This window comes from Panicum virgatum, chromosome 2K (assembly GCF_016808335.1).
Source record: "Panicum virgatum strain AP13 chromosome 2K, P.virgatum_v5, whole genome shotgun sequence".
NCBI classification, from domain to species: Eukaryota; Viridiplantae; Streptophyta; class Magnoliopsida; order Poales; family Poaceae; genus Panicum; species Panicum virgatum.
The window spans coordinates 42,615,941-42,685,975 of NC_053137.1; the positions used below are offsets into that span (position 1 = coordinate 42,615,941).

The following is a 70,035-nucleotide window of genomic DNA, read 5'->3' on the forward strand; positions in this document are numbered from 1 at the left end:
TCGGGGAGGTACTAGGCGATTGGGTTGATCTAACTCTGAGGCGTGCACACAAGAACACCCGATCTAAAGTGGTTCGGGCCGCCGGAGCGTAATACCCTACGTCCACTGGGAGAAGTTTTGATCTCTGTTGTGTATGAATCTATCCTCTGCCGGGCCTTGACTCCTCCCCAGCCTGAGTCTTCCTTCTAGCGGGCGCCCCCTTTTATAGACCAAGGGGGCGGATACATAGGACGTTGGGGCCCCGACAGGTGGGCCCAATGTGACTGCGCAGCATACTACGCAGAGTATTCAGATGAGTACAGTGGTTACGGATCTTTCCTCCGATACGCTCTGCTAGCGCTACAGTGGTCTTCTCTTGTCCCGTCACCAAGGTGTCCGTTGGGGGAGCGTAGCTTGCGGCGTAGCCTGTGGAGGCTATTATGTAGGCGTCATAATGGGTGAAGCCGAGCCGTCGTATCCATCTGTTATGGCAGACTTGGCAGGCGCGGCGTGGGCGGCGCCTGCGGCTCCACTATCTTGGTAAAACGCGATCAATAGTGCCTCCTGGTCAAAGAATCGCCTTGGCTTCCACCGCATCAATGCGGGTGTCCACCTACCACAATAAATGCAGTGGTGGGTGAGGCTTAGTATGGAGACCAAGCGGCCTTGAAAAGTCGTGCTTGTAGACACGTGTTGCTCCGGACCACCCCGAGGCAGGGCGTCGACTTCTTCCCCTAGCGAGTGGTCCGGTTACCATACAAGGGGTCCGGGACCCTATGAGGGGTCCGGGACTTACGCGGGGGTCCGGACCCCTCGGGAGGTCCGGAGCCCCGGCTGTTTAGGCTGCCCGCCTCTTCCGGGACACGCGTCGTTCCCGGACCTTTCCCAGTCGTGAGGCAGGTCCGGAACCGTCGCCGAGAGATCAGCACTCCGGACCACAGGGGTCCGGCTGTTTGGACGTAGTCAAGGATAACTACAAGGCTCTTGCCTAGATACAGCAAGAAGGGGTACCCCAGTCCTGGGGTACCGACAGTGACGACGGATCCCCTGCAAAATCCCGAGGAGGTGCTGCTACACACTATGCTGCCGCCGCGTCGGCTCTGCTCTACTTCTAGGCCGCCGGCACCCGCCAGCCAAATTTGGCTACTAATCCTCCATTAATTCCAGATTCCCCGCACTGGAAGCTCTCCCATCTTCCTAGCTCCCTCCACCACTGCTCAGACCTAACCCCCAACCCCCACCTCATCGGGAATCGAAGATTCCCTGGCTGCCGGCCATCACCATCAGTGACGCCCAAGATCCATCTCCACGTCACCAGCTCACCTCGGCCTCCCTCCGCTCGAGCTAGGTACAAAAACTGAAGCCCCATGGCTCCCTGATGCTCATGCTCTCCTTACATCCACGCGTTTGCCGGTGTACTCGCTAGAACGCTGCCATGCCACTGCTCCGACCCTCCTGTGCCGCCGCAAGAGCGCCGTGCGCAGCCCTAAACAGGGCCGCCGGGTGCGCCGGCCTCCTCCGTGGCCTTTGGCCACAGGCCCGCCCCGCTTCGCGCTGGTGCGAGCATCGCCGTCGCACGGTCCCACGCCGCGCCGCTGCTGGGTGAGGGCGGGTGGCCCTCGTGGTGGTGCCGGGCTCGAGCGCCGACGCGGGCACTGGGCGGCGGCGGAGGGACTGAACGGCCGTGTCGGGAGCTCCGCCGCCGCGGCCGGCGCAAGCGGAGGGGGGAGGAGGAGCAGAGGGCGGTAGGGGAGGAGCCGAGGTGGGGCTGATGCTCATGCTCTCCTATCTTGTTTTGATTGATCTCAACTGTTTCAAAGAAGCAACAAAAGTATATACAAAAATCTCATTTAGGCAAGATCATAGATACAAATATTCATTAAATAGTTTAAATACAGCTAAATAGACAATTCATTGTACAAATTGTCTATTTACTGTCTGCGTACGCTATTCAATGTACTTGCAGACGGCAGCTGTCTACACCATTGTAAATGCCTTTACGCCTTTCCGTTTTCTGGAGACAAGGCTTTCCGCAGACAATTAATACAGCATCTACACTTGGAATTGGAGCATTAATTGATTTAGCTCAGTTTTCTTTGCCCCGCGCCCGATATAGGTCAATGGTCATGTACTCCATCCATACTCAAAATAATTGACGTTTAGGACAGCGACACAGTCTTCAAAACACAACTTTGACTTCTTATTTCTCTAAAAATATTTATCAAAAAGTGATATATGTATATTTTTATAAAGTATTTTTCAAGACAAATCTATTCATATAATTTTTACATTTTCAAACTCAACAAATTGAGAGTTATTCTTGATTTATATTTTCAAGATTTGACTCAAATCTTGTCCAAAACATCAATTATTTTGGGTATGGAGGGAGTATGCCATATTGCCATGCGCTTTACTTTAATCACCAAATAATAGTACTTCTATCGTTGCCAAAAGAAAGTAGTATGCCAGCCAGCAAGCTATGCCTTGGCAAAAATGGCCATGAACCAGACCGGTCCTTGTCTGCCCGCCTGTGAATTCTGATGCCGCCGGCGGGGTCATGCGCCTGACAACTTCTATAAAAGACACATGGCCTCATCACACTGTCCGTCCGGCGGCCACACAGTGAGTTGGTCACACTAACAAAAAGAAGACACGCCAACAGCTAGCGAGCTTCTCCCAAGACCATGGAGGCCGCCAAGTGTAGCCCCGCCACCTTGCTGCTGCTGCTTCTTCTCGTGCACTCGCCGGCGACGATGGTGATGGTGTCCTGCCGCGAGGAGATGGAGTCCGTGTACGTCGGGCAGCGGGTCCTGCCCGTGCGCCTCGGGCGGCCGGCGTTCGGCCCGGAGAGCCTCGCCTTCGACCACCGCGGCGACGGGCCCTACACCGGCGTCTCCAACGGCCGCGTCCTCCGGTGGCGCGGCCCCCTGCGCGGGTGGACCGAGTTCGCCCACAACCACAAGCACGAGTACGCGCGCGCGTGTCGATCCATCGTCGTCGATCCTCCGCCAGCTAATGTATGCAACTAACCGGCGGCGCGCGGCGGCGCTGTGCACGTGCAGGACGGTGGCGGCGTGCGCGGCGAAGAAGAGGGCGGCGCCGCCGGAGAGCGCGTGCGGGCGGCCGCTGGGCCTGCAGGTCCACCGCGCGTCCGGCGACCTCTACTTCGCGGACGCGTACCTGGGGCTGATGCGCGTGGGGCGGCGCGGCGGGCGGGCGGAGGCGGTCGCCGCGGAGGCCGGCGGCGCGCCGCTCAACTTCGCCAACGGCGTCGACGTCGACCAGGAGACTGGGCACGTCTACTTCACGGACAGCAGCGCTACGTACCAGCGGAGGTAATAATATTAATGTGTACACGTACGTACTGGGTCTCTGTTTTCATTTCCTTTTACTACCACCGATCGTATACGCTAATTATTAGGGAAAACAATGCTGAATCCTGTAAAGTGCGCAACGCTAGAGCTAGTGCCGTTTGTGTGTGTTGTTTTTCTAGTTTTATAATTTTCTTTCAAGAAAACACATTACTCCGTCTGTCTAAAAAAATACAATTCTTGCTTCCCTAGAAGTCAAATAATTTTAAAATTCACCAATTTATAAATATAATTACTAACAATTATCTTTCCAAATGAATTCAGATATTAAAAATATATATACAACAAATATAATGATAATTATTTGAATTTTTTTCGAGGGACCATAACTTGTGCGTCGATCCCTGATTATAGGCACATAACGCCTCCAAAGTCCCAAGGCACTTCTTTTTTTTGTACTTGTTTCATCACTAGTGTTTTACCTCATCAGCTAGTAATAAAGAAACAAATGCTTTCTACAGTGTCATGGGGGAAATATTGAAGCGGTAGGTCACTGTTTGTAAATTCTTAAAAACAAAAAAGGTCACTGTTTGTAACTTTGTTGCGGGGTGGGGGCGCCGCCATCCATGATCCATCCGCATCCACGACGCCCTGCTCGTAGACCCGGCACCGGCGGCGGCGGCAGGGAGCATCCGTTTGCCTGTACGAGCTCATTGACTGCGCGGTCCATGTGGGCCCGACTGGGTAAAGGTGAAGCTTGGGGGCGGTGACACGTGGGTGCCATTTATTCACGGTGCTTGCCTTTTTCAGTGCTCGCCTGGCCTCCGTCACGTGGGCGTGGACGACACGTGTAGTGCCGTCTACAGATTGTTGCGCTCGCCCCCTCCAAGAAGAAAAAAAATTGTTCCGTTCATGCATTGCCTTCTCATTAATTTGACTTGATTATTTGCTCGCCGCGCGCATATGCATGCAGCGACTACCTGATGATCATCCTGACCGGCGACGCGACGGGGCGGCTGCTGCGGTACGACCCGGCCACGGGCGGCGCCGCCGTGCTGGCGTCGGGGCTGGCCTTCCCCAACGGCGTGGCGCTGAGCGCGGACGGCACGCACCTCGTCGTGGCCGAGACCGCGCGCTGCCGCCTGCTCCGCCACTGGCTGCGCGGGCCCCGCGCCGGCGCCACCGAGCCCTTCGCCGACCTGCCGGGCTACCCGGACAACGTGCGCCGACCCGCCGGCGGCGGCTACTACTGGGTGGCGCTGAACCGGGACAAGGCGTGGATGGAGGAGGGCACGACGCCCCGCTCCGTGGCGGCGGTCAGGGTGCGCGCGGCGGACGGCGCCGTGGACCGGGCGCTGCGCGGGCTCGGCAACGCCACCGTCAGCGAGGTCGTCGAGCGCCCCGGCGGCGCGCTCTGGCTCGGATCCGTCGACACGCCCTACGTCGGACTCTTCAGGCCCGGCGGCGGCCTCTAGTATAGCTCGCGCCGCCGTCGTTGGGTCAGGTTGTGTGTGAAAATTGTCGTCACCGTGCAACAGGGGTTGTGTGTGAAAATTGTTGTCACCGTGCGTACCTCTGGCAGCAGTGTCGGACACCCTGCATGTAAGATGAGTATCCTAGAAATGCATTTCAGTGAAACAAAAACTTGTGCAGACTTTGCAGGTTTGTTTGTTTTTCAAGATTTTTTTTTGAGCGATGTTTGTTTTTCAAGATGGTCTCCAACTCCAAGTTATTTGAGCAGGAGTCTCGCCTGTGCTCCTTTCAGCTCTACATGGGCTGGGCTCAGCCTCCTGCCCATCATCGAAAGCACACAAGAAGAAGGAGAGGCCCATCGAATGTAATTTTGGGCCAGGGGCCCTTCCCTCTTATCCACCTCGAAGCGGCCCACGTTGGAGCCTGCCTGCCGCCGACGCCACCCGCCACCTCCGTGGCCCGAGCAGTCGGCGGCGGCGGCGAGGAGGAGGCAGAGGTGTCCAGCACATCTCTTCTTACACAGGACCAGCAGAGCCAGCAGGACCAAGGTGTAGAAGAGGAGGAAGATGCCATCGCCATGTGCTCCCTCCCGTTCACCCAGCCTTCCCCATCTTGTGATTAGCTGTTCCAGAGAATTGCATAGGTTTATTCTGCCTATAGTATAGGATCTAAAATATTGCGATGTGGATTGAGCACTAAACTTGTTCCATTTGTCTACTAAAAAAAAGAAAACTTGTTCCATTTGTCATGATAATTCTTGATTTGCAAATTATGGCTCACAATTTTTCTGTGACATGCTTATGAGAAGATAAGAAATTAACTTGTGGCATCTATATGCGAGCTTCATGATGCAGACAAACATACATGCATTTTTTCTGTGCTAGTTACGACACATACAGAAAATAGATTTTGTTTCCCTGAACGGCTGAACCCAAAATAATTTTCTTATGCTCCACCAATTCACTATTTCAGTTTTTTTGTCAGTGATGAGTTCACATTGTTTTGATAGTAATGCTAACAGAGTAACAAATTTGAACATAAGACACATCACATGAGCCATAATTCGTAAACAATACTTATTGCCGATGGGGTCAATGTTTTGAAACTAACTGTTTTATTAGCTTTTCACCTAACCTCTTGAAATTCTTGCAAACTTCAACCAGGGTAACCACTTCCAAACTTTTTTTTATCTCACTTGATATGATGATAGAATCTGAAGGTACGCGAATGACTAGTTCTCCCAGCCATGCAACAATGAGCTAGGGAACGTTAAAATTTAACACCAAGCTATTTCTCAGTTCTGTTCTCTCGACAACCTTTTATTAAGGTCATGTCGCCGCGGCACGTGACTGCTGCCACTCTGCTTCGTAAAAATAACTTGCAGCACCCTAAAGCCTTGGGAAATTGGTTTTTGAAGTGCATAATGTTAAGAGGCAATCCGTTCCTCAGATGAGCCAATAGGATTGCAGGGATCACATCCACTTGGATTAGCAACGTAGATTAATATTAGCAATTAGATGTAATCCTACAATCACGATGTAACCTCCCTGTAAAGTTCCGTACGGACTACGCTACCTTCTCAAGAACCGACATCGCCGGAAGCGCTGTCGGTTGGGCAACCGCGTATCCGTCAGGGTTCACAATCCCGGACGGGAAGTCCGGTTTCCGGGAAAATTTCCCGTTCCCGGAACTGTCCGGGACGCATTTCCCGGTCCGGGTTTTTGGCTTCCCGGATTCCAAATTCAAAAATCTAAAAGTCAAATTTTTTGGTCAAAAACGAATCCCGGAATCACTGTAGCGGTAATGTGAACCCTGGTATCCGTGTCCCCGAACGGGCATCTCGCGACTCCCGTGGCGACGGTTTGCTATGTATAAATCCCCGAGATCATTCAATGGAAAACTTGCAGTTCATTCATTCTTCTCTCGATTACACCCACGCTCAAACACGTTATCAGCACTGCTCGTCGAAGTCGAGAAGAAGAACTTTCCCGTCGGAAAGATTTCTACGGGATAAATCCAATGGAGGAGGAAATGTGTCTAGTAGATAGTGGCACTACCAATTCTATACTAAGGGACACCAAATATTTTCAGACTCTAACTAAGAGACAAAGAAATGTTCTAACAATCACGGGACGCGATGCAACAATAGTAGGCTCTGGCTGCGCTACTATTACACTTCCCATGGGTACTCAAATTACAATTGAGGATGCGGTATTGTATCCTGATTCAACTCGTACCTTACTTAGCTATAGAGATATCCGGAAAAATGGACTTCACGTGGAAACACATGAAGAACATAAAGAAGAATTTCTTCTCTTAATTAAAGATACCGGATATGGCAAACAACTTCTTGAGAAAATTCCCTCTTTACCATCTAGAATATATTATACATACATCAAACTCGTACCACATGTTGCCTATAAAATAATTTTTCAGAATGTTAATACATTCCAAACTTGGCATGATCGCCTTGGTCATCCTGGCATAGGGATGATGCGAAAAATTATAAACAATTCTCATGGTCATGACTTAGCTAATTCTAAGTTCTCAAACTCCTCTGATTTTATTTGCACTGCATGTGCCACTCGGAAATTGATTTTAAGACCATTTTATCTTAATAAAGCTGAACCACTTAAGTTCCTTGAAAGAATTCAAGGCGATATTTGTGGTCCTATAACTCCATTATCTGGACCATTCATATATTTCATGGTTCTAATAGATGCATCTACACGATGGACTCATGTGTGTGCCTATTATCCACATGCAACCATGCTTTTGCTAAACTAATAGCCCAAGTTATTAGACTTAGAGCAAATTATCCGGAACATCAGATAAAATCTATTAGAATGGATAATGCTGCTGAATTTTCCTCAAAAGCTTTCAATGACTATTGTATGGCTCTAGGCATTCAAGTTCAGCACTCAGTTCCATATGTCCACACTCAAAATAGTTTAGCAGAATCTCTTATCAAAAGAGTTAAGCTAATAGCAAGACCACTATTACAGAATTGTAATCTACCAACTTCATGTTGTGGTCATGCAGTAATACACGCTGCTGACTTACTACAATTGCGACCAACTGCATATCATACTGCTTCCCCTTTACAATTAGTACATGGAAATCCACCAAATATTTCCCATCTGCGAAAATTCGGTTGCGCTATATACGTACCGATTTTCACCACCAAAGCGTACAACAATGGGTCCACACAGGAAATTAGGGATCTATGCCGGGTATCAATCTCCGTCGATTATTAAATACCTGGAGCCCCTCACAGGGGACCTGTTTACGGCCCGATTCACAGACTCTATCTTCAATGAGGATCTTTTTCCGGCATTAGGGGGAGATTACAAGTACCAAAAGGAATACCCGGAAATAAATTGGGATGCACAAGACATCTCCACTAACGATCCACGTACACAAGAATCTGAACTTCAAGTTCAGAAAATTATAAATTTGCAAAACATTGCTGCCAGATGCATTTAATTATTATAAAGGTGTCACTAAATCCTATCATCATGCTAGGAATGTGCCTGAAAGAATAGAGGTACCAAACAAAACTATTCAACTTCCACCTCAGAAACCGGTTCAAGGTAAGAGGGGGAGAAGTAAGGCCATTAATCAGGATGTGGCGCCAAAATGCCAAAGGAAACAAAATAACAAAAATTCTGAATTAGTAAATGTAACTCAACAACAAGTTGAGAGACATCAAGTGAATAAACAAAATTCACATCCCACATCAACAGTGCACTCAATATCTGATGTTGGGACATCAGAACGCCCTGACGATATCGTATTGGGAAATAACGAACCGTCACAAGGGGTAGAAGAAATTTCCATAAACTACATTGATTCTGGAGAATCATATGACCGAAAGACGACAATTGTCGACATATACTTTGCCGAAACAATTGCTGAAATTATCCAAAATAATCCAGATCCAAAGACCATGGCAGAGTGCAAAAAGCGTTCGGACTGGAACAAATGGAAAGAAGCAATTCAAGCAGAGTTAGCCTCGCTCACAAAAAGAAAGGTATTCGCCTACACCTTCAAAAATCTTCCCTGTGGGGTTTAAATGGGTTTTCATTCGAAAACGGAATGAAAAAAATGAGGTGGTGAGATACAAATCGAGACTTGTAGCACAAGGGTTCACGCAGAGACCTAGCATTGGTTTCAATGAAACATACTCTCCAGTTATGAGTGGAATAACATTTCGATACTTAATAGCATTGGCAGTTCAAAATCATCTATCTATGTAGTTGATGGATATAGTGACAGCATATTTATATGGGTCACTTGATTCGGATATTTACATGAAGGTTTCCGATGGAATCCCTATTCCGAATCCTAAAGTAAGTCACAACACATATTGTGTAAAACTAAATAAGTCGCTATATGGCTTAAAACAGTCGGGACGTATGTGGTACAACCGACTGAGTGAATTCCTATTACAAAAGGGATACATCAATAATGATGATTTCCCATGTGTTTTCATAAAGAAATCCCAAACGGGATTCTGCATTATATCTGTATATGTGGATGATTTAAATATCATTGGCAACCCACATGATATCAATGAAGCACGCAATCTCTTAAAAACGGAATTTGAGATGAAGGATTTGGGTCAAACCAAATTTTGCTTGGGTTTACAAATAGAGCACCTTCACTCAAGAATTTTAGTACATTAGTCTGCCTATATCCAGAAACCACTAGAGAAATTTAATATGGATAAATCATATCCATCCAAAACTTCCATGGCTATTCGATCTCTAGACATGGAGAAAGATCCATTTAGACTGAGGGATGAAGATGAAGAAGTACTGAGACCCGAGGTCCCATACCTGAGTGTCATTGGAGCACTTATGTATCTTGCAAATCAAACTAGACATGATATTGCATTTGCTGTAAATTTACTAGCTAGACATAGTGCTGCTCCAACTAAACGTCATTGGACAGGAGCTAAACATATCTTACGATATCTCAATGGCACCAAAGATCTTGGATTATTTTTCCAAAGAAACCAAGACACAACTATGATTGGATACACTGATGCTGGTTATTTATCTGATCCCTATAATGGCAGATCTCAGACAGGTTTTGTATTTTTATATAGAGGAACAGCTATATCATGGAAGTCTTCTAAACAGACCCTTGTAACAACCTCTACAAATCATTCCGAAATTGTTGCACTATATGAAGCATCACGTGAATGTGTATGGCTCCGAAGAATGATTAATCACATACAACAATCTAGTGGAATTGGTTCCATTGAATCACCTACAATTAACTATGAAGATAATTCTGCTTGTATTACACAAATGGAAACAGGCTATATCAAAAGTAATATAACCAAACATATTTCTCCAAAATTATTCTATCCTCATGAATTACAAAAGAATGGAGAAATAAACATTTTGCAAACAAAGTCTTGTGATAATCTCGCTGATTTATTCACTAAGTCATTACCAGGTCCCATGTTCCAAAATTTTGTTCATGGGATTGGTATGCGACGACTTAAAGACTTGCAAGCTTCAGGGGAGATACTCTCTGAAATTAATCATTTGTGTTAAAACATTATATTGTACTATTTTCCTATTTATGAGTTTTTATAAACTTTCTCATAAATAAAGTTTTTAATGAGACAATATACGATACATATCATGTCATATTTCCTATTTTCCTCAAAAGAGGTTTTTAAAGGAAACAACAAAGAAATTTTCTTCCTCATATTTTTCCCACGTGGTTTTTGAGGAGGATATATTAATTATGGCTCATAATCCATAACATTGTTCTAAACTAAATTATGGATTTTTCCTTTATAGGTTTTTCCATATAAGTTTACAATGAACAATAACCTAAATATGTGTCATATCATTTCTCCTAATTTTTCCTACAGGTTTTGAGGAGTTTAATGACATATCAACAAACATTATCACCTCATATTTTTCCTACAAGGTTTTTTGGAGGTTCTGAAGCTATTGATTGATCTCAAGACTGGATGCAATCAGGGGGAGTGTTAAGAGGCAATCCGTTCCTCAGGAGATGAGCCAATAGGATTGCAGGGATCACATCCACTTGGATTTGGATTAGCAACGTAGATTAATATTAGCCATTAGATGTAATCCTACAATCACGATGTAACCTCCCTATAAAGTTCGTACAGACTACGCTACCTTCTCAAGAACCGACATCGCCGGAAGCGCTGTCCGTTGGGCGACCGCGTAAGCGCTGTCCGTTGGGCGACCGCGTATCCGTGTCCCCGAACGGGCATCTCGCGACTCCCATGGCGACGGTTCGCTATGTATAAATCCCCGAGATCATTCAATAGAAAACTTGCAGTTCATTCATTCTTCTCTCGATTACACCCACGCTCAAACACATAAATGACACGGGGAGAACCGAAAAGGAACACAAGAAACGTGTCTGTCACTATTTATATTTAACAAGTAATGTTGATAGTGTAACTTAGGCATCCCGGACATCTCTTCCTCCCAAAATTGGATAAGAGAAAAAGAATAGCTGCTCCAAAATTCTGTTTTGAAGCCTCAGCAACCTCTTGTCTCCACCCATGAAACCCTAATCCTCTCTATGTACCAGTTCGCTAATACAACTGCTGTAACAAGGGGCCACAGCTCACACGGCATCCTACAATCAGTCGTCGCCACCTCCATCATCAACATCCATGGCAGCATCGTCGTCGTCCCCTGCATCTGCTTGGTCATCAGCAGCATCCACATCCATGAGGCCCTGCCTGTGCGCTTCTTCATTCATCGCGTCCAGCGCTTCAGCTTTCGGCTCTGCAGGAGGATTCTTTTCCACAAACATGGTCTTCAGGTTATCCTCAGCAAAGAATGCGCCGAATGGCTTTGGGACCTGCAAGATGTGCACAGTTTGGATTCATCCCAGATGCTTTGCTCTTTCAAGCTAAGAAACAACACAGAAGCAATAACAATCTCACCTTGAAGTAGCTCTTTCGCTCTTTGGCACTCTCGACAAGATTGTTCCAGTGTTCATCTTTCTGCAGTGTTGAAGCGGAACCTACAACCTGCAGTATGCAAATTGATATTTGGATTCACAAGTAAACGAACAAAGGGCATAAAACAAGACATGTGAAAAGAAAGTTGGTTCTAAATGTCAGCTAAATCTTGTAGATGGATGCAACCATCAAACATTAAACAGCATCCTTGAACAAGCATATCTGCTTTTGCATGTATGAATGCATGCAAGAGAATCTTGACTATTCTGTATACATCTTGTTAGGCCACATAGCTCCTTAATTATTGAATTTACAACCTGCGACTAGTGGCGGATCCACATGGGGGGCTGCGGGGGCTCCAGCCCAGCTACTATGTTCAGCTTCGGGATCCGCCCAGCAACTATGTCTTAGTTGACACCATAAGCGCATATATGCCATGAGTAATTGAGTATCATGCATAAGATGGTGCTGATGCAACTGCCGTCTGCAGATGATGCAAAACAAAATATTAAAGAATAAAGTTTGAAGCTTGGAGAAGAGGCACTTACCAGTACAGCAGACCTTGCTCTCGTGATGGCAACATTCATTCGCCGAAAATCAGAAACAAACCCAATTTTTTGCTCCTTGTTGCATCTTACACAAGTAAAAATGACTACCTCTCTTTCACGGCCCTACATACAAGTAGTGAGATACATCACTACCGATACTTCTATATAAGGAGGCATCCAGCTGATTTGTAAAGAAATCCCATCCGTAACACGAGCTTTTTTAGGCGAATTTCGCAAAATGAGCTTGTTACCTGGAATCCATCAACAGTGTTTACATCTATCACTTCCTTTGATTGATCCCCAAAGGTTAACCGAAAATTATCCTTCAATAGTTTCATCTGTTGCCTGTACGGTGATATAACAGCCACTTCAGAACTAGATTTGAGTTCTGGATAGCGCATTGCCAATTGGTGATATAGGAGAGTTATAAATTCCACTTCATCTTGATTCACCCAAGAACCACTTCCAGGTGGCTGCGTTTCAACACCATCAATGTCAAAGAAACAAAATGGTCCGAAGCAGGTGTAGGAATGCCATGGGCGTTTTTTGCTGAGACCCCCTGCATCTTGTAGCGCTCCTTCATAAAATTCTTTTGAAGGGAAGATACTAATCTGTTTTGGATTGGATAATGGATTACAACAATCATTCCAGTTTCCAGCTTAAGAAAGACTGAGCATGCGATACATTCCACCGAGGAAGGGAAATTTACCTCTGGATGCATGCGATACTGAATTTTAAGCATTTGCACCGGAAAACCAGCACCTTGAAATCTTTTGAACAAGCTTGTTCCATATCTAACAGATAAACGAACATCATCTTAGCAATTACAGCACCTGAACAATTGGACCAGTATAAAGAAAATAAGAATCATCTTACCCCAATTTCTGAGCAGTAGATGAAATGACTGTTGCGGGCAACTGAACTGGGTCGCCAACCTGATTAGGATATTAGGAGATAGTAAATGCTACAGTGAATCACTAACAAAAGCTAGTCAACGCATTCATCAACCAAGTTGCTAAAAGAACACTTTTTGAGTGATAGAAATCGAGTGAAATGGTGAGACTGGACACACACACTCTCCAAGAAATGAAAGCATGATGTTGGCACGAGCCCAGACAGACAAAAGTTTCTTTATGTACTACAACCCTGAGAAGAGGAAATATTCAAAATATCACATGCCTGATTTCTATCATATAATAAGGTACTATATGGATGAATAATATACATATTGCACAAGGGTTGGAACAAAAGAAAGAACGTGTAGAACAAATGCGAAAAGTCCAACATACAAGAAAAATTTGTCTGGACCCATGGACCAAGGGTATAAGAGTTGCAGGTTCCACCTGAAAAACAATAAAATAAGTTAAAGTTCAGAAATATTAATTAAAATAGAGGCATAGAGAATATGCCAATATCCCAGATGGTAATGTAAATGTTCCATAATAAAAGCAATGTTTAAAAGATATCCTCACAGCTTGTGCAGCTTCGTCGATTATAACAACATCAAAAGTGCGGCTCATCCTGCTGAAAATTGACGATCCGCTGAAACTCAGAGTAGAAAATACCTACAAATTTTGCTTGCAATGAGAACAAATTATAATAGATAAACTCAACTACTAATATAGCAGATGACGTACAATGGCGGCTTCGTCCAGTATTGAAGCTCTAATCCGATCATATTCGCCAGCTCCTCGTCTCCCACCATCTAATGTGCGATCTACACCAGAAAGTTTTTGTTGTATCTGCAAAGGTATTAACTCATTGTAGTTGATAGAAGTTAGACAGAAAATGCTTTGCAGATTAAATCATGTACCAGGTAATCCATAGAAACTGCTTTAACAGAATGATGTGCCTTCACTCCAATGCGCACAATTTTAGGGTTGTAAGTGTTGTTATTTTCATCTCGGATTCCTGGAAAAAAAAAGACATTATTTCATTTCTTAATTTGCTCATGATGCATCCTAATGATTTTTTTTTGTGAGCAAACAATGATGCATGGTAATGATACCGTAAGTCTGAAAAAGTCCAGTTCGCTTAGTGAAAAAATGCATAAGATGCAAAAAGAAAAAAGAAGTTATGGGAGCATACAGCATAGCAACTGCATCGGATTACGTAGCATTTAGCAACGAAACCTTTACCTGTGTTAAGAACACGTAACACAATCTCATCAAGTGCTGAGTTGGATGGAGCACAGACCAACACATGGGCCCGATACTTGCGATTGGAGCTTACAACTTCAGGTTTCTGTAGAGAAATGTTTTGCCTTGTAAGGAGTAAACTAATCAATACATCAGGGCCAAATTTAGCAAGTATACAATACAGAAGAGTACCAGTTCATTTCCAGTGGGGTAAAAACCATCATCACCATCGACAGGCATAATCAAATCTCTAGGATTTGCACCAAATAACCAAGGAGATGCTTTTACCCAGTGTGCATACCTGCCATGTATAATCCACAATATTAGTGCCAACAAAAACTTCCAGTAGCATTGTGCATGTAAATCTGGAACCGGTATTACACTAAAAAATCATATTCTTATCAGTTTCCACATAGCACCAGGTAGATATTACAGATGGTTACAATAGATGGTGCCATATGTAAAGTAACAGCAGTCATGCCATTTGGTGGATTTAAGATATCCAAGGAATTAGACAAATGTCAAGAACTAAGAAATTTGTAGTAACTAAATAAACCATGCAGGTCTATAAGAAAAATCAGGTATTACACCGAAAAAATCATATTCTTATCAGTTTCCACATAACACCAGGTAGATATTAGCGATGGTTACAATAGATGGTGCCATATGTAAAGTAACAGCAATCATGCCGTTTGGTGGATTTAAGATATCGAAGTAATAAGAAAAATGTCAAGAACTAAGAAATTTGTAGAACTAAATAAACCATGCAGATCTATAAGAAAAATCAGCTAAGGAGGCAGCATTCCAAAACTGCAAGGAATAACTCATAATTTTGACGCTGTTAGACATTCTTACTCAGATTTTTATGCTCCCAATTTACATGCCAAAAGTCAAAATAAATATGATAGAAATTAACTAGGAGATCTGCGATTTTCAACATACTTGCCATCAATGTCCAGCTCTGGTCCATGTTTTTGAACGTCAAATCCTCCTCTGCATTACAGAATCAGAAGCATATGAGATGCATGTGCCAAGTTTAGCTATGGACGAAGAATGTGGAGGGGAAAAATGATGGATAGGCTTCTGCAGAATGCAGTCAAAACTTTTTGTTTCCGTTCTATCTACTCTCACATCTGATAAACATGTTGATTTTCTATCCTCGAAAACAGAATTACTATTCGATAAACTGAAAAAGGATAAACAAGCAAAGTTGTTACTTTGTCTTCATTCTTGCAGGAGCAGAATGGAGAACGGCACTGAGAAGTCCAAGGATAGTTTGTGTCTTTCCAGTTCCTGGAGGACCCTGCAAATAAATAGTTACAAGAAGTAACATAAAATCAGTAAATTGCGCATTTCTCTTAACTTTAGTGTGTTTGAGGGGGGGAAACTCGAAGTAGTGTGATGTGTTGGATCTGCATAGCCTTCTAAACAAAAAGCATATATCCAAAAAAACTGCTAAGATATTTGCAGTACATTCACATAATTAACCAAGGTAGGTAAACAATAACAAAGAAAATTAATGGTAGTAGTGAACTAATAACAAACCTGAATAAGAACAAAGGATCTGCGGGAAAGACCTGCCTAGAGACAATACAGTAATCTATCAGAGCCCTAGTTTTAAAACAGTTATCAGATACAATAGACATATCAACAATACCAAAATACACAAAGGATGCTCACATTAACTGCCTCTAGTTGTGAATCATTAAGATTTGCTTTGAGGTGATCCATAAGTGGCTGAGGGGCATTCCAGGCACGGCTTTGATCATCAACATCCTTATGCTTCTCAGCAGCTGAAAGAATTAAATCCTTAAAAGGAAGACAAGCTACAGAATGCATAGCTGTGAACTCCCGCATTATAGTAGACAAACTGCAGACCTGAAAATTTTGACCAGAAAATGGCATATCAACTATAAAGTAGTACACGCTGTCAAACAATGCCAGCATAAAAACTCTGGTGCTTGTCTTAGAACAAATTGAGACTCACCTTCAATATCCACAGGGTGCTGCTCTCAGCTGCCAAAATGGAAGCAAAACGCTTCAGTCTTGGAGAGTCCACAGGCTTGGAAACATTCAGATTTTGAATTTCGCCTGCCACAAAAGCTCTAAGAGAAATATTTGCGCTACCACCGCGTTGTTCCACCAATGCAAAGGCGTATGCAGTAGGGGTCACTCCCTCCTCAAACTACAAAAGTACAGGTACAACTAGTCTATCATATGAGTATAATACTTAATCGGCAACTCAACTCACCAAATTGAATAATTTAAGTAATCACTGCACATAACTTATGGCACATTTGTTCTGTTCCAAGAAAAAAATGGCCCAAAAGGTAAGAACTAAGTACCTAAAGGTAGCATGGAGCCTCAGAAAAACAAATCTAGAGATTGCCGGTTACAATTTTCAACTATTATACATGTAGCCACCTACCAAACAATAGTTTTGACTAGATCGAGAACAAAACAGTTAGCATTTGACTTTTGAGACACTCTGTCCCATCAAATTTTTAGTAGTCAGTACCTTGATACTTGGATATCAGGACAAGCTATAAATTACTTGCACAGCACTTACTTTCTCTTTGGAGAGCAGCAGTAGGTCATTCTCCGACACAGTTTCCCGAAATTCATTCTCCACCGCCATGGAGAACTTGTGGAACCCCTCGGACTCCGCACACAACCCCACCGCCACCCTCTGCCAGTCCAGCGAAGCATCTGCGTACACCCACACGAGGCAAAACCACGAATCAAAAAATCCGAGTCGACAACCACACCAGCAAAATTAGAGCAAACAACGCGCTGCGGCAAGGAAGAAGCGCAGCCCAGGTGCGGGCACCCTCACCTCCTTCCTCCTCATCGCTGCGTCCCCGGACGATCTGCGCTTTGACCTCCTCGAAGAGCAGCGGCTCGAAGACGCTGAGGTAGTCAGCCACGGACTCATATGTGTCCTTCACGCGCTGCAGCCCCTTCCCCTGCTTGCTGCCCTGCACCCCGAGCCGGAGAGGGTTAAGGTTTTGGAGAAAGTTTTGGTTACGGACGGTGCGGCTGGTGGGCGAGCGGGTGTGGGCAGGGTCGATGTGTGTACCTTGGATTCGGCGACAAGGCGGAGGTAGTCCCAGCTGAGGACAATCTTCTGGAAGCAGTCCAAGGTGGATGTGGAGGTGGATGGGGAGGCTGCGGCAGCGCCACCAGATTTCTCCACAGCCATTGGGGCGGCGCCGGATTTCTCCACAATACAAGCAATGGAGTTTCAGAAATATTTTTCTCATCATGATACTGCATATGCATTATATTTAGGATGTACATATACACAATTTATGATACTAGCCGACTAGCAAACAACAAAACAACATAAATTAAACAGACAGCTAAGTGCAAGCATCAATGCATCATTTTATTACTCCAATCATTCTATTTAAACAATCAGCATAATTTCTTTTCTTTTCCTCTCCCTTTGTTCACCAAAAGCACCAACCTTTTCTGACCACCACACGCAGCGCCGCTCCCTGGTCGTCGGACGCCGGCTGCCCGGCTGGCCGCCCGCCGCCCGCCTGCGACCTCCGCCCTGCGCCTGGCCGCCGCCCGCCCAGCAGGGCCGACCGCCAAGGCCGAGCAGCCTGCAGCCGTTGCGGATTGCGGTCGTCGCCTGCGCCGCTGCACCCCGCGGCAGCGCGGCCCCTCCGGCCTCCGCGGCTCCTCTCCTACCCTCTGCCGTGCCCTGGATCGTGCGGCCGTGCAGGCGTGCCGCACCTGCCGCGCCGCCGCTGCCGCCTCGCCTAGGGTTGCCGTGGGAGGGAGAGCAGCCGAGCAGGGGGCGGTCTGGGGTTTTGGGTGGGGGAACGGAGGTTTTTACATGTATTCCATAAAAAAAAATCCCGACGTCCGTACCACTAAAAAAATTGATGACACTTTTATATAATCACGTTTTTTCGTTTTTACGTCTATACCATTCCATCTACCATCCGTTAGAAATTAACAGATCTAAGGCTCTGACATATGGGCCTAACCTAGTAAAATGATCATTTTATCCTTGCATCAAACCCGATCCTCACAACTCTTCTCACAGACACCACATCCACACATCTCACGCGCACCACCAACACATCCCAGGCCGCCGCCGGTCAGGCCGCCGGCCCCGCCCCTCCCCTCCCCTCCCTTCCGGATTCGCCTCGCCGCGGGGTGGGTCGCGCGTTGGGGGACGCGTGCGCGGGGCCAGCGCGGCCTCCGGATTCACCTCGCCGCGGGGCCTGCGTGGGGGCGTTCCCTCGCGTGGGAGCCTGCGCGGGGCCGCGCGTTGGGGGCACCGCCCCGCCCTCCCCTGCTTCGTCGACCACATGCGCCGCGACGCCGTCGCGCCGGACCTTATCACGCACGGCTGCTTCGTCGACGTGTACCTGGAGCGCCGGCTCTCGCGGAACCTCACGTTCGCGTTCGACCGGTTCGACGGCAACGCCGAGGCCGTCGTGGCCCAGGACGGCATCATCTTCGAGGCGTTCGGCAAGGGCGGCTTCCACGCCAGCTCCGAGGCGTTGCTGGAGGCCACCAGCGAGAAGCGGCGGTGGACGTACTACAAGCTGCTCGGCGTCTACCTCAGGAAGCAGCACAGGAGAAACCAAGTCTTCTGGAACTACTGAAGCTGATCAGTTGGGCACTAGCAGTAGTCTGTGTTGGAACCAACATTGTAAATACAGTTATTAAAATGTGCTTGTAATCAAATTCAAAATGTGAAAAGAGTTTGGTTGGAGCATTCGGAGATTGAGATTTACTCACAAAAATATGGATTTATATTCACATCGACAGTTTTGTGCATTTACTCACAAAAACCAGGTGTTTTCATGTTAGCAGAGATCACACTAGATATGAAGACATGACATGATGATGCTGTCCAAATGATGGATAAAAAATATATTTTTATTTGTGTTGTCCAAATATAATTTATTTGTGCAAGAATTAAAAAAAATATCGTATTGCAAAGCATATTACATTTTTGTGTGGAGTGTCATGGAGTGGCATGGAGGACAAAAAATTTTTTGGTCATGTACTCAAACGTTGGAAGCAAAATAGAATGGCATGGAGGGTAAATCATTTTTTGGGCACCCAAGGGCATCATGGACCTTTTGCAGCTCTGTTAGCATCTGGTACCCTCCAATCCATCCATAATGGTACAGACGTCAAAACGAAAAAACGCGATGATATAAAAGTTTCACCAAACTTTTTAGTGGTATGGACGTCGGGACCATCTTTTGTAATTGTATACATATAAAACCCTCGGGGGAATGGGGTCGGGGATCGGGGGAGGGAAGGGGCGCGCGAGCAGGTGGGTCGGGCCGCGTGGGGGGTGGGGGGTCGCTGCGACTATATTTCGCTCGGGTTACAAATATCAAAACCATCTCCTGAAGCTGGTAGTGGGCTCTGCGAACTTATTTGGCCCAATAGCAGTTTAATCTTTTAGGTAGGTGGCAATTTATACTAAGAGCGCATGCAGTAGATAAGGCAACGCGCTTCGTGCTTTCACCTGACACCTAGTGGAGCAATAAATGATCCGGCCATTTTTTTCTTGTTTTATTTTTTCTCTCGTGTGTTTTACTATTTTAGACATGCACGCTAACATTGAATGCAAATATATCCACTAGATAGCCAGATGTACACTATTTTTATTGTTTCTTATCTATTTTGTCTGGATAATCTCTGATGCTTCAAAATGCATTTGTACTTTGTTTTTACTTCTTTTCTTTTTCTTCATATGTTTATCTATTTTTTCCATAAATTTGTTTCTCTAATTCTTTTCTCCTTTTTCCTATTTCTTTCCTTGCACTTTTGTCTAGTCCTATGTTTCTATTTATTAATCGTTCTTTCTTTTCTATTATGAACCTAATCTATATTTGATTTTTTTATCCTTTATAATTGATATCAACCATGCTTGTTTCAAATGTTAATAGATGTATACTTACCTATTATTATTGTATAAATATTTGTTCACATTTACGGCCCTGTTCGGCTGGTGGGTTTCCAGCCAGCGCCGGCTCCCGTGCTCTCCTTGGAGACGCTGCCCCCACCGTGGGCCCCCACAGGCTGCCACAATTTGCCGCAGCACGCACCGCCCAGCGCTGGCTGGAAACCCGCCAGCCGAACAGGGCCACGATTGAGTCACACTAACCGTATATTAATTTATTTGTATTGTAGACTTATAAATTGGGGTAAGAAATAATTTATTTTTTATATGCTAACTTTTTAGCGTGTATATATACTTACAAAAATAACTTTTTATGATGTAGATGCATTTGTCTTTATGTAAAATTATTTATTTGCGTGTAAATAATTTATTTGTAACACCAAATTATTTGTTCCCTTTGTCAATTAAATTGTTCCGTCATGTTGACTCATTTGTTCGTGATATTCCTTTTAATTATTTATCCTATACAATCAAATGTTCGCAATGTGTAATATTTTGTTCGTTGTATATTATTATTTGTTCGCTACGTGTAACTCTTTGTTCGTGGAAAATAAATATTTGTTCGTATTGTTAAAATATTTGTTCGCAGTAGCCGAAATTAATTATTGAGTATTAAAAAAATATTTTTTAAAAATATTATGCAAACATAGGCAAGTATGATCCTGTTTTGAAGATCTTGTTATAAAAAAGTTAATGATATAATTCAAATTTAATTTGGATACACGGTTCAAGATTTATAGTTTTTTTAAGTTCTAAACTTTCTTGCATGTGGGATGACATCACCAGTTTTGTCTTTTTTACATGTATGCGCCGGTTGTTCTCTATCTTGAATGATTGCAGCGGATCAAATCTGCATCTAGATTATTGGGCTGGCAGCTCATTAACTAAACGTGAAAAATATTTCTTCGGGTGATGGGTGTCCGAACCATCGCCTTAGGTGATGTATAACCACTCCCGTGGGGGTCGGGGCTCCTATCTATCTTCTGTATTCATTTTTAAAGTTTATTTTGACACAATTATTTACTACAAATATATTTAACATTTTGATAGAATTAACTCAATATTTTATTAAATATATTCAACATTTAGCTTTTAAAATATTAAAACTGTAAAAAAAATATTGAAATTGAAAACATAAAATGTTGAATATACTAAAATAAAAATATTGAATATTTTTTCTCCATGAGCTAGGTGTTTCTTCTCCGACGGCGGCGTACGCGGGCGCGACGGCGCGTGTGGAAGCAGCAGCACTACCGCAGCGGCGTCGGCGGCAAGCAGCAGCGCATAGCGGCACGCGGCGACAGCGGCAGCAGCAAGCAATAGCGTCGCGCAGCAGCCGCAAGCAGCAGCACGCCGCGCGAGGCGGTCAGGCAGACATGCGGGCTTGAGGAGCAAGAAAGATTAGGGTTGAGAGATCCAACAAATAGAATAATTTTCACGGATTTCAAACATTGGAAGATGAGTAAAGAAAAATCTTGCGAAAGATATATAGAATTAGCGGTGGGGGCTCGACAGGTCGTGGGTAGGCTGTTTATTGTATGATTTGTATCTAAAAAATAGACTGTTTATTTTTCTTTTTTTTACATATACTTGAGAAATATCTGTATCTGTATATATAAAAAATTTACAAAAGATAATGGGTATTAAACCGAATACCTTTTATGCATAGTGGGATGACACACTAATTAGATAAACGGTAATGCTAGAATTAGAATATCTGGCACACAGGAAGAAAAAATCAGACGTTCCGACCCATATTACAAGAGACAAGTATTGATGCTGCAATTATTGTTTCTTTATGTTGCCCAGCGAATGTTGTATAAAACATGATATTAATGTTGCGGTGAAAATTTTCCATCCTGAATCGAATATCAGAATCATTTGTATACATATTTTTTTATGTTGCGAGTGTTGATTTCCGATGTTGTAACTATTTATCAATATTATAACGGTCTATCCAATGAAACATTCAGAGCGTACGTCTGAACGCTAGCAGTACTGTTAGTAAACATTGCCGAATCCTATAAAGTGAGCAATGCAATGCAAGTGCATGTACGGGGATAGTGCCATCTGCGTTTTCTTTTCTAGTTTATAATAATATTTAGAGAAACATTTGCTGCAAAAAAGTACTTCCGGCTTGATTTTCTCATGATGTATTATAACGTGAGTGGCTGAGTGAATTCCCTCGACGCAATAAAAATTTTGATGGCTTTCCTCAATGTCATAGAAATTTTAGAATTCCCCTCGGTGCAAAAAAAAAAGGGGATTTAAGAAGAATCAACTTATGCTGAATGGCATTTTTGTGTCGCGGAGGTTGGGACCCGAGCTAGTCGATGTATGCTTGCACACAAAAATGGAGAGGGAGATTAGAACGCAGGTGCGAGGGAAATAAGAGAGATGTGATGAAATTATATGTGCACCTGATTGATGACTCCGCACCTGCGACCCCGTGCTTCATCGCCCGCACGCGACCGCTGCCCGCCTGCTGCACGTCACCGCGTCGAAGATGGAAGCACGGGTAAATGCAGACGGCCGTGCCGATGCGTAAAAGTATAGCCGGACTAAAACTAGTCTTTTATCAAAGTTATTTGGAGATTTGCAAGTTTGCAGACACTTCACACGCGGGGCTTCTATCTATCTTGTGGAAGATAGATAAGATATTCATCTTTAAAGTTCACTTTAGTCCAATTATGTGCTGTAAATATGTTCAACATTTTAATAAAATTAACTCAACATTTTGCTAAATATATTCAACATTTGGCTTTCAAAATGTTGAAATTGTAAAGGCCAAATGTTGAAATTGAAAATTTAAAATGTTGAAAATACTAAAATAGAAATGTTGCGTGGGTGCGGCACAGCAGCAGTAGCAACAGCGCGTAGTAGCACGGAGCAGCACCGCCAGCCCAGCAGCGCGCCGCGCCGCGCAGCAGCAGAGCAGAGCAGCTTGCAGTGTGCAAAATGCAGCAGCAGCATGCAGTGCAGCAGCAGCAACGAGCGGCGGCGGTGCGCGGCGTGCAGCAGCAGCAGCCGCGCGCAGCGAGCAGGCGGTCGCGGCAATCGCGGCGGGCAAGCGGCCGCGGCTGGCGGAGCGGCGGCGCCGCGCGGCCGCCGCGCGTTCAAAAGGCGGCGGCGGCGCTCACGAGGAAGGGGGTTGGAGGAGGAGGAAGATTAGAGTTGAGAAGATCCAACAGATGAGATGACTTGCACGAAGATGGAAGCACGGGTAAATGCAGACGGCCGTGCCGATGCGTAAAAGTACGACCGGACTAAAACTAGTTTTTTTTACCAAAGTTATTTGGAGATCTGCAAGTTTGCAGACACCTCACACACGGGGCTCCTATCTATTTTCTGAAAGATAAATAAGATATTCATCTTTAAAGCCCACTTTAGTCTAATTATGTGCTGTAAATATGTTCAACATTTTAATAAAATTAACTCAATATTTTGCTAAATATGTTCAACATTTGTCTTTCAAAATGTTGAAATTATTTGTCTTTCAAAATGTTGAAATTGTAAAGGTCAAATGTTGAAATTGAAAATTTAAAATGTTGAAAATACTAAAATAGAAATATTGCGTGGGTGCGGCATAGCAGCAGTAGCAACAACGCGTAGTAGCACGCAGCAGCACCACCAGCCCAGCAGCGCGCTGCGCAGCAGCAGAGCAGAGCAGCTTGCAGCGTGCAGCGCAGCAGCAGCAATGCGCGGCGGCGCGCGGCTCGCGGCGCAGCAGCGGTAGCGGCAGCAGCAACGCGCGGCGGCGGTGCGCGGCGTGCAGCAGCAGCCGCGCGCAGCGAGCAGGCGGTCGCGGCAATCGCGGCGGGCAAACGGCCGCGGCACCGCGCGTTCAAAAGGCGGCGGCGGCGCTCATGAGGAAGGGGGTTGGAGGAGGAGGAAGAAGATTAGAGTTGAGAAGATTCAACAGATGAGATGATTTGCACGAATCTCAAACACTGGAGGATGGAGAAGAAAAAATCTGTATATGATTTCCGCCTCACACACCTGTGCTCCATTCAATTCTACAATGGGCCGGGCTCACGGGCTGACCCTCCTGACCCATCATCGAAAGCACACAAGAAGAAAAGGCGAGGCACGTCGCATTTTGGGCCTCTTATCCGCCTCGAAGCGGCCCATTTGGTGAGTGAAATCGCTAGAGCCTGCCGCCTGGTGCGGCAGCAGCAAGACGAACGGAGCGCCGCCGTCCGCCGAGGCCACCCGCCACCTCCGTGCCCGAGCCCCCGCCGCAGCGGCCTCACCGCGCCGCAGATTTGCCCGGGGCCCGCCGGCCGCTTCTCCTTCCGGCCCTCCCTATCCCATCCCACGAAACCAAACCCTAGCCGGGACCGCCAAAGCCGGTGGGGATGGGCGGGTCATGGATGGCATGAGGGCGCCGGCTCCTTCTGATCCCAATCTCCCGACTTTCTTCCGTTGGTGCCTTTGGCGGCATGGCCGCCGCCTTTGCCTCCGGCTCCGGCTCCGGCTCCTCCGCTCGGGATGCGGATGCGGCTGAGAGGGTATCGCGACTTGGGAAGGAGGTGGAGCTGGAGTGCGGCGACATCTCCGCCTCGCAGGAGGACCTCCTCGCCCGCGCCCCCTTCCTCGGCGGCGGCGGCGGCGAGGAGGAGGAGGAGGAGGAGGCAGAGGTGTTCAGCACACCTCCTCTTACACAGGACCAGCAGGGCCAAGGGGTAGAAGAGGAGGAAGATGCCATCACCATGTGCACTCTCCCGTTCACCCAGCCTTCCCCTTCGTCCCCTTCCATTCCCTCATCGGAGGACAAGGAGGACCAGGAGCTGTCCATCTCCAAGCCGCGGAAGCCTAGGGTTTGCACGAGGAAGGTGAGGGGCGCCAGGATCAGGACTCCGACACCTAGCCCGAGTCCCAGCCCTGACAATCGCGGCACCAGCAGCACCGGTAGCATTGTTGATCCTCTATACAGGGCCGTGCTCATGGTCCCCACAACTCCTGCTCCACCCACCGCCGCCGAGGACCTCCTCGCGCTTGCTCGGAACCGCGGCATCTTCTAATCTGCCTATTTCACGGTCAGTAAGCAGAGCACCCCCATATTGTACCGATCAATCCCTTATATTTTTGTCGAGACAGTGTCTGTCATAATCCATGTGCTAATATTCTGTAAGTGGCTTCTATGCACCATATAATGGACAGGAGCTATGCTGTCTAATCTTTTATGTTAATGTCGACATGCATTCTTTACCTGGGAAATATTGAAGCAAGTTACTAGCATATTGAGCATGTGCAAATGGCTGCAACTAACTAGCCGTGAGCATTTCATCATTCATCTTCATTGATGCAGTGTGATGTTAGCAGTAGAGCATTGTGAGATATCATCATATCAGTGCTGACTTTGTCGTTTGAAGTTCTGATGACATCCTGAAACTGACAAGCCTGGGACTAGCTGATACCAACTAGTTCAAAGAACTGTTATAGACTGATAGATCTTACACTAGTTGTTGGACATCTCCGTTTCCCAGACTAACTGCCATGGCTGTGAAACAACTTAGTTTCTCTGTCCGTCTGTCTGATATACTGCATTAGAAATGAATCCATCCGTTTCATAAGATACCGTGATGACAGCTGGGAGCCTGGGATAGAAATGGAACTGAGATGGCGTTTCTGTTCAAAAAAAAACTGTAATAAATGTTTCCGAATCGTGCTAGCATTCATTGCAATGGGAATGAGCAAGACCCGACTTTGTTTCGTTTATCTCTGTAACAGTGTGTATGGGATCACATCAGGATGTACGGATTGATGAACTGATCGGATAAACAAGGAGAAGTCTATGCATCGATCTATCATCCTAACAAGACAATGCAAGATTCAAAGAAGGGCCACAGAGACCTGACAACACCGACAATGTGCTGATCCAAGAAGCTGATTTGTGAAATCTTGGACCTTCAGTTCTACAGTTGATCAGGCATCTCCCAAGGAGTTACCTAGCAGCTAATCATCAAAGAAGATCCTTACGAACATTTGCCAGAGCATTGCACTCCAGCAGCTAAGCACTTGGGCTGATGATAGAGCCTAGTCATCATGATTTGCTCGCCATCGCTGTAACCAAATAACCAATCATGCCTTGCCTTGAAGAACTCTATACTCTATGTATAGCAATGAACATTTGTCAAGCGTTATGTTTCGATTGCCACTGGGATGTATCTTGTGAAGCTTGCTACGTTCAACACCAGTCTAGTTGGTAGATACTCAGACAGTGTATTGGTTCTGTATAGCTGCTCAAACAGTGTACGGTGGTTGGAGTGGTTCTGTGTAACTGCTCAAACAGTGTATGGTGGTCACTAGCATATTTGTTCGCAGCATTGTGACTGCAAGATCAAACCTATTTGATTAGAGTACCGAATGCAATTCTCTCATATTGTATTAACGACTGAATTCCGTGGAATCCTCGATATGAGAGAATTGCATTCAGCTAATTTATATATAATTTATTTTAGGATACATAGTTTTTGTTGTGCACTTAGATATGCGGCCTATAATTTGGAACAAAGAGGGAGTAGCACGTTCTCAGTTCTCATCTTGCATCAGTGGGATTTGATGAGCCAGCGCACTATTGCTATGCTACTATCTAATGCACATCACCGTTGCTGGTCTGGAAAATGTGGCTCAAGTTATTACCAGAATAGGTCGTTCGCCCAAATTGTTTTAAGTTATTCCAACAGCAGTGGTCAGTTTCATTGTGTGTTCGATCTGGCATAACTGAAATGCACTTATAACCAGCCTTTCTGTGCAAATAAGATGCACTTGTGCAATTCATATGGTGCCTTTTTTCTAGTTGATGCCAGTGCAGACGTTAAGGTTCATATAGAGATAATAACCCCGCAAGAAAACTGGGATGACTCGTGGTGCATCGTACATGGATGAATGGCATAACTTGCAACGGTCTAGTGCTTTTATTTCTACTCGACAGTACAGCCAATTTACGCTCTACTACATCCTGAAGCCTGTATAGTTCTTATGGCGACCTGAATGCTTCCCCAGCATAGCGCACGTTGCCTAGCTCCTCTTCGATCCGCAGAAGCTGTGCAGAAACAGAACATAATGAAGATGATTCAAGCAAAACAATAGAGGAAAAAGAAAGTCTACAAAAAAATAGAAATATAACAATGGAAGTAAAATCAGGATGATGTTTTTACCTGATTGTATTTTGCCAGCCTCTCGCTACGGCATGGAGCACCGGTTTTAATCTGAAACGTACAATTGGTTTCCGTTATGATCATCTGATGAACACCAGCAGAAATATAATGTGACAGCAAGGGTTTCTGGTGGACTTTTACCTGCCCACTAGCTAAGCCAACAGCCAGGTCTGCAATGAAGTTATCTTCTGTTTCACCACTTCTGTGGCTGACCATCACACCCCAGCCAGCAGCTTTCGAATCAAGAGCAGCTTGAATTGATTCAGTGACAGAACCAATCTGGTTCACCTGGATTCAATATCAAAAAAGACGTTTAGTGTTGTAGTGCAAGGATATCTCAACATAAATCCTGTTTGGCATGTCATAATGTTCTGCACTGTAAGGAAGCAAACAAAAATTGAAGGTAGATACTGCATTGCATCACATACCTTTAGCCTATTCGTTAATATCAGTAGAAAGAAACTATATTTATCAGCTACATGCCTATATTACAGCACGGTTGCCACATCCTACACCGACTATGCTCGCCAAATATGATAAAGGTAGGGGGTGCAAATTGGTGACCCTTAGGTGCACCTCCAACCCTCTTTAGCTCAAAGATTTGCGCTACTTATCCAAAACTGGATCTCATTTTGAAAAAATAGCACAAATATTTGAACTAAAGATGGTGGAGGTGCACCTAAGGGTCACCAATTTGTACCCCTAGATAAAGGTATGAATATTCAAAGACCACATCAAAAGATAATAGTAAATGGTTACCTTCAGCAATAGAGCATTGCAAGCCTTCTTGTCAATAGCCTCCGCTATACGTTTTGGGTTTGTGACAAGTAAATCATCACCAACAATTTGGATATCAACTGAGGACTGCAATGAAGCCCATGAGCTCCAGTCATCTTGATCAAAAGGGTCCTCAATTGATACAATAGGGAAGTCCTTGACGAAATCTCTGTACAGATCACCCAGACGCTGGGCTGAAAGAATATGGGCTCCATCATTAGGCTGATTCTTGAAGTTCAGGTCATAGCTTCCATCCTTTGTAAGGAACTCTGAAGCCGCAACATCCATTCCAATTTTTATCTGCATTAGGATCTCTTTTCAGTATTAAACAAAATAGAAAAGATCAGTCAAATAAAAGGCTAATGAAAATAGTTAAATGGTGTCACACCTTTCCAGTATAGCCTGCCTTCTCAATGGCATCCATAAGCAAGACAAGGCCCTCTCTGTTGTCTTGAACATTAGGAGCAAAGCCACCTTCATCTCCAACATTGCATGCATCTTGGCCATATTTTGCCTTAATAATGCCCTTCAGGGCATGGTAAACTGTAAATGAACCAGTGAGACTGGAGAGAAAATTACCAGCTAACGGAAACAAGTAGAAGCAACTGTTCCCAATATATTTGTTTACTGATATAATGAAAATGACTATCAGCTAGCATGTACGCTGAAATATTAAAGTGTGACACGCATAAAGTAGACAAATTAACTAAAGTATACCTCCTTATAGAAAAACAACAAAAGATCATTTACCTTCACTCCCCATCCGAAAAGCCTCAGCAAACGAAGTTGCTCCAACGGGTAAGAGCATGAATTCCTGCATGGCTAGATTGTTGCCAGCATGGCTGCCTCCATTTATTACATTGAAAGCTGGGACAGGCATGACAAGCTCCTTAATTCCTGCTAGCTCCTGAATATGTTTATACAGAGGAACTCCCTTTGCACCAGAGCCTGCCCGGCATACACTCAAGGAGACTCCAAGAATAGCATTGGCACCCAGCTTTGATTTGTTCGGAGTTCCATCAATGTCTAGCATGATTGCATCAACATCGCTCTGGTTCCTGATAAATTGTCAGGTGCAGTTGGCATTAGATATGACATAGCAACTATAAAGCCAAAGTTGGTAAATAATTATGTTGTAGCACCTTCCAACATGTAAGCATATATCTGCATACAAAATGTCAGTGGAAATAGCATCATATACTCTAATTGCCATTTTCTTTTACATCCCTTCTGATGGCAATGAAATGTATACGTGTAACTGGTAGTGCATAGCTTTGCTCCCTGTGTCCTTTTAGGTAATCTATACAATTTTATTACCATTAAAATTATGTGGAATGAAACCCACCAGAAATGGTGGTTTCACATATCCAAAACCATTTTATAACTTAGCATAAGTTGTAAACATCATTTGGATGCCAATAACTTTGGTAGTATATTAAAAAAAGATATGATAAATTGATACCTGAGGAAATCATGCTCTCTGCATCATAGAATAAATAGCACAGAAGCTTCTAGACAAAACAGTCTTTGGACCTTACCATACAACCTGATTAGACAGTGCCGGATGTAGAACTTTTGTGATGGGTGTTCTAGCAAAAGATCATCAAGTTTTGAAGCAGTACACAGGTGCAAATGTGGCAGTTAAACTTATATATTAACCAAGAATGTGCATATTAGTGGTTTGGATTTTAGAAAGATTAAGAGATTAGCCGAAACCTCATGATACTAGATGCACCCCTGCAAACACATAGTGGTTGCTCAAGCTAGAATTGACTAACCCCATTCCACATGTGTGGTACTCAGATGCAAACATTGAAACATAAGTCGGAGAGTTACTCTGAAAGTTAACTAATCACGCAAAAAAGAGTAACTACACTAAAAAAGCACAGAAGTTGCTCGATAATGGCATGTTCAAATACTATTATCATGCTTGCATGAGAAATGTTTCATGCAGCACCAGAAAATACATTTCACAACAGAACAATTGTAGGTGAAGCACTCCAAGTCTTCAGTGACCGCAACTATATCAATACAAATTAGCATGTTGCGCTAAGTTAACATGCTAAGCCAAGGAACACCAAACTACTATTCTAACCTAATGGCAAACCGGATGTGGCTAATGTAAAACTGGATGTGTAGGATTAGTAGTAACAGCCACATGCGTTGAACAAATCCTATTACTAGTATGAAGCAAGCTCAATAATATTCATGAATTGTCATTACCACCAGAAAAATAGAAACAACTGCCATATTTACTTAGCTAAAAAAAGCTTGAGTGTACTTGTTACTACCCAGTTCTTTGTTTGTTATGAACAAACCCTTAAGAATCCACACACTGGTAAAGGTTCTGTGTCCCGCATCAAAAAGACCAAAACATATTGTAACATGTTACCCAGGACCTTAAGATTCTAATCAAATGTTGTTCATGCATGAAGATAATAAAGTCCCAAAGCACCTAGCTCATATATAATAAAACACACACGCTAATTTGCTCCAGCACCCACACAGCGAAATTCCAGACTTATGTGAATAAACGAAGTATGATATAAGTGAGCATTTCCACCAATTTCACCACATTCGCTTCTAATCCTTACGATTAAAGCTAACCAGAAGATCAGACATCATTGTCAGATAGCAGTCGAACTAGTCACTAGTCAACCCATTAAAGCCCATGGACTGAAGCAGTTTGACCTTGGATCACACACAAATGACACACTATGTTTCCCAACTAACCAATTCGCAGCATTCATACTGGTGATCAGATAGACCGATCCATCATTTGAACATCAACCTGAGATATTGATCTCCAGCTCACCTCACATCGACGCCGACGAGCTTGGGCGCGATGACCTCGTTGATGTTGCGCACGGCTTGGAGCACGCCCTTCCCGCCGTACACAGCCTTGTCCCCATCGCGGAGCTCGAGCGCCTCGTAGATCCCCGTGGACGCCCCGCTGGGCACAGCGGAGCGGTGGAGGCGGCCGTCGCCGGAGACGAGATCGACCTCGACGGTGGGGTTCCCGCGGCTGTCCACGATCTGCCGCGCGCGGATCGACCGCACCGCCTCCGCGCCCGCCGCCGCCTTGGAGGGCGTCGAAGCGGTGGAGAGCGCCGCGCGGATGGCGACGGCGCAGCGCGACGGATTGGCGGCGGCGGGGAGGAGTGGCTTGGGGGACGGGAGGAGGAGGTGGGAGTGGGCCATGTGTCGGACGCGGAAGGTGCCGAGGCGGGGCGTAGGAGGCGGCGGGGGTATGTTTATATGGCGGCGGTGACGGTGACGGCAACGGCGGCGGCGGCGGCGTGGGGGATGTCGTCGCGGCTGTTGGTTGGGCGGAGGCGGCGAGGTGGCGAGGGGCTTTCCGCGAATAAATTTTGAAGGAGGCGGGGTTGGTGGAGGCGACGAGCCGGAGGTGGCAGGCGGGGCCCGCGTGTCATCGAGGGTTTGCCGCCTTGCTGGTCGTCTATGGTTAGGCCAACTGGCCTTCTGGGGTTGGTTGATCTGGAGCGGCCGGTGGAAATGCCGGGGCACGTGACGGAGCATCTGCAGGTCGCCGGGCTGACGGAGCTCCGATGAGACGGTGACTCGTTTGGAACACATCGAAGGATTTCTGTTTGGAACTTGAATTAAGAGCACTTCCAATAAACTCTGTAAAAGGTTTTGGATAGGTAAAATTTTGGAAAACCTTCATCCAACATGCTCTTCATCTATGTCCTCTCGCACTATCTGGCTCGGAAAAATCTCCTCGCCGCTTAGCATCTTTGCTGAGCCCCGCCGCTCGGCATCAGCCGTCCCACGCGCTCCCACCATCCCTGCTGTCGCCGAGTCGTCCCACTGTCCAGCCCTTCCCGCGCATCGGGCGTGGGCGCAGGAGGAGATGGAGGGCCGGCTGTGGAGGGAGGGATGAACAGCGGCGCGGCAGTCGGGGAGGGAGCCAGAGTAGCGCCACTGTTGCCCGCCATTGCCGTCGCTCAGTCTCACCACAAAGTCCTCCGTTTGGCTACCTCCTGCCTAAGCCAAGCCTGCAGACACCACCCCTTGACCTCCTGCAATTCTTGGAACGCTGGCCACACCATCGGCGAAGTGCCTGCTCCGCCCGCAGCCCCATTTCCGGCTGCCCCCAACCCCAATAGAACACACCCTAAGGTAGCTCTCGGCTATGTTGCCCGGATACGCGGATACGAATACCGGTACGCGATACGGGATACTTCGATACGCCATTTTTTCAAAAACAAGGATACGGGGATACGCCAATATATATAAAAAATAAAAATAAATAAAAGTTTCAGGAACTAGAATGTGAGAAAATAGAAGTTTTAGTGACTATAATGCGTTATAAACTCATATATTCATATGTTCTATAATTATTAGAAAAGGGAAGGGGCAAAGGAAAAAAATCCAACCTTATCTTACATGTTTGTCTGTTCCACGAATGGATGTCGGTCGTCTTCTTCCCCAACCTCCGACACACACTCTCTCTCTCTCTTTTTCTCTGTGTAGCGGCCAGCTCCGGCGGCCGCGGCTCCTCCTCTCCTTCTCCGGAGGCCGCGGCTGATCCTATCCCTCTCTAGCGGCCACGCGGGCCGTCCAGAGGCGCGCTCCAGCAGCCGTGGCAGCCCGCCAGCGGCGAGCTCCAGCAGCACAGCACCACCCTAAATAGTGCTTTAACAGATGTGCGGGCCTCTGTTTGGACAGGCCGCGCAGCTGCTGGAGCAGTAGGAGGCATGGACGGGAGGGCGGGCGGAGGTGACGGCAAGGGGCAACGAGTGATGGGGAAGGAGCAGGAGGAGGCACGGGCGGGTGGCCGGGTAGCGGTGACGGCAAGGGAGCGATGAGCAACGGGGAAGGAGCAGGAGGAGGCGTGGGCGGGTGGCACAGTGGCGGTGACAGTAAGGGAGCCGTGCGAGGCTGCTGTGGGCCTGCGGCTGCACGAGTGGGGATGAGAGGGTGGCACAGCTGAATGGAGGACCTTTATACGAGGCGATTGAGTGGTGTTGTTAGGGTTTGAAGGTATCGGACAGGTATCCACAGGTATCCTACGAGTATCCGATTTATTTTTATTATTTGAAAATACCTAAATAGTCCGATACTTACGGGATACGTATCCGGGAGTATCCGTGGAGTACGGGTATCCGATATGGTATCCGATACCGGTACGTGAGTGTCGGGTACCACGATTAGGGACACCCTAATCGGGGTACTAAGATCACTCTATTAGGCCCACGAAGGCCCACGACCTCCTTCCAATCTGGAAGAAAGGAAAGGACTCAAAGAAACCCAACACGCGACCCACGCACACGGTACGGCCCATTCACGCCCCTCTCGGGCCCGCGGGACGATCTCCGTCTCGCTCGAAGGCTCCCATCGGGACCCCCGACTGCGCCCCGCATCTCCGCCTCACTCGAGGCCACCCTTCGGCGCAAGGGACAAACGGCCCTGCCGCTCAACCGCCCATCGTACGGAGGCATTGAATGCCAACCACTCCTCTACAGTGCTCAGGATAGATGGCGTCAGGCCGCCATTCCCCACAGTGGCTGTGACCGGAGTCCCATCCGCCAACTCTGGTCACTGCTCCGCCATCCCAGACGTTGTGGCAGTACTGTGGGACCTACGACGCGGGACGCAGCGTGCTCGGCACTGCTCCCCGTACTATTCTGCCAACTCCGGCCGTCCAGACTCCACCTCGTCACATGTATGGCCCCGGACCCGCCTCCTGCTTGGAAAGGGGTCCGGCGACGCCACGTGCCCCCTCCAAGAGGGAAGCCCAGCGCCAAGCAGCCGGAAGCCCGGACCTCCCCCCTCGAGGGGTCCTGGACCTCCACGCAACCTTTGGACCTCCTAGTACGCACACCGGCACTTTACCCAGGGGGATCCGGGACCGCCGCGTGCCCTGCCACCGCTGGAGCCCGCAGGACCCTGACCTGCAGGGCCCACGGAATGCCACATCTGGAGGACTGTACATCCTACAGCGACGACCACGCCGCCTGCCGGGGTAGGCAGGACGCCGGCGCGATCTCCGCGAGGTCAAAGACGACGCCCAGGACGACCACCACGCCCGACGCCATACCCCACAGTGTACTTCCCACAGTACTCGACTATTCTACCCCCGCTACTCGGGGAGAGATGACAACCTCCGCGATCCCCTGTACATGTACTCGTCCCTCCTTGTATATATAAAAGGAGGAGGCGGGCTCCCCTGAGGGGGGTCGGTCGGTTCTCTAGGCCTTACGCCGCACACAGAGCACGCTCACTCGCTTCTGGCTCCGACATCGCTACTCGCTACGCACAACTCCCTTTCTAGCAGAGACTTGGGAGCCTCCCTCCCTCTCTCGCCTTACTTGTACCCCCTACTACAAGCACTCCGGGTGCAAGATAATACAGTGCCCTCGCACACCCCCTTTGCTGGGCGTACGGCCCCGCGGCCAGAACCAGGATAAACCCGTGCGTTACTGTGTTGCCTCTTGCATCAACATCTGGGACGAGGAAACACACAGCATTTACTAGTTGGGATCCGGACCCCCGGGTCAGGGCACCGACAGTGAGTTTTGCGATGTATCCGCATATCATAGGCTCTCGGTCCCCCGATGCTCATGCACCCTCCCTTGCTTCCATCGAGCCTCGCCGTGGCCGGATTTCGGCTTGGCCCACCGCCGGCCATGGCAAGAGCCACATTGCGAGCCCCCAAATCTTGTTAGGGTCCTTTGCGCAAGAAACTGCCATAGTTGGGATTTGTAAAGTGGGAAATAGAGGGTATGTTGGAGTAAATCTCTCAATATAGAGAGGAATCTGTTTAGAGAGTGAAATAGAGAGAAAACAAAATGGCTACTCTCTTGGACATGCTCGCCTAGCATATCAAATCAAAGATAATCTTGTTATTTGGAAATATTAAATAAAATTTAATTACAAAACTAATTGCATAATCTTTGGGCTAATTCACGTCACGAATCTAATAATAATAATTAATCCATAATTACTAATGTTTGTTGTATCATCACTATATTATTAAGAATTAATTAGGCTCATTAAATTCATTTTAGCATGTGCAGAATGTTTTGTAATAAAATTTTATTTAATAATTCTAAATAGCAAAATTCTCTTATGTGTGATAGGACTAAAGAGCCATGTGGAAACAAACAGGACGCTCCGTGCTCGTGTTGAACTTCTGTATTTGTAAGCTGGATGCGATCTGCACGTGGCCACGTGCTGTACTTGTAGGCAGCAGAGTTCAGATGTGTCATCGTTCATTCCATCGCTGCCACCACAGGGGATAGATTTCTTCCTTCAGTGCACTTTCAAAAAAAAAAACTTGACCTGCAGTGGGGTGAGACCGCCCCACGACATTGTTTGAGAGGTAGAATGACCTTCTCACAGCAAGCCAAAAAAACCGTCAAACCCCTACCCCACCTGTACACGGGGACCCGTCGCCTTGTGAGTTAGGTCGGGCTCCACAGTGCTTTGGACGTGGGACAAGCGAAGGAGTTTTTTTAACCCCAGAGCTAAAATTCGACCCCGAGGGGAATCGAACCCAGGACCTTTGGAGAGTGCCTCCAGCGATGCTACCACTACGATAGCAGGCCTTTGGCCAGTGCACTTTCAAATTCTGCCAGAAAAACGGACTGACCAACGAGACAAATTCGTTGACGGAGGAGAAACGCACAATTTGTGGTCACTGTTTTACAGATCTATACATGTTTACAGAGATTCAATTGGACAAAAACGGACAAACAGCCTGAGTTACCAGCATATCAAGAAGCAGCAGCCTGTACTCACTCACTTGGATTAAGCGTCAGCACCACCCAGCATCAAACCTGTTGTAAAACGGGATACATTTCGCACATCACCTTATCATCAACAACTTAGAAAAGCCAAACAAATAGTTGGTGAGTGATCACAGGGGGAAAACACCAAGGAATTTGCACAAATGCAGAGAGCTGAGTGCCCAAACGATGGATACAGTATTTCATAAGATGGCTCCAGTCTACATAGCTGACAGCACACTCATGCAATGGAGATGGTCCATGGAAGACAATGAATTACTCATAGCTCTAAAAATCTGTCACAAAGTATCCAAATTTTCACTCGCCAGTCTCTAGATCACAGCCAAGTTAAGCAGAATCAGCAGGCTTCGCCTCATCAGGCTTCTTGGCAGGCATCTCCGTGCCCATCTCAGCTTTGAGATCATTGATGCTCTGCTCCAACTCGTCGATCTTGGTTCCCATTTCATCTAGTGCAATGTAGTTAAAGAAAACAGTACACGAGTGTAGATGTAGCTCAGGCAAAAATAGAATTACAGTAGCTCCTACCATCCCCGATGTCCAGATCACAAATAATTGATTCAAATTGTCAATAAGTTAAATGGTGAAGATTGTGCATTTTGATCTTACTATGATAGTGCGATGAAGAAACATTCACAGAATCTTGATAGTGTGATGAAGCAACAATCATGGAATCTTGGTGCATTATCAGGAATTCGAGATTACTACAAGAGTATGTCAGTGATACCTTAATAATAGCTTCATTTAACCATATTTCAGTTTCTCTTGAATACAATGGTAACCGTGCAGTTTCATAAGTCAAGCTGAAATAGTTACACCAGCAAAAATGGCATTTTACTTCGATTCTAATCGCATGTTTCGATTCTGCAGATAGCTAGGCAAAAGAATCACACAATTTTACTCTTGTAAGAAAGATTCTTTCGCATGTCCCAGACTTTTGCTTTATTCTTTTATATGTCATAAAAAACTAAACTAAGAATAGCTTAACCAAAATACAACTAATAAATTCCTATTTTCTATCCAAGAAAACAATAACAAAGGGAGGAGAGTTTAAAAAGCAAACATCAATTCAAACTAGGCATCAAGCTTGGTTACGGCAAAGAAGATTTTCTTGAATTCCAACAAGAATATTGTATGGATAATGGTGAATTTTATATGCATGTATACATGGTTTGTTTATACTTCACATTGAATAGTTAAATAACACAACAAGTTTGCATTAACACACCCAAAAAAAGAAATGTGCGTAATGTTTTCCTTCATATATCAGCATCTGAAAAGCCTAATGGCACCATAAAAAAAATATGGCATCAGATATTTTTATATCAGAAACAAACTGTATCAGTAAAAGACTACAATGTCAGAGCCCTATTTTTCACATTTTCTTTGAAAAGATGAACAGAACAAAAATAGTGAATTGGTTGCAGATAAGGATATTCTTCGACACAATGTTCTGCGACATGGTCTCAAACCTTGTTTGCTGCAATATTCAGCATTCGAGTGAGTGGGAAACGATGGTAAATTATTTGGAGGAGATGGTTAATAAAAACATCCAAAGGCACTCACCATCTGTCCAAGGAGATTTTGCACCTGAAACGGAAAGCGTGCAATCAGAAATTACAGATTCCTCGTTCTTCAAAAGCAAACTACAACTTTACAGCAATACAAAACCAGAAATTATCACAAATACTATATTCGCTGTCTTTAATAATTCAATAGTCTGATTCCTCTTCTTATTTAACCAGTCCAAACTGCATTGCAACTAAATGATACTGGAAGCAGTACAACTTGTATGCTGAATAAAGCATCTCCAATGTTTGTTCAAGAGATACTGATTCTTATGTTTTATCCTACAACTATGCCAGGGAACAGTAAACTTATACATATAAATAATGCGTGTTAACAGATTTTACAATGCGCAACAGGATACAGAATCAGAACTTACAAATGCAGTCATATCTGTTGGGTTCTGCGATGACGGTTCGGAATCCATGTTAGTCTGCAATAGCAATATCAGAAAATGGGTGATACTGTACCAGATTTGCATTTAAATCGAAATAAGCTCAGGCTGGTGTTACATAGCATTAGGATAGCTCTTGGATTTTCACTTTCATGCCAGCAAAGTAAAATGACTGAAAATAAGGAAATGCATGTTCGGTTGTAATTATATTAGACAAGTTCTAGAATTACAAATTGATCAAATATGCAACACCTTAGAGAATACAGAATCATCATAGTAACGGAATCAATCAAGCATCCTAACAGACAAGTGCGTAACAAAAGTCAAAACAGTGCAAGGGGAAAATGTAAATATACTCTAGAAAATACCAAGTAAGAAATTGCAGAGCCAAGTTATGAGTGTCATTCATTAATGGGATCACTGGAACTGTTGTACAAATTAAACCTCCCCTAATAAGGTGTATTGTATGAATTTCATTACCTAACTTAAACGCCAGGGAGGGAACCAGGAAAACAACTTATGGAAGACATAGACACATAAGTAGGCCCTACAATTTTACTCTTCAGTCTCCTATTTTCCATTTCTCCCTCCACTGACTCTCATCAAGGTCAACACAAGAGAATTCATGGTCACTATTCATATTTCTAGTTTCTTCTGCTCTCTTACTGCACATGATACTTGCCAAATCTTGTATTGTGCAGGAAGTGCTCCGCCGCATCCTATCAGTGAGCATCTCGAGATCATCTCGCAGCCCAAGCCTGAGCAGCCTATCCCTCAGCACCTGACAAGTAGCCTGGTATGGCGGGATACCCTCATCCACCATCCTCAAAAAGTAGCTACAGGCCTCCTCTGCTCTACCCTTCTTGCAAGATAACCCATGAATCATTACAGCATAAGTTGCTGCCCCAGGATGGAAACCACGTTTTTCCATTCCATCCCAAACCTCAATTGCCCTATCAACTCTTCCTACAGAAACCAACATTTTCAGAATCATGTTGTAAGAGTGCCGGTCAGGTACACATGAGTCTTTATCCATCCTTGAAATAAGACGTAGCGCCTTGTTCACCTCTTTCAGCTTACAATGTGCATTAAGCAGAGTGTTGTAGCTCCAAATATCAGGCATTTGCTCACGGGTTGCCATCTCATTAACGATATTATAAGCCTCATCAACCTCTCCCAACTCGCACAGTAACCGTATGACGGCATTATACGTGAATACATTTGGTGTCAGGTCGTGTATACGCAACCTATCTAGCACACGAAGAGCAGCTCGAGCATCCTTTGACGCGCATGCAGAACGAAGGAACGGGCCATAAGTGGCAGCATCAGGAACAAGCTTATGGCGGCGCTGCATGTCTTTTAGTTGCACATGTGAAAGCTCAACATCCCCTCCTCGACACAAGGCATCAATCAACGCATTATATGCGGGCACATCAGGCTCAATGCCTCTCTCAATCATTTCATCAAACAGCTTCCGGGCATTCTCTGGATTTGTGACCACAGCCCAGCCAGAGATGAGGATGGTGTAGGTTTTTGCTGAGAGACCGAACTGTGTCGCTGAATCCCTAAAGAAGGCCTCGGCATGCTCTACCAGGCCATTATGCGACAATGCAAAGAGCAGGGAGTGGAGATCGGCGACTGTTGGCAGGAACCCGAACCCCTCCATGGAAGAGAACGCCCGGATGGCGTCGTCGGGGAGACCGGCACGGGCGTACGCGCGGAACAGCAGCGGGAACAGGTCCCGCGAGAGCGCGGAGCGCGGGAGGTCGGAGAGCAGGGAGCGCAGCAGCGTGAAGAGCCGCGCGCCCGCGAGCGAGCCGGCAAGGACGAGGAGCGAGTCCGGGAGGTGGGTGAAGCCCGGCACCGCGGCGGCGAAGAGGAAGAACCGGAGCGAGGGCACGGGCAGGTTGCGGCAGCGGCGGAGGACGGCGGCCGCCGCCGCAGGGGTGAGGCGGGGCGCGAAGCCGTGGAGCGCGGCTCGGAGGTCGTGCCGCGGGCCGCGGAAGTCGCTCAGCACGCGGCAGAGCGCGCCGACGAGCTGCGGGTCCGGGTCGGGACCGGGGCCGGGGCCGGGGCCTGGGTCGGGGAGCGGATCCGGGTGTCCGGGCGGTGCGGAGCAGAGGCCGCGCCCGCGCAGGAGGTGGGCGCGCGGCGGGAGGCGGCGAGGCAAGGCCGCGGCGAGCAGCCTGGCGGCAGCAGATTGCATCTCGCGCGACGTGCCGCACGGGTGGGGGGGGGGCTGTGCAGTGGGAGCAGATTTCGGTAGTGACGTGAGGGCGCACCGGTGCAAACGAAACACACGGGAGACGCGAGGGGGCTTACCGGAGACGCAGCGGGTCGCGGAGGAGGCTGGGCTCGGCGGCGGGCGGCAGGCGGCGGATTCGGAGGCGAGGAGAGGAGATCGCGGCGGCCGTGGGTGCGGCTCCGGTGGAAACGTGGGGAGGAGAGCGGAGGGCCGAGAGGAACAGAGAAAGGGGTTGAGCGAGTTGGGGGAGGGTGGGAAGGGGCTGGAGGCGCGTGTCGATGACGAGCGGGCCCGGGTCGCGTGCTATCCTGCCGAAAGCGGAGCCAGGGTGAAGAAAGGATCACGCGGCAGAGGCATGAGAGGAGAGGGTAACTATCTCCTCGTCAGGTGATTTAAATATTGTATTTCTAGAAATAATTATTTTAATAATACAAACAAATAATTATTTTCTACAAATAAAAAGTTAAATAAAAAAATTAAACATGACCAAACAATAATAATGCAACAATAAAATATTACACATAGCGAATATTTAACTGTATATGATAAATAATAAAAAATAAATATCGCAAACAGTTAAATCAATATCACGAAAAAATTTAGTCTACAAAATAAATAAATGATTTGATATTACGAACAAGTTAGTTACACACAGAAAAATACATCTACATCGCAAAAATAGAAAAAAAAATTAGTACACACAGCATAGACAGATCAACACTGGTGACTTACGTAAATACAAGATCTAAATTAGCTTAAAAGAAGTAAATCTCATATATATATATATATATATATATATATATATATATATATATATATATATATATATATATATATATATATATATATATATATATAGTACTACTATATATATATACACTCGCGTGTAGCTACTCTCATCATTAGTATACCACCGTGTGTATGTTCTCATACTCATTTATTACTTTGAGTATGTTCATATACTTATTCTAACATACTTCAAAAGTATATACATGAAAAATTTCAAAAGCAGTACTATTTTTTAAATATATATGATTATACCTTATTATTAGTATATAAAATAAATATGTCCACATACTTTATGTATGGTTACATACCTAATGTATATACCATCACAGATATTCAAGTATGATCACATACTACATGTACATACCCTTCGTTGGGTCAGATACGTAATATATGATGAGATACACATGTGGGAATAGCTACAAGCGAGTGTAGAATGGAATATATATATATATATATATATATATATATATATATATATATATATATATATATATATATATATATATATATATATATATATATATATATAGACACTATAAAGATCGAAAACAATTGAATTTTTTTTTGCCAAGATTAGTCTACTCATACTCCTCATAAACCACCTCTTCAAGGCCCACTTGTAAGCTAAAAAGTTTGACGAAGCTAGGGACAGACAGATTTCATCGCCCAAGCCAGTTAATTTCTATGCCGCGCCCAATCGCCAATTTTTTTTTTGCACTGCGCCGTCCTCCACCCTCCCTTCGTACCCGCCCGCCCATTCTTCGTCCATCCCAAACACAGCACCCAAATTTCAGTGTGATTGCCCAAATCACGCACTGCTCCCCTCCCTTCACCCCCATGGCGTCCCTCCTCTCTCCTTCCCCGATTCCAGTCCCCTCCCCGGCATTGCTCTCCAGTCCCCTCCCCTTCCCCGCAGCTGCTCCCCTCCCCGGGCGCCCATACCCTCCCCCGGCGCTCCTCCCCTGTCGGCGCAGCACGGTGGACCACGAGCGGCAGCGCACAGGGCGGCAGCATGCCGCACGGGGAGAAGCGGTGCGAGGGGTCACGGGGTCGCGCACGAGGGGCGGTGGTGAGCTTCGCGAGGGAAGGTGGGGGCACCCATGGCGGCGGGGCGCCGCGCCGGCGGCGGTGAGTGGCGAGGCCGCTGCGCGAGGAGAGGTGCGAGGCCGCGGTGTGTGCGGCGCGCGGAGAGGCGACAGGACGGCGAGCGAGGGGTCGCTATGCGAGGATGGCCTCCAAGGTCTACTCCTTCCTTGCGCTGCCACTGACGTCCACTCCCGCCAATGGGTGGATGTCCTCCGGCCCCGGGACGCTGGTGCGGGCGTTTCCTCAACGGCGGGTGTGTGCGGTTGCTGGCCATCGAGATGTTTTGGTGGATTATGATCAGAATATGCAATAAACAACACTAAATGGAGTATCTATAAGGATGGTGAAACATGGATATAAGATGACACCATTATAAACATTGTCAAATGCCAAATTTGACATTGCCATGTTGAAGAGCTCGTCGAGATGATCGAATTGGACACTTGGATCACCCAATTCGGAGTCTGAACGCAAAAGTTATGCAAATCACAAGTTTCGGACTCGTGTTCTGCAGAGGTTGCAGGCCGGCCGGCCTCCGGCCGGCCCGGCACCTTTGCCAAACACATTTTGCCTTGCCACAAGACCACTAGGGACCCTCCAATGGACCCCTATGAATTGGATATACAAGCAAATACAAAAGTTATGACCGAAAGGCCTAGCACATGGATTAAAGGACCAATTTTCAACACTTGCCGAGATCTTTTGGACCGGAGCACCACCATGGACTTCATGCACCCTTTGATCAAGATGTCGGTGAAACGGAGGGCCGAAAAGTGCCAACTCTAGGCCAGCCAGTCTAGGGGAGGCCGGCCGGCCTACAATTTTCAGCGTTGAAGCGAAGCAACCTACACCGACATCTAGAGAAGATCAGGAGCGTCCACAAGAAGGTCGGCACTGAATGGAGGAAATCACAGGCCGGAGGCCGGCCGGCCCCACTTTGCAGCGTCTCGAGCTCATCTTCGCGTGGAAGCTACGTCAACCGACCTTCTTGCGTACACCCGATGTCTCGGCCAAATACCGACCTCTAGCTAGTATAAATAGGTGAAAGGATCGATGGACCAAGAGGGGGGGGTAAATTAGGCCTTTTTCAATTTCTAAAACATAATAAAGCAACCTTAACCTATGCAATGCTAGTAAGGCACCAATTCACCAACCGGATAACTAAGCTACCTACACAAGCTATGAGAGAAAACGAGAAGTAAAGCCTAGCAAGGTAGAGCTAAGTGTAACACCCCTGTGTTAATCATCTCGCTAATCATGAGTTAACTCGCTAATCGTGGACTCAAATTCGTCGTTAACGCTAATCGCGCTCGCGTAGTAAACAGCTACTTAGCTGTGTTCGATCTCGTTTTTGTCCTTGATCCGAGCTCCAATTCAACTTTCGCCCAAAACGAAAGTTGTAGATCTTCTTTTTCTCTACAACTTTTATTTTGGCCAAATTTCATGTTCCCATATGAAAATTTGAGTTTCAACTAGTCAAAATCGGGCTAAAATCTTTCAAACGAAGAAACAGTGTATCTACTGCTCGGCACTGTGCGCTCGCCGGCCATACCGGCGACTGTGCTCGTCGGCGCCGCACCACGCGTCGGCAATCGCGCCCGACCTCGGCGTCGGCGCCCTTATCCTCGTGGACGCCCGAAGCTTCCCGTTCCGTTCCCCATTCTTCTTCCTCGGAGCTAGGTCGAGCTCAAGCGGGCAGAACCGAGCAGGGTCGCCGCCGTTCGTCGCGCCGGCCACGGCTCGCCGCCCCGCTTCGATTCATCGCGCTCCAACCCACTACACCTCGCCCCGAAGCTCGTCCATCTTTCCACGAGCGCGGCCGAGCCCTACCCGGCCGAAATCGCGCATCAGACCACCGTCCACCATTGAAGCTCCGCTCCGAGCTTCGCCCCTCTCGTCGATGACCACCTTCCGGCCTTCCTCCGCGCAAAATCGATCCACGGTGAGCTCGGCCGCAACCCTATCTCACTCCCCGACCCTCTCCCCACCCTAATCCGTGGCCGCCGCCGTCGAAGCGCCGCCGCGCCGCCGCAGAACGCGCCGCCCGCCGCCCGCGACGTCGCCGGCCCTCCCTGCTCCAGCACGCGGACCCCTACCGCGCGCCCCTAGGCCGCTTGGCCACCCTGAACCTCGCGCCGCCCCACCCCGTGGCCGCCCTGTGCCGCCGCCGGCGGAACGCCGCCGCCGACACGCGCCGCCGCCCTGTCCCGTGTGCGCCGCCGCCCTGCTGCCGCGCGCGCCCTGCGCTCTGCCCCGCACGCGCCCCGCTCCGCCCTAGCCGCGGGCGCGCCTCGCTTGCAGCCCCGCCGCGCCGCCGCCGGTCAGCCCCGCCGGCGGGGAGCGCCGCCGCGAGCCACCCGGCCGCGCCCCGCGCGTGCGGGTGCGAAGCAGAGGAAGGGGGGCGGGCCGGGTCGCTGGCGGGTGGACCCCGGCTGTCAGCCCCCCCTTAAAAATGTTTTCCATTTTCTTATTTTAGCTGAAACTTTAAAAATCCATGTAAATTCTCAGAAAAATGCGAAAAATACCAAACCAATTTTGTTAGGTTTATAAAATCTTGATCTTCAGAGGAAAAATTCTTGAACATGCACTTTGTCACTGTTACCCCTGTTAATATTTGTTTTGTGCTTGAGCTAGTTTGATTATTACCGCTTTGTCTGTTGCTCTAAAAATTATGAAAAATTTGCAGTAGCTTACTCTTGGTATGTGTTGTTCACTGAAAAAGTTTCAAGTGCTTGTTCTATATGCAAGTGTGTGGATCTAATTGTTGTTTAATTGCTTTTCTAGGGTTAAGACAAATGCTTTCGATCGTCGTTCATTGTCGGAAAAATTCCGTGGCATGCTTTACTATCTTCACATTACGCTGTTTAATTGTGTTGCTAGATCATGTTGCAAGTTAGGGTTTTGCTTGTAGTTTGCCCTCGCCATGCTCTTTTATTTATTTTAAAGTTAGTAGTTGTTTTTGGAAGGAACACTGCAGGCTAAATGTTGAACTTTGGTTTCGCATCGTAAACACTTATGCATTGCTCTGTGTCCTATCTGTTGCATGACATATTTTATTCGTGTAGACGCCACGACCGACGCTGTCCACGAGCTAGTTGCTGAGCCGGTCCAGGAGCCACGAGCAGGAGCGCAGCAGGAGGACGCCGTTGAGCACGCCCCCGGAGACCTAGTTAACCCCGCTGACCTGCAAGGCAAGCCCCGGAGCATAACCTTATTTTAATTATTCAATGTTTATTTAAGTATTGTGCATTTATGTTCTAGGAGTTGAATGGAACTATAGTATGCATGTTTCCCTAGGTACCGTGGGCCTATACTAGTATGCAGGTGTCGATAGAAATGCTTTGCTAAATAGGATTTCGGTAGAAGTCGAGTGATTGCTGTCACTCGCGAGTTTAGGATCTTGATCCCTTAGCTTTGGCTTGGTTTAATTGTTGAGTAAAGAGAAATGGAGACCGGGCGGAAATGAGTTGGTTTTGGTATGGAATAGATGGAAAGTAAGTTCCGCCTGTGTCGATTGAGGACCGTTCCGTTGTTGGCAGTGCTGATCGAGGATTGAACAGTACTAACCACATACCGGAAGTAGGAGGTAGTCGAAACCGGTAAGCTGTGTACCACCTTACAGCGGTGATTTGAATTCCGCCATGCTACGCTGGGCGTGGGAGTTGGCGGGTGTTGGATAGGATGCCGCCTCCGGGTTCTCCGGGAGTTCACTGCGAGGGGCCCATCACCTGGGTTTTAGCAGGCGTAGTTCAGATGCCGTGGTAATGTGGAAACAGTTGACGCGAGTGGCCCGACGGGGCTTGCATGTGTCGTGTGAGTTAGGTCCACCTTGCAAGGTTAAATCGGATCGATTCGCCGTGACTCGCGGTTATGAGAGCCTTGATCTCTTTGTCACATCGTAGTAAGAAAGTGGAATGGAAACGGAATGGAAAAGACTGGTTTGGAGTTACTAAAAGATAATCTGTTCCACCATGTGTGTTTTAGATGAATAGGCGAACTTAGTAATACTTGGTATACTAAATGGGGCTAAAATATTGAAAGTAAGGATTCACTTCTAGCAGCTTTTCAGCAAAAGCACTCCAGAGCCAAAAAGCTTTGCATGTCTAGGTAATGGGCTAAGTATACCCAGAGTCGGGTAAGCCTTGCTGAGTATTAGTATACTCAGGGTTATTGTTGTAACCCTTCTGAGCAGGTTGTGTCCCTGCGGACTTCGAGGAGATCTGTGCGTCCTGGATTGGACAGCCGCTTCCTCCAGGTTGGACCGTCGAGTGGGCCCCGTCTTCCCCGTGAAGATTGGGCAGGTTGGCGTCACATCGGTGGGCAGGATGTGGAGCTCACCTTTTATCGTCATCGTAGCTATCGTATTGTATTTCGAACTCAGTTTTAAACTTCCGCTGTGCGTTTGAACTCTGTTGTTTGTATTTAAGACTTTTATGTAAAACTGGTGTTGTAAATTAATTTGAAGATTTCTGTATACTGGTAACACCTGTGCTCGTCTTCGTACGGGTCCAAGTGCAATTGTGATCCTGGAGTACAGTAGTTTAATCGGGATTTTACCCGACAGCCTGTCAGGTTACACCGTTTTAAGTGCACAGTAACTTGATTAAGTATTAAGATGATGGTTAGTGCATTTAAGCCGGTTTAATTTGGACGGTGCTGCTACAGCTGTCATCAGAGCTCTAAATTGCACTGGGGTGTTTACCTTGCAACGATTTTGGGTTTTCGAAAAGTTGACGCTAGATGCGCTAAGGAATAGAATAGATAGTTCGTATGCCCTAATTATGTTGAATAAGTTAGGTGGCAACTAAGTATCTATTTTATTCCAACACTTCCAGCTTTTGCTTTTTGTTAAACCTTATTTCGGTAACGACGCACCTACGCTGAGGTAAGCAAGGTAAGCATTCTGGTAGTCCTTAGAATTGCCCACGTGTTTCATACGTGCGCGGGTCCCGTATGTTGAGCATACGAGGAGGTGATAAGGCTCGATTCAAACGAGCCTGTCGCTATCTGCCGCCTGATATGGAGTGCGGATTTCATGTCGTGTGATTGTGATCACGGCCATTTCGTAAGGCAATGTTACGAGATGTAAACCTGTCATGCGGTTGGCCATGACCGTGACCCTTGGGACACGTCTACCCTTGGATGTCCCGTAAGGCGAGTGTACGGGAAGTGAATACGTTGTTATGACGTATGCAGCGCTGCCCATTCAGCGTCGAACGTCTGGGTGCCATCTCTATAGTGGATGGTAATGTATGTGTGAATATGTGGGAAACTGCATATGCGTTACCCGTGTGGCGTAGGACACATGGGGGCCGTTCGTGTGTGCTGGCACGAAGGGTCCAGAAATGGATATTATATCTGTCTCTGTGTTCTTCTGCAGGAAACTAACCACGTAAGCGCGTTATAACATCCTTGATCGTAGGAACGACTAGTCTATATATAGGGAGAGAACGTAATTGTGCCACCGATTGCTCTCGTATACCATATTTTGGTACTTGTTTGGGTGAGAAACGCTAGAACGTGGCATGCATCTTGCATTCCTGAGTTGTTGTTTATTTTTGTTACCTTCGGTTGCGCTTCGCAGAAATTTATTTGGATCACCATGTTTTTACTATGTGTTCTTAAAAATTTATTTGTGTTGCGTTGCCAAGTTTAAACCTGTTTCTTTTGAAAACTGTCACTTACGTCAGCGCTATGTGTTCTTACAGATGGCTAGCTTCACGCACGTGATCGTGGACGCTGAGGGTTGGGCGCACTCCAGTGCCCTCCACACCGGCCACTTTCCTCGTCTGCTGTGGCAGATGCTCAGGGCGTTTGACTACACTGAGCCCCCACAGTACTCCGGACACGAGTCTAGCTTACTGGGCACCGAGCGCTGTCAGATGATTGTGAAGATTCCTGCTTGCCCCGCTCGTTTGGATTGGGACTCGTGGCAGCTCACTGTTTATGGTAGGAAGCTGGCAGACTCCTGGGAGATTGCAGCTAGGAGGGCCATTGAGGAGTTCTCAGAGAAGCATAATGCAGAGGTGATAGATACTCCTTACAGTGTGTTTCCTCTGAAGGATGAGACCACTCAGGCCTATGCAGATCGGGTTAACCGCAACCTGAACATCATGATGCCCGACTACAGCGTCAGGACAGCACTCTCGTTCAGCTACTCCTCAGCTTTGAGCAACATGTATGAGCAGCTTCGTGAGGAGAATGCGATATGCAGGAGCAAGGCTCGAGAGGCTCACCTCCATGAGCAGCACATGATTGGTACCCAGGACAAGATCAAGACCCTGAAGGCCAAGTCTAGAGCAAGGAAGATCAGGATTCAGGAGTTGCAGGAGGAGTTAGAGAACAGGACTCAGATGGTGCAGCACCTTGAGGGGCAGCTTCAGCAGGCCCAGGAGTGGATTGAGGACGCCCAGGCTCAGGTGCAGGCAGCAGCAGAGATGGAGGCTGATGCAGCAGAGGAGGAGCCAGAAGAAGAAGAAGAGGAAGAGGACCCTGAGGAGATCGAGGGAGTGTCTGGAGTCGAGTCGGGACCTGGGACTCCGTGAGGACGTGGATGGATAGTGTTGATTCTCCCCTTGCAGTGTAGCCTTACTGTAGGATAGTTGGGTAGGATGACCAACATAGAGCTTTAGGCTAACCTTGGGTTGAGAATTCTTTTGTGGCTCAGTAGTTCGAGTCATGTAGGATAACCCTCCTAGTGTGGTGTGTAGCCGGGTCGTGTAAGACCCCGTAGTGGTGTGTTGTAGGGTCGTTTGTGAACCCTTCTCCCATGCTAGTTTGATGCCGTAGCACGGCTTGGTTTGTACTGAACCTTGTTCTAGCTGAAGCAGCGTGGCTGCTTATTGTAAATTTTACTTCCGTAATAATCTTTTCTGTCAGTGTGTGAAATTTCAGATTTGAGTTGTGTTTTGATCATCTTCGAATCTGAAGCATTGTTGAGCGAGGTTTAGTATTGCATACGTTAGAACTACTCTGGACGGAAATTGTTGAGTGAGACGGTTCCAACCGAAGCAAGTAAATTTAATTCCCTTGGTGAACCATCTCGCGAGAGAAATGATTCATGCCTTGTGTTCATATTATATATGCACATTCTTTACTTGCATGGATTAGTCTTGCTAGCGAAATGGCTAACCAAGGGAATGATTATTTTTGCAGATGGGTGATAACCATGACAATGACAATCACGAGGCACTGCCCCAACAACCTCCCTCTTTGGCTCAAGCTGTTGCAGCTCTTATCGCCGACCGCAACGAGCAGACGGAGTTGATAAGGCAACTGGTGCAAGCCCAGGTCAATGCCGGCAGAGGTCGACATGCTCCCCCGCTAGCACCAGCAGAAACTGACTATGTCGGATTTCTGGCCACCCAGCCACCTCTGTTCCATAAGGCCGATGATCCCCTTGAGGCTGATGCCTGGATTCGCACCATTGAGGATAAGTTCAGCATCCTCAATTGCACAGAGATGGACAAAGCTGCCTTTGCAGCGCAACAGCTGCGAGGACCTGCGAAAATATGGTGGGTCAATCACAAGGCTCTACTTCCCGCTGGTACACGTCTCACCTAGGATGAGTTTGTGGCAGCTTTTAAAGCCCACCACATCCCTACAAGCTTGATGAGGAGAAAGATGGCAGAGTTCCTAGCCCTGAAGCAAGGGAACAACACCGTACTTCAATATGCTCAGACCTTTAACCAGCTATCCCAGTATGGTGGTTTTCATGTGGACACTGATGAGAAGAAACAAGATTGCTTCAGAAGGGGACTCAGCATAAAGCTTCAAGACAAGCTAGCTCTCACCACGTGCAACAACTTTACTGATCTGGTTAATAAGGCCATCACGCAGGAAGATGCCACGCTGGCACACAAAGCTGACAAGAAGAGAAAGGCACCTGCTGGATCCTCCAGCAATGCACCCCAGAAATACAAGCTGGTTCCGACAGGGAATCAGCAGGCTTCAAACCGTCCTCCACAGCAGGGCCGTTGGGTCGCTAGGCCACCCCAGCAACAACAGCCGTGGGTACCTCGTTTCCCGACACAGCAGCAGAGACCCCTAATGTTACAAGCTCCACGCCCCAACAACTACCCCTGTTACAATTGTGGTAATCTGGGGCACTTTGCACGAGACTGCCGTCTGCCACCTCGGCAGAACATCTACAAGACTCCAGCACTGAGTCAAGGTTCCAGCCAGAAGGATCAGAAAAAGAAGATTGTACCTGCCAAGACTGGTCGTGTGAACTACACCACTCTGGAGGAAGTTCCGGAGGGCACCCAAGTGATGGCGGGTACGTTCTCCGTTAATCACTGCCCTGTTACTGTGCTATTTGATTCTGGAGCATCTCATAATTTTATCAGTGAAGCATGTGTGGCACGACTTCACTTACAAGTAACATGCCTAGAGAGACCCTACATTATTCAGACACCTGGCACCCGGTTAAATGCTGGCCAAGTAGTTCGAAATGTTTCCCTTGCCTTGGGTGGGAAAAATTTTCCACTCACTCCCATTGTTCTTCCAAGTCAAGGGATAGATATCATACTTGGAATGAATTGGATGAAGAAGCATGGCGTTATCATCAATACCTCTTCTCGTACTCTTCAGTTCAACTCTTCCATGTATGGTTCTATGGACATTCATCTTTCCCAGCATGCAATTCCAGCCACTGTCATATACCATCTGGAGGGAAAAATTCTAGAAGTAATTCCGGTGGTTTGTGAATACCCCGATGTGTTTCCTGAGGACTTGCCAGGCATGCCTCCCGATCGGGATATTGAGTTTGTCATTGAGTTACAGCCTGGCACAGCCCCCATATCTCGAAGGCCATATAGAATGACTCCCAGTGAGTTAGCTGAATTAAAAATCCAGTTACAAGAGTTGCTGGATAAAGGCTATATCCGACCGAGCACCTCACCTTGGGGTTGTCCGGCTCTGTTCGTAAAGAAGAAAGATCACGGACTGAGGCTATGTGTGGATTATCGACCGCTGAATGCAGTCACCATCAAAAACAAATATCCACTTCCTCGTATTGATATTCTTTTTGATCAATTAGCTGGAGCTAAGGTATTCTCAAAAATAGATCTACGATCTGGTTATCATCAAATCAAAATCAGACCGGTGGATATACCAAAAACAGCTTTCTCTACTCGTTATGGTTTATATGAGTATTTGGTGATGTCTTTCGGATTAACTAATGCTCCCGCTTATTTCATGTACCTCATGAATTCGGTATTCATGCCAGAGTTAGACAAGTTCGTCGTGGTCTTCATTGATGATATCTTGATCTACTCCAAGAATGAGGAAGAACATGCTCATCATCTTCACATAGTACTTCAGCGTCTGAGAGAGCACCAGCTTTATGCCAAATTCAGTAAGTGTGACTTCTGGCTGAAGGAAGTGCCATTCCTCGGTCATGTCATATCTGCGAAGGGCATCTCTGTGGATCCCAGTAAAGTGCAGGATGTACTCGATTGGGAAGCCCCAACTTCAGTCCCTGAAATTCGCAGTTTCTTGGGTTTAGCTGGGTATTATCGTCGGTTCATCCCAGAATTCTCCAGAATTGCGAAGCCGATGACTGAACTTCTTAAAAAGGGTGTCAAGTTCTATTGGAGTAATCAATGTGAGGAAGCTTTCCAGAAATTGAAAACACTTCTCACTTCTGCTCCAATCTTGGCCCAACCAGACACTACAAAACCATTTGATGTGTACTGTGATGCCTCAGGCACAGGACTCAGCTGTGTCCTGATGCAAGAAAACAGAGTGATTGCTTATGCTTCTCGATCACTCAAGAGACATGAAGAAAATTATCCCACTCATGATCTTGAATTAGCAGCTGTGGTCCATTCACTGAAGATCTGGCGACACTATCTCTTAGGTTCATTGTGCAACATCTATACCGATCACAAGAGTCTCAAATATCTTTTCACTCAAGCTGATTTGAACATGCGTCAAAGAAGATGGCTTGAGTTGATTAAAGATTATGAACTCGAAGTGCATTATCATCCTGGCAAGGCGAATGTAGTTGCCGATGCGCTAAGTCGCAAAGCTCACTGTCATTGCATCTCAGCTATACCATTAAGCGAATCTCTTTGCTTTGAAATGGAAAAGCTGAATTTAAGTATTGTACCACATGGCACATTGGCTCATTTAGAGCTTACTCCTACTCTTCGTGATCTCATCATAGCGGCACAAAAGCAAGATAAGGGGGTGAAGGAAATTCAGAGAAGACTATTAGAAGGAGACCCTAAAGTGAATTGCTTCCACCAGGATGCTGAGAATGTGTTATGGTTCAAGCACCGACTAGTGGTGCCTAAGAATTTTGAGCTTAGAAAACAGATCCTTGATGAAGCCCATACTTCACGACTATCAATTCATCCGGGTAGCAACAAGATGTACCAAGACCTGAAGCAACGATTTTGGTGGACTCGGATGAAAAGGGAAATTGCCAAGTATGTGTCCGAGTGTGATATCTGTAGAAGAGTTAAGGCTAGTCATCTCAGACCAGCTAGAACTCTCCAGCCCTTGAATATTCCAGAGTGGAAATGGGAAGATATAAGTATGGATTTCATCGTCGGCTTACCTCGAACTCAAAAGGGTTACGACTCTATTTGGGTTATAGTGGATAGATTAACCAAGTCGGCACATTTCCTCCCAGTTAAGACGACGTACTTGACCAAGCAATATGCGGAATTGTACATGGATCGCATACTATGTTTACATGGTGTGCCAAAGACTATCATTTCCGATCGAGGAACTCAGTTCGTTGCTCGTTTTTGGGAGCAATTACATGCTTGCTTGGGAACGCATCTTATTCGCAGCTCTGCATATCATCCTCAAACAGACGGCCAAACCAAGAGGATAAATCAAATTTTGGAAGATATGCTTCGTGCTTGCGTCTTGACCTATCCACATAAATGGCATCAATGTTTGCCGTTAGCTGAATTCTCTTATAACAATAGTTATCAAGAGAGCATCAAAATGGCACCATTCGAAGCACTGTATGGTCGTCGATGCCGTACACCTCTCAATTGGTCTGAAACCGGAGAAAGAACAATATTTGGGCCTGACATGGTTCAAGAGGCCGAAGAACAAGTTCGCCTTATCCAAGCCAACCTAAAGATTGCACAGTCTCGGCAGAAGAGCTATGCGGATAAAAGAAGAGATCCACTCGTCTTTAAGGTCGGTGACCACGTCTATCTGAAAGTCTCACCTTGGAAAGGCGTGCAAAGATTTGGAATAAAAGGGAAGTTAGCTCATCGCTACATCGGTCCATATCCAATTGTGGAACGATGCGGTCCTGTGGCTTATCGGTTGGATCTTCCAGCAAATCTTTCTGCAGTTCATAACATCTTCCATGTGTCGCAACTCAGATTGTGCCTTAGAGTTCCGACTGAAGCTGTTGAAAGTGACTCGATTCAATTAGAGTCTGATCTCACCTATCCTGAGCATCCTGTCAAGATTATTGATCGTAAGGATCGAGTTACTCGTCGCACCACCAACCGATTCTACAAAGTTCAATGGAGTAATCACTCCAAAGATGAAGCTACTTGGGAAAAAGAGGAATTCCTGAGATCCAAGTACCCGGAGTTCTTGAACGCTCATCCAGGTACTACATCTTCGAACCCTTTCCGCCTGTTTGAATTCTCTCATGCTTGAATCTCGGGACGAGATTCTTTTAAGGGGGGAAGGCTGTAACACCCCTGTGTTAATCGTCTCGCTAATCATGAGTTAACTCGCTAATCGTGGACTCAAATTCGTCGTTAACGCTAATCGCGCTCGCATAGTAAACAGCTACTTAGCTGTGTTCGATCTCGTTTTTGTCCTTGATCCGAGCTCCAATTCAACTTTCGCCCAAAACGAAAGTTGTAGATCTTCTTTTTCTCTACAACTTTTATTTTGGCCAAATTTCATGTTCCCATATGAAAATTTGAGTTTCAACTAGTCAAAATCGGGCTAAAATCTTTCAAACGAAGAAACAGTGTATCTACTGCTCGGCACTGTGCGCTCGCCGGCCATACCGGCGACTGTGCTCGTCGGCGCCGCTCCATGCGTCGGCAATCGCGCCCGACCTCGGCGTCGGCGCCCTTATCCTCGTGGACGCCCGAAGCTTCCCGTTCCGTTCCCCATTCTTCTTCCTCGGAGCTAGGTCGAGCTCAAGCGGGCAGAACCGAGCAGGGTCGCCGCCGTTCGTCGCGCCGGCCACGGCTCACCGCCCCGCTTCGATTCATCGCGCTCCAACCCACTACACCTCGCCCCGAAGCTCGTCCATCTTTCCACGAGCGCGGCCGAGCCCTACCCGGCCGAAATCGCGCATCAGACCACCGTCGACCATTGAAGCTCCGCTCTGAGCTTCGCCCCTCTCGTCGACGACCACCTTCCGGCCTTCCTCCGCGCAAAATCGATCCACGGTGAGCTCGGCCGCAACCCTATCTCACTCCCCGACCCTCTCCCCACCCTAATCCGCGGCCGCCGCCGTCGAAGCGCCGCCGCGCCGCCGCAGAACGCGCCGCCCGCCGCCCGCGACGTCGCCGGCCCTCCCTGCTCCAGCATGCGGACCCCTACCGCGCGCCCCTAGGCCGCTTGGCCACCCTTGAACCTCGCGCCGCCCCACCCCGTGGCCGCCCTGTCCCGCCGCCGGCGGAACGCCGCCGCCGACGCGCGCCGCCGCCCTGTCCCGTGTGCGCCGCCGCCCTGCTGCCGCGCGCGCCCTGCGCTCTGCCCCGCACGTGCCCCGCTCCGCCCTAGCCGCGGGCGCGCCTCGCCTGCAGCCCCGCCGCGCCGCCGCCGGTCAGCCCCGCCGGCGGGGAGCGCCGCCGCGAGCCACCCGGCCGCGCCTCGCGCGTGCAGGTGCGAAGCAGAGGAAGGGGGGCGGGCCGGGTCGCTGGCGGGTGGACCCCGGCTGTCAGCCCCCCCCTTAAAAATGTTTTCCATTTTCTTATTTTAGCTGAAACTTTAAAAATCCATGTAAATTCTCAGAAAAATGCGAAAAATACCAAACCAATTTTGTTAGGTTTCTAAAATCTTGATCTTCAGAGGAAAAATTCTTGAACATGCACTTTGTCACTGTTACCCCTGTTAATATTTGTTTTGTGCTTGAGCTAGTTTGATTATTACCGCTTTGTCTGTTGCTCTAAAAATTATGAAAAATTTGCAGTAGCTTACTCTTGGTATGTGTTGTTCACTGAAAAAGTTTCAAGTGCTTGTTCTATATGCAAGTGTGTGGATCTAATTGTTGTTTAATTGCTTTTCTAGGGTTAAGACAAATGCTTTCGATCGTCGTTCATTGTCGGAAAAATTCCGTGGCATGCTTTACTATCTTCACGTTACGCTGTTTAATTGTGTTGCTAGATCATGTTGCAAGTTAGGGTTTTGCTTGTAGTTTGCCCTCGCCATGCTCTTTTATTTATTTTAAAGTTAGTAGTTGTTTTTGGAAGGAACACTGCAGGCTAAATGTTGAACTTTGGTTTCGCATCGTAAACACTTATGCATTGCTCTGTGTCCTATCTGTTGCATGACATATTTTATTCGTGTAGACGCCACGACCGACGCTGTCCACGAGCTAGTTGCTGAGCCGGTCCAGGAGCCACGAGCAGGAGCGCAGCAGGAGGACGCCGTTGAGCATGCCCCCGGAGACCTAGTTAACCCCGCTGACCTGCAAGGCAAGCCCCGGAGCATAACCTTATTTTAATTATTCAATGTTTATTTAAGTATTGTGCATTTATGTTCTAGGAGTTGAATGGAACTATAGTATGCATGTTTCCCTAGGTACCGTGGGCCTATACTAGTATGCAGGTGTCGATAGAAATGCTTTGCTAAATAGGATTTCGGTAGAAGTCGAGTGATTGCTGTCACTCGCGAGTTTAGGATCTTGATCCCTTAGCTTTGGCTTGGTTTAATTGTTGAGTAAAGAGAAATGGAGACCGGGCGGAAATGAGTTGGTTTTGGTATGGAATAGATGGAAAGTAAGTTCCGCCTGTGTCGATTGAGGACCGTTCCGTTGTTGGCAGTGCTGATCGAGGATTGAACAGTACTAACCACATACCGGAAGTAGGAGGTAGTCGAAACCGGTAAGCTGTGTACCACCTTACAGCGGTGATTTGAATTCCGCCATGCTACGCTGGGCGTGGGAGTTGGCGGGTGTTGGATAGGATGCCGCCTCCGGGTTCTCCGGGAGTTCACTGCGAGGGGCCCATCACCTGGGTTTTAGCAGGCGTAGTTCAGATGCCGTGGTAATGTGGAAACAGTTGACATGAGTGGCCCGACGGGGCTTGCATGTGTCGTGTGAGTTAGGTCCACCTTGCAAGGTTAAATCGGATCGATTCGCCGTGACTCGCGGTTATGAGAGCCTTGATCTCTTTGTCACATCGTAGTAAGAAAGTGGAATGGAAACGGAATGGAAAAGACTGGTTTGGAGTTACTAAAAGATAATCTGTTCCACCATGTGTGTTTTAGATGAATAGGCGAACTTAGTAATACTTGGTATACTAAATGGGGCTAAAATATTGAAAGTAAGGATTCACTTCTAGCAGCTTTTCAGCAAAAGCACTCCAGAGCCAAAAAGCTTTGCATGTCTAGGTAATGGGCTAAGTATACCCAGAGTCGGGTAAGCCTTGCTGAGTATTAGTATACTCAGGGTTGTTGTTGTAACCCTTCTGAGCAGGTTGTGTCCCTGCGGACTTCGAGGAGATCTATGCGTCCTGGATTGGACAGCCGCTTCCTCCAGGTTGGACCGTCGAGTGGGCCCCGTCTTCCCCGTGAAGATTGGGCAGGTTGGCGTCACATCGGTGGGCAGGATGTGGAGCTCACCTTTTATCGTCATCGTAGCTATCGTATTGTATTTCGAACTCAGTTTTAAACTTCCGCTGTGCGTTTGAACTCTGTTGTTTGTATTTAAGACTTTTATGTAAAACTGGTGTTGTAAATTAATTTGAAGATTTCTGTATACTGGTAACACCTGTGCTCGTCTTCGTACGGGTCCAAGTGCAATTGTGATCCTGGAGTACAGTAGTTTAATCGGGATTTTACCCGACAGCCTGTCAGGTTACACCGTTTTAAGTGCACAGTAACTTGATTAAGTATTAAGATGATGGTTAGTGCATTTAAGCCGGTTTAATTTGGACGGTGCTGCTACACTAAGTTATGATCTCTAAGTCAAGCACATGAATAAATTGCATGAAAAAAAATGCTTGAATAAAGAGAGTGGACAAGAGACAACCGGATTTTTTTTCCGTGGTATCGATGTGTTGGCACACACCCGTAATCCACGTTGTGACACTCACAAAGAGTTTTGTCACCTCCCATGTCACCGAGACGTGGGCGCTCACTAAGAGTCTCCGTTCACCATCCCGGCGTATAGAACTTGAATCACCCTGGAAAAACCAACTCTGGACTAATGCACCGACGTTAAATTCACACACGTCGGTTTAACCGGTGTATTGACTTGTCCAGACTCTGCTGACTTCGTTTAACCGACGTATAGAAAAGGGAGAGCGTCGGTTAAACCGGTGTTAAAGACTTTTTCTGATTTTGCCTTTTCTGATTTGAGTCTTGAATGAAATCCAAATATTCTTGAGATATAAGTTGAAAACCACTTATTTGAACTTCTAGGAACCTGAGTGACCATAGTGTGCATCCATTTTTGATTGATCATGTCCATGCTCAAGTTACTTGGCCTTAACCCCTCTTAATAGTGCGATCACTACAAAACTATAAAACCTATACTAACCTAAGTGTCCTTCTCCTCCTTATGACACTTAGGACTAGAAAGATCCTTAGTCTTGACATATAATTGAGTTGAATACCGAGATCGCCTTTTTGAATAACGAAATTGAGGGGCCTCTTTTGATATATGACCAAATGAGCGATAATGATCTATTAAGCTGCACAAACTCATTAGTCTCATAAATGGTTGTCATTAATCACCGAAACATACATTAAGGGCCTAGATGCTTACAATCACCCCCTTTTTGGTGATTGATGACAACACAAACATAAATAACGAGAGAGCGAGAAAGATAAAACAGGATAAAAACAAGCAAACTCGAAAAAGGACTAAAGAGCTCAAAGGCTCAAACGAAATCCATAGATATGTCTCAAACCACAGCATACTCAAGCGTCAAATGTACATATCCATGAATTAACACCAAATGTGATACAAAGCATCAAAGTCCTGATAACTACGAGCTCTCTCTAACTCTACTCTCCTCCTGACTCCAACTCCCCCTGACTCTCTCCCCCTTTGGCGTCAAAGCACCAAAAAGGCGAGCTACTGATCCGGTTGTCGCGGCACGGCGAGGAACCGGTCCGGGTCATCGTCGTCGTCGTCGTCGGACGGTGTACCCTCGGGGACAGACGGGAGCTGCTAGTCCGAACTGCCTGCTGGATCTGAACTGACCGGGGGTGTAGCTGTTGTCGAGGCTCTCGTGCTGGCACTGCCTAGAAGAGGGTCCATAGAAGTGGTAACCGACTCAGCAGAAGATGTGTCAACATCTGAAGTAGTAAGTGCTGAAGCTGCCGGCTGTGTCGACTGCTGAAGCAAGGAACCCTCTCCTCCTCCCCCTGAAGGTAGTGTCTGTGGTACGACGGGAAGGGCGACTGACTGGACTGCCGAAGGAGAGTCCTGGAAGAGTGAAGTCGCTGGCAGTGGTGAGAACAGTGGATGACCGGCAGACCCAAGTAGTGCGGACATCGAGAACGTGGTCTCCGGTGTCGCCGTAGTCACTGGAGCTGCAGTAGGGCTGGAGCTGGAGTGGCTGCAAGCTGAGGTGCTCCAACGCCCTGAAGGCCTGGCTGTCCTGGCTGCTGCGGGGCGAGTCCGGTGTGAGTGTACAACTGTGTGATCATCCCGAACATTGCCATCATGTCCTGCTGCATCTGCTGGAACTGAGCGTCTGTCCTCTGAGAGACTCTGTCGATAAGCCCGACAAACTGCTCCTCCGCTGCAGCACGCTCTCGGGCGGCCTCCCTCTGTATGGTTGCTAGCTGAGCCTCATGGGCTCTCCTGGCCTCCTCCTGTGCTATCCGGTCCTCTCGCTGCTGAGTAACAAGCTGCTGAAGAAGAGAGGTGAGCTCGGACGGCTGAGTCACCTGTGACTCTGTAACTGTAGCAGCAGCGGCTGAATCTGGTGCTGGCTCTCTGGACCCCCCTGCCTCGTGGTCATGACTAGCTAGGGCTGCTGCAGGGAAGTACTCGACGTCCTCGGAGGAGTCTGACTCAAGCTCAGACCAGTGTATCTCATCGTCTCCTCCGGGAAGCTGTGCCTCGGTAGCTAGCAGTGCCTCATCCTCCTGTGCCACTCGGGCCTGTGCCTCAGGCGACAACTGTGCCATGGCAGCTCTATCGGCCTGTCTACCTCTCCTCCGGTCCTGTGGTGCTGTCGGACGGTAAACTGGGAACCGGGGAGCCTCGTCCTGACGGTAGACTGCACTGACGGGTGACTCAGCTGGCACGATCATAGATCAGATATAGCTGATCCAGTGAGCATACGGAAACTGTCGCACAACACCCATCCCGTCAGTGATAACATCCTCGATCTCAGCCAAAATGAAGTCAACTATGTCAAACGGCTCGTGAGTGAGGATGTGAAGTAGTAGCAGCTGCTGCAGACCTGTAAACCCCTCTAGGTAGCCACTCCTCGGTAGCAAAGTCCTCCGTAGGGCCATGTGTACTGCATATGCCTCTGGGCCAGCAAGCTGGGTACTCTGGCATACAACGCTGGAAATGGCTGGCGGAAGCACTGAGAGATCGCCTCGTGTGAAGGTGCAATCCTGCCAATCATAGCTCTGCGCGGTGGATCTGCGTCTCCGTATACCATCTCGAGCAGGGAGATGTCAACCAAGTCAACTCCGAGAATCCCTGCTAAAGTCACTCTGGACAGACCAAAGACCTGGCCACCAAACACGAAGTGTACTGCTCTGCGCTCTGGGGCTATCCAAGCTGTGGCGTAGAAAATTCTGACCCAGTCCTCGATATATCTGTTCTGCTCTATCTGTAGTAACCTGGGCAGGCCTCTGAAGTGAGCGAAGTGCTCTCTGACGTCTGCTCCCTCTGCAGCTGTCCTCAGTGACACCCAGTCAAGCACTCTGTGCGGGAAAATCCTGTGGCCCCGCCTCTGGTAGGTCTCGTAGAAGCTGGTCTGAAGTAGTGTCCAGAACCTACGGTCGACCCTGCTGTCACGGGTCACGGGGAACCAGTCCTCCTCCTGAACACTCCACCTGAGCCTCTTGACCTTCGCCGCATTGGCCTTGGTCAAGTTCTGGAGCAGCACACCTGGCTCCAGACGCACAACAGTGTCCATACGGAACACTGCGCGCTCGGCCTCTAGGGCCTCAGCTCTACTAGCTGCTGCTGCTGCTGCTGCGAACCTGCGAGGCTCCTGTGGCTGGTGACCTCCTCGCGTCCTCGGTCCAGTGCGACGCTCGGTCGCTGGAGAGGACTCTCCTCCTAGGGACGAATGCCGAGTGCGGCCAGAACGTCGTAGAGTCGGTGACTCCTGTGTGTCCTGCCCCTGAGACTGCTCAGACTGCTCTGCCTCTGAATCTGCATCTGACTCTGCAGCTGAATCTGAGTGATCTGTCTCTGCTACTGCCTCGGTCGTGGCTCTGGTGGCCCTGGCACCTCTGACTCGGCCCATACCTCGACCTCTGCCCCTGCCCCTGGCTGGCTGCTCTATGATCGCGAAAGGGCGAGCACGACCTGACGCCTGCTCCTCAGCGGCCTTGGCCACCATCTCGGCCCTCTCGGCCTCTCTCTCTGCGCGAGTCCGCTTGCGGACGGGCTTCTCGACAACTACCTCCTTTCCCTTCCTCTTTTCGCGACCCATCTCGATCAGGCAAAAACTCGAACACCTGGTGAGCGTGGAGCGGCTGCGGCTGCGGTGTGACAGGCGTGGCTGCGTGGGCGCTGCGCAAGCAATGAGCAAGTGGTGGTGTGGCACGTGGTGTCCGGGCGGCGTCGTGGAGCGGCAAAGGCGGCGGCGTCGTGCGGTGCTGCTGCGAGGTGAGCGGTGCGGGCGCGTGCAGATGGTGCACAGGCGACGAGAGTGACGCGCGGCGCGTGGAGCTTGTAGGACGTGGTGGCTGTGGCGGAGCGGCGACGGCGGCGCGGAGGCAGGTGCGGAGCGATGGCGGCGTGAAGCGGGAGGAGTCGGGTGGAATAGAGAGGAAAAGAGAAACCGACGGCCCGCACAAGACACATATATGACAAGTGGGCCCCGCAAACCTTAATGCCGGTTAAACCGATGATTAGGTTTTGAACGCCGGTCGATTGCATCGGTGCAGTTCACCCGAGACTCCAGCAAAAATTCATCTGAGCGCCGGTTGATCCGACGTAATGCATTTTGAACTCGCCGGTTGATTGCTGGGACAGAACTTCATTTCGTTCACCAGTTGATCCGATGCTCCGAAATTTGTATACACCGGTTGAACGCCTGGTTTGATTGAGCTGAGGCTGAAACTTAGTAACGCCGGTTAAACCGATGTGTTAAAAACCTTAGAGCATCGGTTTAACTGGTGAACCCAAAAACCCCTCACTCAGCTCACTCTTCTATGCTAAGTCCAATAAACTAAAAAAATTCAAATAAACTCAAGTTAATGGACTTGCATAGATGACTTTACCCCTCAAAATAAATAGGATAGCACACTAGCTTAAATAATAAATTTTTAAGCACAAGGAAAAGCCGCAAAGAGAGACAAAGCGCCAAATAAAATGTATGAGCCTTGTCATAGGAATATTGAAGATAGAAAACTTCAAACTCATTATGACATGACTCACTAGGCAATAACGCACCTAACACTGTGCTCTTTTCACTTTTCATGAATTAAGTTCTTGTATTTGAATCAAGTCTCATTTTCATCAAGTGATCTCCTTTGTGACCCTTACGCATGCAATGATGGTGCAAGCTACAACCACATGCGATAGTAAAGTAAACATGAAGTGCACATCTATATGACATGAAATGCATAACAAGAATTTAAGATCTACTTGTCAAGTTTGAACCCACGGGAAGCTTCTTCATGATGAGTCTTTCTAAAAGCCTAGAGGAAAACAAGTGGACCACCACCTCTAGCTAAACCCTTGCTCATCACTATCTTACCATGGTTAGACAAGTGTCCTATATGTATGCATTTTTCTATATGACATGGCAACTTACATGACGTTTGCCGCATCTAACACATTAAGCTCATTTCTTAGTCTTACAAAAGTACTCTCGTCTAATGGTTTTGTGAAAATATCCGCCAATTGCTCCTCGGATGATCCTATTCACAGCCGAAAGGTGTGATTCCTTTGGGTTAGCTTGAAAGCGGGCACACAAGCACACACTAAACATTATATCGGGCCTAGATGCGGTAAGGTAAAGCAAAGACCCTATCATAGAACGATAGAGGGATTGTTCAACCGATTTACCATCCACATCCAAGTCGAGATGCCCATTGGTTGCCATGGGTGTTTTGATTGGCTTGCACTCATCCATCTTGAATTTCTTCAAGATATCTTTTGTATATTTTTCTTGATGGATGAATGTCCCTTCCTTCAATTGCTTGACTTGAAAACCAAGGAAGAAGGTCAATTCGCCAATCATGGACATCTCGAATTCCCTAGACATCATGGTAGCAAACTCATGGCTTAGTAAATCATTAGTTGAGCTAAAGATAATATCGTCAACATAAATTTGACAAATGAAAAGATCCCCGTTGACGTCTTTTGTGAACAATGTGGTGTCCACCCTCCCGATCTTGAGGCCTTGCATGATTAGGAAGTCACGAAGCCTCTCATACCAAGCCCTTGGAGTTTTTTTTAGCCCATAGAGTGCCTTGTGCAATCTATAAACATGATTAGGATTTCTCGAATCTTCAAACCCGGGAGGTTGCTCAACATAAACAAGTTCGTTAATCAAGCCATTTAAGAACGCACTCTTCACATCCATTTGATATAATTTGATATTATGATGAGAAGAATAAGCAAGAAGAATACAGATAGCTTCAAGTCTTGCAACCGGGGCAAAAGTTTCACCAAAATCCAATCCTTCGACTTGAGAAAACACTTTTGCCACAAGTCTTGCTTTGTTGCGTACCACCACTCTATGTTCATCTTGCTTGTTCCGGAAGACTCACTTAGTGCCAATGATATTCTTGTCTTTCGGAGGAGCTTCAAGGACCCAAACTTCATTGCGGGTGAAGTTGTTCAACTCTTCTTGCATGGCCATCACCCAATCCGAGTCCTCAAGCGCTTCCTCTATGCTAGTGGGTTCAATACAAGAAACAAACAAGTGATGTTCGCAAAATGAAGCATGTTTAGAACGAGTTCTTACTCCCTTTGATGGACTACCAATGATTTGATCCATTGGATGATCCTTGGAGATATGACCATGCTTCACTAGCGGTACATGCGCGGATGATTGTGGAGGTGGATCATGGGTGACTTGTGTTTGTGGTGGAACACTTTGCCCTTCTTATTCTTGGACTTGGGGTGTTGGCGTTGGCACATCTTCTTGAGGTTGTGTATCATCTTTGTCTTGATCTTCATCCACTTGGGGTGCCGTGGAGGTGCTTGGTGTAGATGAGGAAGGTCCTCCCCCTTGATCATTGCCTTCATGCACCTCTTCCGGCTTGATATCCCCAATGGACATCTTCTTCAAAGCTTCTTCAATTTCCTCATCACCTACATTGTCATAGCCAACAATCTCCTCTTGGGAGCCATTAGATTCATCAAACTCCACATCACATGTTTCTTCAACTAACCCGGAGGTTTGATTGAATACTCTATATGCTTTAGAGTTTGATGCATAACCAAGAAAGAATCCTTCATCACATCTACTTTCAAACTTACCGAGTCTTTTCTTCTTATAGATGAAATATTTGCAACCAAAGACTCGAAAGTAGGAGATGTTTGGCTTCTTCCCGGTGAGGAGTTCATATGGCATATTCTTGAGGAGTCGGTGGAGATACACCCGGTTGGACGCATGGCATGCCGTGTTGATTGCTTCCGCCCAAAATTTCTCGGACGTGCTATAGTCATCCAACATTGCTCTTGCTAGAGTGATTAATGTCTTATTCTTTCTCTCCACCACTCCATTTTGTTGAGGCGTGTAGGTAGCGGAAAACTCATGCTTGACACCCTCTTCATCGCAGCATTCTTCAATTCTCATATTCCTAAACTCTGTGCCGTTGTCACTCCGGATCTTCACAATTGGGGAGTTGTACTCCCTTTGAGCTCTTCTTGCAAATGTCTTGAAGAGTTCCGGAGTTTCACCCTTATCGCCTAGAAACATAACCCAAGTGTAACGTGAAAAGTCATCAATAATTACTAGGCAGTAGAGGTTACCACCAATGCTCTTGTATGTAGTTGGACCAAAGAGATCCATGTGAAGTAGCTCGAGCGGCTTGGAGGTAGACAACATCGTCTTGATGGGATGATGTGTTGCAACTTGCTTTCCGGCTTGACATGCACTACATAGCTTGTTCTTGTCAAAGGTGACATCCTTCAAGCTGGTGATCATCCCTCTCTTGTGGGCTTTCTTGAGGTTGCTCATGCCGATATGAGCAATTCTTCTATGCCAAAGCCACCCAAGAGAAGACTTGGTGAAGAGGCATGTCATGGAGGTTGTTTGCTTTGAAGAGAAATCCACCAAGTAAATGTTGCCATGCCTAAACCCCGTGAATACCATTGACTTGGCTTCTTCAAGAGTTACTACAATACCATTCTTGTCAAAGGTACACGTTAGTCCAAGATCACATAATTGAGCAATAGAAATAAGATTAAAACTAAGTGCTTCTACAAACAAGACATTAGAAATAGATAAATCTTTAAAAATTGCTATTCTACCCAAACCTAAAACTTTTCCCTTGAATTATCACCATAGGTGACATGTTCATGATTTCCGGGGTCTTCAAGAGTGGTGAACATGCTATCATTACCGGTAATGTGTTGAGAGCAACCGCTATCAAGTACCCAATGTTTTCCACCAGCTTTGTAGTTCACCTAAACATATGAGAATCATTGTTGAGTTTTTGGAACCCAAACAAGCTTTGGGCCTTGCACATGTGTGACAAGAGTTTTGGGAATCCAAAGTTGCTTGGGGAGCTTCTTCTTTGACTCCTTAGTGAGTTTGCCAATGAATTTGGCCTTCACCTTGCCCTTCACTTTACTCAAGAGAAAATGGTTATTTTGAAACATTGATGAGTAATTCTTGGGTAAATTAGGAAGAGGACGTGATGGTAAAGTGCACTCCCTAGTGTGGTGCCCGGTGACTTGGCAATGTTGGCAATATGAACCAACTTCCTTGATGAACCTAGTCTTGATCTCCGGAGAAGGAGTAGTAGCTATGTTTGGCTCCGGAAATGAACCAAGACCTCTCTTGCCATAGTCACGGGCATTGTTGAAGAGAATCTCCTTGTGGATGTATTCTCCTCTTGAGAGCTTCTCCACACTACTCTTGAGGCTTGCCACTTGATCCATCAATTCCTTTTCCCTAGAAGGTGCAAGCTCGAGCAAAACATTAGTAGCATTTTCATTGATGAGTAGGTCATCACATTAAGTAGAAGCATTGACTTTTACCAAATTTTCATTGGTAGAGTTCTCAAGACTTGAGTCAATGGCTTCATAGGCAAATTCAAGTTCTTGATACTTGTGAGCCAACTCCCTATGCTCTTGTTTAAGCTTTTTGTGGCTCTCTTCAACTTGCTTAGCAAGTATAAGTGACTCATTGTGCTTTTTGAGCAAGTCATTGTACTTGCCAAGCAAATCGGAGTGGGCAAGCTCTAACTTGGCATGAGTGCTCTCAAGAACCTTGACTTTGCCATTTTCCCTCTTGATAACGGATGTATACTCATTAATGAGGTTAGCAAACTCATTAGGGTCAAACTCATCATCAATATCATCTTCACTCTCACATACCTTAGAGTTACCTTTGGCCATGAGGCACATTGGAGGTGGAGGTAGTGATGGTTCTTCATTTGTGAGGGTGATGGTGACAATATCTTCTTCCTCATCGCTTGACTCTTCGCTTGATGAGACATCGGTCACCCATTCTTATTTTTCTACCAAGAAGTTTCTCTTGGTGTTGCCCTTTTTCTTTGGGAAGAGCTTGGTCTTCTTGTCATGGCTCTTTTTCTTCCCATGTTTCTTGTTTTTGTTCTTTCCTTCTTCTTCATCATCATTGCTTGAATCATGGCGATGCTTGCTCTTGTTATCCTTGTCTCTTTTGTCCGGCTTGGGGCAATTTGGACGGATGTGACCTTTTTCTCCACAATTGTAGCAAATTTTGTTCTTGACATCCATTGGCCGGAACATTCTTTTTTTTGAGTCAAAGTTGAAACCCTTCTTATTGATCTTGTCATTCAAGCGTGTGAACTTTCTCATCATGAGAGCAAGTTCTCCATCATCTTCAACATCGAATGAGCTTTCATGATGATCATCTTCTTCATTGCTTGAGCTTGATTCTTGCTTGATCATTTTGAGCTTGTGGGATTTGTTTGCCTTGGTCTTTAGAGCAATAAATTTGCTTGAAGTTGGCTCTTCGGACATACCAAGGATACCCATTTCATGAGCGAGAATTTCGCCCACAAGTTCTCCCACTTCCATTGTGTCAAGATTCTCCTTTTGAAGCATAGCATTGATGATATTGTACTTGGGCTTCGGGAGGAGCATGAGAATCTTGCGATTGATGGAGCCACTTTCAATTTTGGATATTTCAAGTGCATTAATGTCCTTGACAATGACATTCAAGTGAGAATACATATCATTGCAATTTTCATGAGCTAGCATTTTAAAAGAATCATACTTAGCTCTAAACAAGTGATATTTTTGCTCACGAACTTTAGTGGAGCCTTCATGAATTTCAATGAGCTCCTTCCAAATATCACTTGCTAAGTCCATGCCATTAACTCTAGCAAAGACTTCCTCACAAATGGCTTCGAAAATTGCATTTCTAGCCTTGGCATTCCATTTTAATTGTTCCGAGGTGGGAGTTCCGGTGAACCCGGTCTTTGTTGCCAACCACACTTCGGGGGCAATCGCATCAAGGTATGCGGCCATGCGAACTATCCAATAAGCAAAGTTCTTGCCCTCGAAGTGAGGAGGCGAACCACACATCTTGGCCATAGCTCTAGGCGGTGAAGCCTAATTATCTAAAGGAGCAACGAGGTTCTGATACCAATTGAAAGGACCGATGGACCAAGAGGGGGGTGAATTGGGCCTTTTTCAATTTCTAAAACACAATAAAGCAACCTTAACATATGCAATGCTAGTAAGGCACCAATTCACCAACAGGATAACTAAGCTACCTACACAAGCTATGAGAGAAAACGAGAAGTAAAGCCTAGCAAGGTAGAGCTAAGTTATAATCTCTAAGCCAAGCACATGAATAAATTGCATGAAAGAAAATGCTTGAATAAAGAGAGTGGACAAGAGACAACCAGATTTTTTCTCATGGTATCGATGTGTTGGCACACACCCGTAATCCACATTGTGACACTCACAAAGAGTTTTGTCACCTCCCATGTCACCGAGACGTGGGCGCTCACTAAGAGTCTCCGTTCACCATCCCGGCGTGTTGGAGATCAAGCCACATACAATCTTCTTCTCCGGGCTCCCACAATCCTTGGCAAGCTCCGCGAGAAACACCTCGATCACCAAGATCACCTAGGTGATGCCAATCACCAAGAGTAACAAGCTAGGGCCTTCACTTGAGCAAGAACCGATCACCAAGAACGGATGCACACAAGCTTCTCTCTACTCAAGTCCTTAGCCTTGCTTCTTGAATGATTGAATGATCAATTTTAATGGACGATGAAGCTCAAGGTGGCTCTTGACTATAGTATGAGTGTATGGATGTTGCCTGATGTCAAGAGTAGCAAAATGACCCATTGGAGGGGTATATATAGGCAGCTCACACGGATAGAGCCGTTGGAGAAAAAGCTGCCAGAAAACTGCGCAGCGCCGGTTAATTCGACAATCCTCCAATAGTCAGCGTCGGTTTATCCGATGAATGTAAACTGACCATTCTGAAAACTAGCCGTTACAACTTGGGCAGATTAACCGACGTATCATCGGTTTAACCGGTGAGTGTAGTTGTCCACTGATCAACTGAAAAACCAAGTCTCTGGACAACTGCACCGACGTTAACTCAAAACTGTCATCAGTTTAACCGGTGAGTACAACTTCAGAAATCCATGGAAAAACCATCTCACTGGTCAATTGCACCGACGTCTCATTTCAAACAGTGTCGGTTTAATCGGTGTATAGAACTTGAATCACCATGGAAAAACCAACTTTGGACTAATGCACCGACGTTAAATTCAAACACGTCGGTTTAACTGGTGTATTGACTTGTCCAGACTCTGCTGACTTCGTTTAACCGACGTATAGAAAAGGGAGAGCGTCGGTTAAACCGGTGTTAAAGACTTTTTCTGATTTTGCCTTTTCTGATTTGAGTCTTGAATGAAATCCAAATATTCTTGAGATATAAGTTGAAAACCACTTATTTGAACTTCTAGGAACCTGAGTGACCATAGTGTGCATCCATTTTTGATTGATCATGTCCATGCTCAAGTTACTTGGCCTTAACCCCTCTTAATAGTGCGATCACTACAAAACTATAAAACCTATACTAACCTAAGTGTCCTTCTCCTCCTTATGACACTTAGGACTAGAAAGATCCTTAGTCTTGACATATAATTGAGTTGAATACCGAGATCGCCTTATTGAATAACGAAATTGAGGGGCCTCTTTTGATATATGACCAAATGAGCGATAATGATCTATTAAGCTACACAAACTCATTAGTCTCATAAATGGTTGTCATTAATCACCGAAACATACCTTGAGGGCCTAGATGCTTATAATAGGCCTTCACCGCTAACTTGTGAGACACACACCAAGTAGTTCTCTCTTCTCTCTTTTACTTTCTATAGTAGGATAGGTAGTTGGGAGTTAGAGTCGAGTCGAGCTTGTCTCGGGATTTCGGAGTCGTCATCTGAAGTCGGGTATAAGCTCTTGTATCTTTTCCTTTGATATTTATCAATATAGTTGTCTTCTTTATCTTTTCGAGTCAGCTTTACTTTTCGCATTATTTATCTTCTCAAGTTATCATACTTGTGTGCGGAAGTAATTCCTTTAGCTTAGGCTTTGTATCTCTCTTGTTTATCGGGATCTTACCTTACGGGTTTTCTCGCCCAGACTAGGGAACTCAAGTTAGGTCCCTAGGTTGAGGGGGATTTCTCTTGTTCGCGATAAGAGAAATCCTAACACCGAGTACGGACGTGGTGTCCGAACTTAGTTTTAGCTAGAAAGTGTGTTCTACCCCACGGTACCGTTGTGGTAGGCGGCAGGTGATGACAGCCCTGTCCATCCCTTGTAGTCCACCACGTTCAGGTGCTTTCATAGTAGTAATGTCGGCTGTCGTTGGACTCCCTTCTCACCACAGTCTGAGTCCTTCCCTGAGGCCGCCAAAGTAAGTTCTAGGTTCCCGATAACTAGTTAGAAGCAAGGCTTAGTCTAGAGAGGCTAGCTCGATAGTTTAGAAGTGTTTTAGGAGTCTTTCTCACTCGTTGTCCTCCCAGCTACTTACCTCTCTAAGGATTAGAGTCTCCTGTGTCAGACGGTCTTTGTTGACCATTATCTTATCTTATCTATGAGGCTTATCCCCACTAAGTTAGTCGGTTGATATCTCTAGTAAAGTTTGTCATTCGATTCTTCGATACTCTTTACCATAGTGCTTCCCTGAGGAAAATTACGATACCCTGGAATACTCCAAGGTGAAGTGCTACAGCGGTGATTCTGTGCGCTTGCGGAATCCATATTCTATTGAGCATAAGAAACACCAACAAGCATTTCTGGCGCCGTTGCCGGGGAAGCAATTGGCTAAAGATATCGTCGAATAGTCTG

At 46.8% G+C, this 70,035-nt stretch overlaps 5 protein-coding genes across 8 annotated transcripts; 2 read left to right on the forward strand and 3 right to left on the reverse strand.

The window, feature by feature from the left end:
• Window positions 1–2,591: 2,591 nt before the first annotated feature.
• On the forward strand, window positions 2,592–4,951 carry LOC120678232 (protein STRICTOSIDINE SYNTHASE-LIKE 10-like). Its single transcript, XM_039959378.1, has 3 exons — window positions 2,592–2,947; window positions 3,042–3,314; window positions 4,264–4,951. Exons 1-3 carry the CDS (start codon window positions 2,664–2,666, stop codon window positions 4,763–4,765), a joined length of 1,059 nt encoding a protein of 352 aa, XP_039815312.1. The 5' UTR covers window positions 2,592–2,663; the 3' UTR covers window positions 4,766–4,951.
• A 6,217-nt stretch (window positions 4,952–11,168) lies between these two features.
• LOC120678221 (probable helicase MAGATAMA 3) lies at window positions 11,169–18,244 on the reverse strand. 2 transcript variants are annotated; one of them, XR_005676471.1, is made up of 21 exons: window positions 17,895–18,244; window positions 17,505–17,645; window positions 17,262–17,403; window positions 16,995–17,134; window positions 16,413–16,610; window positions 16,106–16,303; window positions 15,971–16,006; window positions 15,643–15,728; window positions 15,368–15,418; window positions 14,618–14,726; window positions 14,426–14,531; window positions 14,101–14,198; window positions 13,925–14,029; window positions 13,760–13,852; window positions 13,577–13,630; window positions 13,164–13,222; window positions 12,997–13,081; window positions 12,539–12,898; window positions 12,057–12,410; window positions 11,722–11,808; window positions 11,169–11,636 (listed from the first exon to the last, which is right to left on the reverse strand). XR_005676471.1 is itself a non-coding variant. In XM_039959368.1 (21 exons), the coding sequence occupies exons 2-21, from the start codon at window positions 17,625–17,627 to the stop codon at window positions 11,415–11,417; spliced, it is 2,475 nt and encodes an 824-aa protein (XP_039815302.1). In that variant the 5' UTR covers window positions 17,628–17,645; window positions 17,895–18,241; the 3' UTR covers window positions 11,169–11,414. The 2 variants fall into 2 exon arrangements, 1 of the variants encoding a protein (XP_039815302.1); XM_039959368.1 differs by having other exon boundaries at window positions 12,288–12,410; window positions 17,895–18,241.
• A 6,246-nt stretch (window positions 18,245–24,490) lies between these two features.
• LOC120678242 lies at window positions 24,491–26,838 on the forward strand. Of its 2 annotated transcripts, none has more exons than XM_039959392.1 (2): window positions 24,491–25,415; window positions 26,106–26,838. In XM_039959392.1, the coding sequence occupies exon 1, from the start codon at window positions 24,815–24,817 to the stop codon at window positions 25,394–25,396; it is 582 nt and encodes a 193-aa protein (XP_039815326.1). In that variant the 5' UTR covers window positions 24,491–24,814; the 3' UTR covers window positions 25,397–25,415; window positions 26,106–26,838. The 2 variants fall into 2 exon arrangements, with proteins under 2 accessions (XP_039815326.1, XP_039815320.1); XM_039959386.1 differs by having other exon boundaries at window positions 24,494–25,411.
• A 305-nt stretch (window positions 26,839–27,143) lies between these two features.
• LOC120678259 (enolase 1, chloroplastic-like) lies at window positions 27,144–31,665 on the reverse strand. The gene is made up of 7 exons (XM_039959402.1): window positions 31,128–31,665; window positions 29,063–29,370; window positions 28,701–28,855; window positions 28,295–28,612; window positions 27,677–27,823; window positions 27,536–27,586; window positions 27,144–27,420 (listed from the first exon to the last, which is right to left on the reverse strand). The coding sequence occupies exons 1-7, from the start codon at window positions 31,511–31,513 to the stop codon at window positions 27,355–27,357; spliced, it is 1,431 nt and encodes a 476-aa protein (XP_039815336.1). The 5' UTR covers window positions 31,514–31,665; the 3' UTR covers window positions 27,144–27,354.
• Window positions 31,666–36,120: 4,455 nt separating this feature from the next.
• Window positions 36,121–40,358, reverse strand: LOC120678270 (pentatricopeptide repeat-containing protein At1g52640, mitochondrial-like). Of its 2 annotated transcripts, XM_039959411.1 has the most exons (5): window positions 39,111–40,292; window positions 38,030–38,083; window positions 37,651–37,674; window positions 37,522–37,564; window positions 36,121–36,536 (listed from the first exon to the last, which is right to left on the reverse strand). In XM_039959411.1, exons 1-5 carry the CDS (start codon window positions 40,248–40,250, stop codon window positions 36,415–36,417), a joined length of 1,383 nt encoding a protein of 460 aa, XP_039815345.1. In that variant the 5' UTR covers window positions 40,251–40,292; the 3' UTR covers window positions 36,121–36,414. The 2 variants fall into 2 exon arrangements, 1 of the variants encoding a protein (XP_039815345.1); XR_005676472.1 differs by lacking the exons at window positions 36,121–36,536; window positions 37,522–37,564 and having other exon boundaries at window positions 38,525–40,358.
• Window positions 40,359–70,035: the final 29,677 nt, after the last annotated feature.

Excerpts from the sequence above, each read along its gene's own strand:
- LOC120678232 (XM_039959378.1), top strand. The coding sequence starts at position 2,664 with ATGGAGGCCGCCAAGTGTAGCCCCGCCACCTTGCTGCTGCTGCTTCTT. Across the intron at positions 2,948-3,041 it reads GCCCACAACCACAAGCACGA|GACGGTGGCGGCGTGCGCGG; the intron begins GTACGCGCGCGC and ends GTGCACGTGCAG. Across the intron at positions 3,315-4,263 it reads AGCGCTACGTACCAGCGGAG|CGACTACCTGATGATCATCC; the intron begins GTAATAATATTA and ends ATATGCATGCAG.
- LOC120678221 (XM_039959368.1), bottom strand. The coding sequence starts at position 17,627 with ATGGCTGTGGAGAAATCTGGTGGCGCTGCCGCAGCCTCCCCATCCACC. Across the intron at positions 14,199-14,425 it reads GTTACGTGTTCTTAACACAG|GAATCCGAGATGAAAATAAC; the intron begins GTAAAGGTTTCG and ends TTTTTTTTCCAG. Across the intron at positions 12,899-12,996 it reads AGTATCGCATGCATCCAGAG|ATTAGTATCTTCCCTTCAAA; the intron begins GTAAATTTCCCT and ends AATCCAAAACAG.
- LOC120678242 (XM_039959392.1), top strand. The coding sequence starts at position 24,815 with ATGGCCGCCGCCTTTGCCTCCGGCTCCGGCTCCGGCTCCTCCGCTCGG.
- LOC120678259 (XM_039959402.1), bottom strand. The coding sequence starts at position 31,513 with ATGGCCCACTCCCACCTCCTCCTCCCGTCCCCCAAGCCACTCCTCCCC. Across the intron at positions 28,613-28,700 it reads AGGCAGGCTATACTGGAAAG|ATAAAAATTGGAATGGATGT; the intron begins GTGTGACACCAT and ends ATCCTAATGCAG. Across the intron at positions 27,421-27,535 it reads GGCTGGCAAAATACAATCAG|CTTCTGCGGATCGAAGAGGA; the intron begins GTAAAAACATCA and ends GTTTCTGCACAG.
- LOC120678270 (XM_039959411.1), bottom strand. The coding sequence starts at position 40,250 with ATGCAATCTGCTGCCGCCAGGCTGCTCGCCGCGGCCTTGCCTCGCCGC. Across the intron at positions 37,675-38,029 it reads CAACAGATATGACTGCATTT|GTGCAAAATCTCCTTGGACA; the intron begins GTAAGTTCTGAT and ends TTTCCGTTTCAG. Across the intron at positions 37,565-37,650 it reads AAAATCTCCTTGGACAGATG|CAAACAAGGTTTGAGACCAT; the intron begins GTGAGTGCCTTT and ends TGAATATTGCAG.